We start from the raw sequence: 72,089 nt of genomic DNA, 5'->3' as shown, positions 1-72,089 counted from the left end.
GAGGCGTGGCGAAGGTGGAACTGGGGCGTGGTTATCGGCCGAGGAGAGATGGGCGCCTTTCGCCGATAATGGAAAAAAAGTATGCGTTTGTAGCTAGAATTTAGGGCACTTTTCCTGGACCATGTTTTTTCACGAATAAGGCCCCAAAAAGTGCCCTAAATGACCAGATTACCACCAGAGGGAATCGGGGATGACCTCCCCTGAGTCCCCCAGTGGTCACTAACCCCCTCCCACCACAAAAAAATGATATTTCACAACTTTTTATTTTCACCCTCAAATGTCATACCCACCTCCCTGGCAGCAGTATGCAGGTCCCTGGAGCAGTTGTTAAGGGGTGCAGTGGACTTCAGGCAGGTGGACCCAGGCCCATCCCCCCCTACCTGTTACAATTGTGCTGCTTAATGCTTAGTCATCCAAGCCCCCCAAACCCACTGTACCCACATGTAGGTGCCCCCCTTCACCCCTTAGGGCTATAGTAATGGTGTAGACTTGTGGGCAGTGGGTTTTGAGGGGGATTTGGGGGGCTCAACACACAAGGGAAGGGTGCTATGCACCTGGGAGCTCTTTTACCTTTTTTTTTGGTTTTGTAAAAGTGCCCCCTAGGGTGCCCAGTTGGTGTCCTGGCATCTGAGGGGGACCAGTGCACTACGACTCCTGGCCCCTCCCACGAACAAATGCCTTGGATTTATTCGTTTTTGAGCTGGGCGCTTTCATTTTCCATTATCACTGAAAAACAAAAACGCCCAGCTCACAAATTGTCGAATAAAACATGGACGTTTATTTTTTTCGAAAATACGGTTCGGTCCGCCCCTTCACAGACCCGTTCTCGGAGATAAATGCCCATGGAGATAGACGTTTTCGTTCGATTATGCCCCTCTAAATGTTTATTTACTAACATTCTTCCACTACTCATGATGTATTGTAAGCCACTTTGAGCCTGCAAAGAGGTGGGATAAGGTGGGATACAAATGCAACAAATAAATAAATAAATAAATAAATCAATAGTAGACCTGGAAAACACTAGTTAACGCCAAGCTTAACCAAAGCTAGAAATTTGTTTAAAGGAGAAAGATCCCTCAGAAACCATTTGGATAAAAATCCTTAGCCGATATCTCGTTTCTATGATTGGGGTCAAAACTCCTCTTTTAATGTAATTTTCTGTGCCATCATTTACTGTGCATCAAAAAAAATGTATACATACAAAAATAAGGTGATCAAAAGTGCCAGAGTGACAAAATTGGTCAAAAGACAGCACTTAACTTGCGCCTATGTTTACTAAGGTGCACTATGGGTGTGTTAGCATTTTTAACGCACATAAATAGTTTGCGTGTGTTAAATGCTAATGCACCCATAGAAATGTATAGGCGCGTTAGCGTTTAACGCACCTTAAATTTAAAGGCACGTTAAAAACACTAACACACCTTAGTAAACATACCCCTTAGTGTTCAACAGGGACACCATTTCACCCGTTTTTGGCTTTCTCAGGAACTTGTACTGCTTGTCATCACCATAAATATATCTGAAAAATAAGGAACATTGTAAGTTCAAAAGATTCTTTCTAACTTACAAAGCTTAGTCACTAACTCACTGGTTCTCGTACTTCCAGTTACATGGACATTCTCTCAAAATATCGCTGATAGATCACATGCCAACTGGTCATTTAAATAAAGTGCAGACATCACAGAGTCTTAAAGCGATGGCAGTAAAATAGCCATCTTGCCATATTGTTTTGTAATGGCCATGCACTAATTTCCCCATTTACGATCCTTACTGCCACCTATGTAGGAGACGGTAAGGGCTCCCATGCTACTCCCATGCTAATTGGGTAGCACATGGTAATATGCCCACTGTACTCAATTAGCGTACTCTCCACCTATGAGCATGCCTTCTGCACTGGAAAATAAAAAATATTTTCCAGCATGGGATTAGCCCGCACTAAGTGGAAAACTACCATGGGATGCCTCGGTGTGTCCCACAGTTGTGCTCTTTTAGTACACAGTAGGCCCGTGTTAGGCCCCAAAATGAGACAATCCAGTAACAAAAAGGAAAAAATTAAAGAGACATCTAATCCAGAGAATTACAAAGAAATTAAATGTAAAATACAGTCCGTATCATGAAGACAGGAGACAGCAAGGAGAGGACCTAATAGTATACACAATTTAAATGTCTTCAATCACTCCTAACAGAGTCTTTTTTCAAAATCATACAGGAAATTAAGGAAAGGATTTATCTTGAAGAAAGTTCTCTAAAATAAACATTTTGAAGTTCCTGAAAGGAAGCTAAGGGGTCTGTTTACGAAGCTTGGCTAGTGGCTGTTCATAGCGCATGGACAGCCGCTAGCGTTGCTTAGTAAATTGGAGCATAAGCATTTGCACAGAAACTTAAGAAAAAACAAGTTGCCTCCACTGCGAAGACTCTTGGTCTTACCTGTTGGAAGGCTTTTGAAAACATTTTTATTCAAGTTCCAAAGTATTCAACACAGAAAAAATATTAATATTGTTCATGAACCATATTAGTATAACACATGTTTGAGCTGTACATATAGAGAAAGATTTGACAAAACCAGATCAATAAGTCCTCTGGAACTTATTTAAGATAATTGTGTTTACTAATGCAATTGTACAGATTCTAAATTATGTTTTCTTATTTTATGTTTCAACATTTTTATTGATGACAACACAGTACAAAACATTCCATTCTGGCCTGAATAAAAAGGCCAACATCAAAATCCACAGTCAAACTAAGTGATAAGATCCGTCATCAAACATTTTACCAATTTTTCGCCCCACCCCCTTCTCTTCCCCTCTCCCCCTCCCCAACACGCTTATGTTTCAACAGTTTTTATATATAGATCAACCAAAGGTGTACAACCATTAAACTCCTAATACATTGCATCAGTACTTTTAGCATACATTGGTGTAAGCCGTATAAAGTCTACAATCACTATGCTTCCAATGGTTTATAATCAACTTTAAGGCAACTGAAATGAAAAAGTCAAATAATGTTTTATCTTCTTCTGAAAGCTAAGGCTAAAGACTTATATGTTTGAATTAAAGATGTTCTTTACCTTGTTCCATATTGCAAACCAAAAGTCTTGAAGACTGTCACAAAAGAAGTCATTTCTGACCACAATAAGCTTTCAATACAGTAGATAAATTTAAGGGTGTACAGCTTGTGTGAGTGTAAGTTTACCTGAACTGAATAGAGTTATTCAGGGTTGTGGGTTGTGGGGGGTGGGGTGGGGAGGGGCAGGCATAGTTTCCCTGGGGTCATTTTTAAAGTGGAGGGGGTTAGTGACCACTGGGGGAGTAAGGGGAGGTCATCCCCGATTCCCTCCGGTGGTCACCTGGTCATTTAGGGCACATTTTTGTGGCTTGGTCATAAAAAAAGGGCCAAGTAAAGTTGCCCAAGTGTTCGTCAGGGACGCCCTTCTCTTTTCCATTATCGGCCGAGGACGCCCATGTGTTAAGCACGCCCCAGTCCCGCCTTCACTATGCTTCCGACATGCCCCCGTGAACTTTGGTCATCCCCCCCGACGGAAAGCAGTTGAGAATGCCCAAAATCGGCTTTTGATTATGCCGATTTGGGTGACCCTGTGAGAAGGACGCCCATCTTCCGATTTGTCTCGAAAGATGGGCGCCCTTCTCTTTCAAAAATAAGCCTGATAGTCAGCATAAAGTACTGGGTGCATAAGTGCTTTTGTTTAGAAATCAGTCACTAGTGCACAGATCCATTTTGTCCTTATGTGGCCAAAATGTATCCATATGACTCAAAAGAAGGCCAAGGGTATTCCAAGAGCAGGGCCAACAGTTATGCAAGAAGTAATATTCAGCTGATATCTGCATAACTCATCTGTTTAAGTCTGAATACCGAAAAAGCGGATACGTTTTGTCTTTATGTAGATATTGGAGTGAGCCTAAACATATTAATCAGACCAATGAACATACAGTCATAACTTTATACAAATAAAGTCTGGTTTGTATGGACAGGCTAGCTGAAAATCCGTATACAGATATAGAAATAAGTTATCAATATATTTCTAAGTGGCAATCAACCTCCTGAATATTGAACTCATAGGATCTGGTTTTCAGAGAGAGTTATGCATTTGCACCACTGAATACATAACTCACTTATCTGTATTTCTAAAAATTAAAAGGGCAACATCAGGCCATTTAACTCACAAAAATATGATAAATGCGTAAAGTTAAACAGACAAACCTTATCCATACATCGTTATGCATATTTTGAGCCGTAATCCCCCAGACTCTATATAGTGCGACAAGTATGCAACTTAATTAGCAAGCAAGCCAAACAATGCTGATGATTTCCAATTAACAAGCAATTTTTGACACTAATTGGCATTAATTAGAATTTACGTGCACAACTGTCTAAGCGTATTTTGCAAAGTAATGCGCGTAAATTCTAAGGCACATAGCTGAAAAGTGGCCATGGTCATGGGCGTGGAATGGGTGGGTGGGTTATAGAATATACCTGGTCCACACCTAATTTAGGCGTTGGCATTTACACCAAGTTTTACTTGGCGTAACTGCCCACAACTAAATTTAGTGCTGTGGACGGGCACTAGGCGTACTCTATAAACCGAGCTGAAATTTAGGCATACTATACAGAATATTCCTAGACGTATTTCTTTTCTGTGCTGACTTTTTAGGCATGATATATAGAATCTAGCCCAATATGTGTTCAAGTGTGAACACTGAAAATGCTAGCATAACATTTTTCTCCGCATTTACATATATACTTATTAATAAAATCTTATATCCTGCTCATTTACAAATCTGAGCTGCTAACAAACAAACATATATTCAAAAACATATTGTGCTGGATTCTATATAGTGCACCTAGAGATTCACACTGAAATCCAGGCGTATTCTATAATAGCACTCGTAACTTAATTGGCTTAACAAGCTAATGAGCATTTTTAACAGCATTTAACAAGCAACCGTGAGCACTAATTGGAAATAATTAGAATTTAAATGCATAAGTCACTAAGAGGGGTAAAACGTCCAAATTTGGAGGAGGGGAAAAGGTCATTTTCGAAAAAAGATGAATGTCCATCTTTCGTTTTGAAAATACTTAGGTCGTCTTTGGATTTGGACGTCCTTAGATTTGGATGTCTTTGACCTTCGGCGATTTTCGAAACCAAAGACGTCAAAATCAAAAATGTCCAAATGCAAGCCATTTGGATGTGGAAGGAGCCAACATTTCTAGTGCACTGGTCCCCCTGACATCCCAGGACAGCAATCGGACTTCATAAAATGCTCCAAGGTACATCATTCCCTTACCTTGTGTGCTGAGCCCCCCAACCCCCCCAAAACCCACTACCCACAGCTGTACACCACTACCATAGCCCTTACAGGTGAAGGGGGGCACCTAGATGTGGGTACAGAGGGTTTCTGGTGAGTTTTGGAGGGCTCGCTGTTTCCTCCACAAATGTAACAGGTAGGGTTGGTATGGGCCTGGGTCCACCTATCTGAAGTGCACTGCACCTACTAAAACTGCTCCAGGGAGGTAGTTCTATAAAGTAGGTGCTAACATTTACATGCCAGTTACACTTGTAAATGTTTACAATACTAGCATCTATGGAAATGCCAAAAATGCACCCATGCTCTCTTCTGTTAATAGGTGCATATTTACTTATTTATTTATTAGTGTTTATTTACCGCCTTTTTGAAGGAATTCACTCAAGGTGGTGTACAGTAAGAATCAATCAAACACAAGCAATAGACACAGCAGGAAAACTATTCAAATAATACAAATTATGGTATAGTATACTACTTACAGTGTCAACACAATACGTAATAGAACATTTTAATTGACAGTGTAGGGTATAAGCAAAGATGGAACATATAGATAGGTAGAGTAAGAGGAGTTAGAAAATAAGGTGCTCTGTTCATATAGACGTTATGAGGAAATAGCTGCCATAAGATTTGGTCATATTTGTCCTTCCGTAAAACATGGTCATTGCTATACAACTATGTTAAGAGATATTTGCGTGTAACTTTATTAGGTAAAATCAACTCCTTTTAATCATATGCACATACTGTTCTGCTTTATTCTCTGTTAACCTATTGCTACTTTTTTTTTTGCTTTTTGTTTTTGGTTTGTTGCTTTTATTTTAGTCTTTGAAAATGTTTGATGATTAATTGGATACACCATATGGAGCTTGTCCATTTTTTTACACGTGTATTATTATTATTATTATTGTAATATTTTAAAAACTTATAAATAAAGATTTAAAAAAAGAAAAAAAATAAGGTGACTACTTGAAAGAAAGCTGCATATATTAGATAGCATGTTTTTTATAGGTAGGTGTACACATTGGCATTTACACCAAATCTAACAGTATACACGTGTATATACATTAATATTCTATAAAGGGAAAAGAAAAATGGGATAAGAGGAGAACCAGAGATGATGGCAATATCTGAAATGCTTTTTGCCCACCCTATTCTCAGGCGCCATTAAAAGACAAACAAACCTGTTCTGGCTATGGCAACAGTCAGGATGTGTGACTAGTCCAAGCTTTCATCTACCTTTCAACTGGAAGTCATTGAGTCATCCCCTACGCTCTTCTTGGTTAAACAGAATTCCACACAGAAACGATATGCAAATAGGTTACATACAAAACACAGACAGATCCTCACCAAATACAGAGCAAGAGATCACAAATTAAAAACAGAAATACAAAGACAAAAATTGGACTGGGAATCCCAAGAAGTCAAACTCAGCATGTATTGCAACAGTAGAGAAACAAACATAGAAACATATTTCTCCATGTACTGAACAAAAATACAGAGATATCCGTGATGTACATTTCCCAAAGCAAACATATTCCAGTTAATACATTCAAAATAAAAGCATTTTTTTAACCTTTAATTTCTGGGCATTTTCTTCTTCCAATCATATTGTTCCCAGTTTCTCTCTTCTGCTCTTTTCAGTGGCTGCTGTCTAATTGGCAACCCTATTACTCACAGGCTGTCCTGGTTAAGGTAATCAGGTATCTTTATTTCTGGAATTGTGTGGACTTAATTGGCTAGGGTCTTTGGCTAGATAGCAGTCCCTTACAGTAAAGGTTTAGGCTGAGAGACAGAACCAAAAAACAGGATTTGAATCTTACAGAGGGGATTTATAGTTCCCTCCAGAATTAATTATCAGCCCATGTTATAATACTGGTCAGTAGGATCCTCATTCCATTCTAGAACTGGCAGGATCTTTCACTGAGCACTTAACAGTCTACCCAGTGACATCAGACTACAGTAAAACTCGTATTGCTGTAAAGCAGGATTTGACGTCCTTCTCCAGCTGCAAGTGATATCACTGCAAAATTCAAGTTTATATTAAGGTTTAGCTCACACCTTTTTCAGTGAGTTACATTCAGATATACCAGGCAATTCCCTGTCCCCTGAGGGATCATAATCTAATTGTGTACCTGAGGTAATGGATGGTTAGGTGACTTGCCCAAGATCACAAGGCACAGCAGTGGGATCTGAACTAGGGTCCACTAGATCAACCCAGTCCTTGAGGCACATCTAGTCTCATCAGGTTTTCAGGATATCCACAATGAACATGCATGACAGATTGGCATGTACTGCCTCCTTGGTATGTAAATCTATCTCATGCATATTCATTGTGGATATCCTGAAAACCTGATAGGTCAAGATGTGCCTCAAGGACTGGATTGAGAAGCACTGACCATTATGCTACTCTTTCACTTATGCTTATGGTATGGCCTTAAGGATTAACTGCAGGTATCCTTACTACAAAACTACATCTGTTCCACTTTTTAAGGTTGCTGCCTTATTTTTAATCGGTGTTGTGCTTTTTCATATATATTACTGCCTTTACAACTATCTGTTTTGGAAACACAGAGAGAAGCATAACATACATTTAAAATGAAATACACACACACAAGCTGTTTCAGCTGATCAAATCAGCAGACTGAAGAAACTGCAATAATGTATATGTGACAGAAAAGTGATTGTTTTATCTTTTTTTATAAAGTAGATAGTAGAGCATTGCATTTAGAACATAATTGTCATTCAGTAGCAGATACAGTGGTGATGCAGAAAAATACTGTTGTGATAACAGGTTCATGAAATTGGCAGCATTGAGATAAAATGCTGACCTTTGAACATGCCGATATTTAATTTCCTCGTCTTCGTAAGTGTTATACATGGTGGCCATGTTCTCTTTAATACCATGAGGATGGAGGTGGGGGCACCATGTGTTATCATTCTTTTAAATAATTTTTGGTAATCATTGCCATATTAATAAACTCAACCAATATATTTTCTAACACACTTTACATTGCCAGAGATTCTGCAAATAAACTTCTGCAGCTTCTTCATGTCTTATTCTCTTTACGTGGAAGGTCTTATGATTGGATGAAGTCAGTAACTATAGGAACACTAATTTTAAACACAAATCCTTGTGACTCTGAGCAAGTCACTTAACCCTCCATTGCCCCATGTAAGCCGCATTGAGCCTGCCATGAGTGGGAAAGTGCGGGGTACAAATGTAACAAAATAAATATGACAAAAAACATTACTAAGATCGTATCATTGCACTTAATTCTGGAAAATGGGTGGTGCTGCTGTCAGCATGTGGGTTTCCCACGTGCTGCGGCCACTTTTAGTGCAGCAGTAAAATGACTGCATTCATTTTTTTTTTAATGGCCACATACTAATTTCCCCATTAGTGTATGGCTATTACTTCCGGGAACCCTTACAGTCACTTATTTAGGTGGTGGTAAGAGCTTCTATGCTAGGGTAGCACACGGTAATGTGCCTACGCTTCCCGATTAGCACAGGCACACATATTCTCCGCCCCTAGACATGCTTCCTTTGGCAAAAAAATAAAACATATTTTTCTCCATGGACGCACTGAGGTATCCTATGGTAGTTTGGCCATCAGTAGCGTGCACTGATGGTCAAACTACCACAGGATACCTCAGTGCGTCCTGCGGTAGTACCCTTTTACTGCATGATAGGCCTGTGTTAGGCCTACCACGCCTTAGTAAAATGGCCTCTGAGTGAACTAGGTGGTAACCTAAGGCAGCAGCTTGCAGGGTGGTGGCAAAGAACAGCTGAATTCAAGGTGAAACAATAGGTATTGATAGCCACATACACACAAAGAATCATCAGCATGCAGTTTTACCCGCAGAGAAGGTGAGCATTTTTCAAGCAGCCCATGTACCTGAATAAATGGGTTTGAAACTTTTCTTATCATGTTAAATATATGCACAGGTTGTTCTGGAAGGTTGATAGTATAATCATGATTGTTGAATTTAATTATCAAAATCTCAGGGGGAGGGAGTTAGGGGCTTGACAGTTAATTATTTGGGGGGGGGGGGGGGGTTGGAGCTGAAGGTTTGCCAAAGGTGCCAAATATCCTTGCAACAGCTCTGTCCCAATCTAAACAATTTCTTTTTTATTTATTGTGAATTAAGAAAGGTCACACCACTTGAAACTGGAGACTGCTATTCCTTCATGGTGCAGTGGTGCAAATTTCCACAGGCTGGCTTATGTCTCAGTTCTATCCTAGAAGGACTATCCTTGCAGTGAAACACTAGTTTGCTTTTTGTGACCATTTAATCGCCAGATTCCTCTCGGATGTTTACAACAAAAGTACCAATTAACACCAATTGTGATGGACTTTCTACTGATATTAAAATAAATTTAGTGGTTCAGATATAATATAATGTATAATAAAACAAATCAATGTATATAGCAAACAACAAATGTGTATAAAGTGTGCTCAGAAAACCATAAAGTGGCCAGTGTTGTGACAATGGGTAGCAACCCACTTTTTTATCATTACACACAAATCACTTGACCCAAAAGGTTCTTAACAAAGATAATGATGTGACTTATCTCTGAGTCCATATTCATTTAGGGGGTCTTTTTCAAAGCACCGCTGGCATTTTTAGCTCACGCTACAAATCACCTGGCGCTAAACACTGAGACACCCATTATATTCCTATGAGTGTCTCAACATTTAGCAAAAGCTGATATTTAGCGAGAGCTAAAAACACTAGCTCTGCTTTGTAAAAGACCCCCTCAATGATTCTGTGCAAGATTACATCCATTCTTGATCTGGAGCCTCCCTCGTGTGTGCAGAGTCTTTATAATCAATACATCTCTAAGCCTATGTAGCTGGGAGACTGTTATTAATTATAATCAAATTCCCATACATTGGGATCTCCAAACATGCACAGATATATAGGATAGAGGCACCACAGTAAGCCCAGTGAGTTGCCACCGGGGAGTCCACTTTTTACATTCTAGTTTCTCTTTTAATGAACTCTACTACTACTTATTTCTATAGCGCTAGTAGACGTACGGAGTGCTGTACACTTGAACATGAAGAGACAGTCCCTGCTCGACAGAGCTTACAATCTAACTAGGACAAACACACAGGACAACTAAGAGATAAGGGAATTACCAAGGTGGGAATGATAAAATAAGGGTACTGAAAAAGTGAGTAAGGGTTAGGAGTTAAAAGCAGAATCCAAAAGGTGGGCTCCTTACCCTTAGCCAAATGCATTTGGCTCGAACCTGCCCTACCAAGATTTAAGTCTGCCCTAAAGACTTATTTCTTCAGCAAAGTGTTTAGAAAGGACTGATTCAAGCTCTGGTGTGTGGTGGAAAACTAGTGTCTACCTCTTTTCTTTTTTTCCTAGACTTCTTCTCTGCTATAATATTTTTATGTTGTAAGCTGCTTTGACATGTATTTGAATAGCAACATACCAAGCTTGTGAATAAACACTAGACAATAAGGAGCTTTTACAGCTCTCCAGTTGCTGAAGAGGTGTGGGTGATGCTTGAGTTGGAAGTGGATAACACTATTCAGAGAAGACCTAGGACTATTTCTCTGATGAAGCTATTTGATTCTTTTTGCGACCATCTTATCTCATTTTTAATGGCTTGTTTTTGTTTTGATTTTCATAATTCTGCTTTTGTATATACCCATGCATTAGAGCCCTGCAAAGAAAACTATATGTCTGAATTTCCCTAATACTTAAGGGTAACATGTTCCAAACTTTCACCCTCTGGTTCAAGAAAGAAGACTCCAAGGAGGATTTACATCGAATTGTCCTTACTGATGGATAATTTAGTTATAAACAGCGCTCTTTATGGGCTGAGCAAGAAGACGATGGTAAATCAAGACTATAAGCAAAGTGACTAGAATTACATCCACATAATGCTTTAAAAATTAAACAGGCTAATTTAAACTTTATCTTAGAATCGACAGAAAGCCAATGCCAGTAACAGGGAAGCCCTCTCAAATCTTACTACCCAAAAAATCAATCTTGTTGCTGTTTTCTGCAAGAGCTACAATCTACTAAGTAGCTTATTAGTAATCCCTCCAAATAATGAATTTGGGTGCTAATAATCAGTTATCACAATAATTGGCATTAATTGAAATTTGCACGTGCATTTTTAGTCGAGTGGCTCCAAAAAGGGGGCATGGCCATGGGAGAGCCATGGGCGGATCAGGATGTGCACTGTTATAGAATAAGGGGGATCTTGGTCCAATTTAGACATGAGGATTTACACCAGGGTTTACTTGGTGTAAATCCTCGTGTCTAAAGTTAGACACTAGGGGCCTTATTCTATAAAGGTTATGCTCCTAAATTTATGCTACTACATGTATGTAGGAAGATTGAGTACGCTTGTATTTTAGGAGCATAAATTTAGGAGCATAAATTATGCTCATAAATTTAGGATTGTAAATTTTAGGAGCGTAAATTTAGGAGCATAGACTTTGTAGAATAAGGCCATGCTCCTATATTTACGCTCCTAAAATGTACACTTCTTAATGCTATAAAAATGTAAAAAGAACACTTACATTTGGGCTGCAGAAAACAGACACCAATGTTCACATTCAGGTTTTACCAGGCGTACATGCACAGGAGCCAAGTTGACCGCAGAACTCTTCTGAGCATGCACCAAGCACAACCCTCCCATGCCAAAGCACAATCCTCCCGCCAAACTCCCTAATGCTCAATGCTATGAGGCCTACATTTGCAACATATTAGCACTGAGCATTAGTTTATTGCTCTTCTACGCTGTTCCGGCAGTATTTTTACAGCACTATTCGGAACAGCGCTGGAGTTTTGAGCATTGGGGCCTCAGTGCATGGTTTCTTTTTTCTAAAGAAAAGATTTTGCTCCACAGTGCAGTAACCAAAGAGTATGCAAAGAAGTTGCTTGCAAAAATGTGCACTGTCTTGGAAGAGCATGCCAGACACATGCACACATAGGTCTGCCCTAGCAGCAGTTACATTTTGTGCATACAACATTGTATTGGCACTCAGGCACATGTGCTGGAATGTTATTCTGTGGACCCCAATCAGTATGGAATGCTATAACAGCAATCTGCCAATGATTCTCAGTGTAATGGAGTATATATCAAATGTACACCAGCAAAATCCCTCCCAAACCAAAATATTTCCTAAGATGTTTTTGGATCATCAGAAGATGTACCCTTCTCTACCACCGCCAACTCCAGGCTCCGCCCTTTCTGCCTCGCCTCACCCCATGCCTGGAATAAACTCCCTGAGCCCTTACGCCAGGCCCCCTCCCTGCCCATCTTCAAAGCCTTGCTCAAAGCCCACCTCTTCAATGTTGCCTTCGGCACCTAACCACCATACCTCTATTCAAGAAACCTAGACTGCCCCCACTTGACACTTGACATTTCGCCGATTAGATTGTAAGCTCTTTTGAGCAGGGACTGTCCTTTTGTTAAACTGTACAGCGCTGCGTAACCCTAGTAGCGCTCTAGAAATGTTAAGTAGTAGTAGTAGCATATCATTGTAACATAGAAACCTGCTTATAATCAAAAGAGAAAAACGCCTATATTGCGACCCAAATCGGGAGATAGACGTTTATCTCCCAAAAACGAATAAATCGGTATAAGCGAAAGCCGATTTTGGACGTTTTCAACGGCAGTCCGTCGCGGATGCGGACAAAGTTGATGGGGGCTTGTCAGAGGTGTGGCGAAGGCGTAACTGGGGTGTGGTTATCGGCCGAACAGAGATGGGCGCATTTCACCGATAATGGAAAAAAAGTATGCGTTTTTAGCTAGAATTTAGGACACTTTTCCTGGACCCTGTTTTTTCATGAATAAGGCCCCCAAAAGTGCCCTAAATGACCAGATGACCACCGGAAGGAATCGGGGATGACCTCCCCTGAGTCCCCCAGTGGTCACTAACCCCCTCCCACCACAAAAAATGATGTTTCACAATTTTTTATTTTCACCCTCAAATGTCGTACCCACCTCCCTGGCAGCAGTATGCAGGTCCCTGGAGCAGTTGTTAGGGGGTGCAGTGGACTTCAGGCAGGTGGACCCAGGCCCATCCCCCCCTACCTGTTACAATTGTGCTGCTTAATGCTTATTAGTCGTCCAACCCCCCAAACCCACTGTACCCACATGTAGGTGCCCCCCCCTCACCCCTTAGGGCTATAGTAATGGTGTAGACTTGTGGGCAGTGGGTTTTGAGGGGGATTTGGGGGGCTCAACACACAAGGGAAGGGTGCTATGCACCTGGGAGCTCTTTTACCTTTTTTTTTGTTTTTGTAAAAGTGCCCCCTAGGGTGCCCGGTTGGTGTCCTGGCATGTGAGGGGGGCCAGTGCACTACGACTCCTGGCCCCTCCCATGAACAAATGCCTTGGATTTATTCGTTTTTGAGCTGGGCGCTTTCATTTTCCATTATCGCTGAAAAACAAAAACGCCCAGCTCACACATTGTTGAATAAAACATGGACGTCTATTTTTTTCGAAACTACGGTTCGGTCCGCCCCTTCACGGACCCGTTCTCAGAGATAAATGCCCATGGAAATAGACGTTTTCGTTCGATTATGCCCCTCAAAGTGACGGCAGAGAAAGACCTGAATGGTCCATCCAGTCTGCGCAACAGTCACATTCATTCTCAATTCAAGATTAAATCAACAATGAACGTGATATTATACACTTGATCGTGGTCTTTCTTTGTTGTTTTTGGGACATCTGCTTAGATCACCGCAATTCGTCATAAGTTCGATTTTATATATGCTGTGCAATTTCTAATAATGTCTTCATTCATTGATCAAAACATATTGATATCCAAAACTTATTTGATTTAGAAATGAATCAATGAAGGCACTATTAGAAACATTTATGATTTAGAAATGTATTTATTTATTTGGATTTTGCTCACACCTTTTTCAGTAGTAGCTCAAGATGAGTTACATTCAGGTACAGGGGATACAGCTTAATATATATATGTGATACAGCTTATATACATTCAGACATGACAAATTGAGGTGATGAAAGCATCTAAACAGATGTTTTATCTGGACAATACTCATGTTCTGGTGGTCCAAAATAAAATCTTAGAAAATATTTTGGAATGTCATTCTGCACATAAGTGTTGCTGGTATTGGGAAAATTGTAGCTTTGCACAGGGATTTAATGTGCAAATATCATGAGAGTAATTTTATAATGGAGTGCCTAATTAAAACACCTTTTAAGGCACCTATGTGGAGCTTATTTCATAAAGACAAGTAGGCACCTGCTAGTCTTTATAACAAAGGTTTTCAACCCAGTCCTCAGGGCACATTTTTTATTTTTGTTACATTTGTACCCCGCGCTTTCCCACTCAGCAGGTTCAATGCGGCTTACATATTATATATAGATACTTATTTGTACCTGGGGCAATGGAGGGTTAAGTGACTTGCCCAGAGTCACAAGGAGATGCCCGTGCCTGCAGTGGGAATCGAACCCAGTTCCCCAGGACCAAAGTCCACCATGCTAACCAGAAAACCCCGAATGGCTGGGTGTGCCCTGAGGACTGGGTTGAAACCTCTGCTTTATAAAATACCAACCTAAGGGGTCCTTTTACAAAGGAGCGCTGAAAAATGGCTTGCAATAGTGTAGGCGCTTGTTTTGGGCATGTGCCGATCCATTTTTTAGCACGCCTGTAAAAAAGGACTTTTTTGCCAAAAATGGATGTGCAGCAAGATTAGAATTGCCGCATGTCCATTTTGGGTCTTAGACCTTACCGCCAGCCATTGATCTAGCAGTAAAGAATCCAGGCGGTAATGACCTATGTGCGTCAAATGCCACTTGGCGCTCGTCCATTATGCGCACCCGAAAATAAAAAATATTTTTCAGATGCGTGAATCAGACGTGCGCCAAAAATGAAGTTACTGCAAAAGCCATGCAGCAGTCGTGTGGTAACTCCACTTTGGCGCGCATTGGGCACGCTTAGATGCTTACGCGGATTAGTAAAAGGGCCCCTAAATGGCAGGCATGGGCATTTCTAGGAGCTCTAGAGCTAGTGTATATGTCTGTACCAATATTTGTCAAGTACTATATGTCAAGACTCTCAAAGACTTGTTACTGTAAAGTCTTGATATCTTGGAGTATAACCTTAGCACACCAGAACACACCTGAAGTCTCTATTATTTTTCTGAAGTTTCTTTATTGAATAAATCACAGATAATTTACTCACAGTCAGATGTTCAGAAGTATTGCTCCAGGGCACAGAGACTCTTGAATAAATCACAGATAATTTACTCATAGTCAGATGTTCAGAAGTATTGCTCCAGGGCACAGAGACTCTATAATCCTGAGAGCTGTTTCTGTGGTTGGAGGTGGAGATCTGAAGAGAGGTAGCTTTATTGCAGAGGTGATAAATAGTTAAGCAGATAGAAGCGGTTCAAAGCTGGGTGACTGGAGAGTGCGATATCTCATTAGGGAGGAGATATTTTCAAGGTAAAAAACCAAGTTCATTCCAAGGAGTTTCAGCATGACAGTGCTGTCTGAAGCAAGATGGTGAATGCCTCATGGCGAAAGGGACAAGGAAGTCAAGAAGCCTCACACAGGCTCAGGGAGGAGGAGGTAAGGACCAATAGGGACAGAGCCTGCCACCGGGTGGCAAGGGAGGTGCTAGAAGACGGCCCTCGATTGGAGGGAAAGGTCATACCTGGCTGACCTCTCAGGACAGAGATAGTAAGAATGACCAGGAAATGGTAGCAGGTAGACAAAGGAGCCACACTTGGATGAGAGACAGAGAAGGTCTAGGCAGCCTCACAACCAGTGGTAACCGTTCTTATACAGACAGACAAGTGTGGCTGCATTGCCTGTGAACTACATTACACACAATGCCTTGCTCACATATCTTTGCAGTGAGAACTGCAGCCATGATAGTCCTTAGAAATGAGAACAACAGTAAAAGCATTACACACATTTTAGGATCACATTATAAACTAGTGCGAGGCTGTCAGAGGACAGAACACTATATATGCGTATATTATAGTGATTTACAATGTCTGCCTAAAGTCCCACCCATGTACATGCCTACTGGAACATACTTTTCCATACCATACAAACTTATATCCTTCTAATACCTTACAGTTCAAAGCAGGTTACAAAGCAAGGCAAAACAGATCAAACCTCTGGGATATTATTAAAATGAATAACGAAATCTAATTAAAATTAAACATTATTTTAAAAGAATAAATTTCCAAAACAGTAAGATCTTTACCTTTCTCCTAAACATCATATGTGAATGGGAGTAAAAGAATATCTCAGCAAGGTTTTTCCAGTGCCGAGCAGCTTGGAATTCTAAGGTGAATTCTAGCATCCTTAATCTTTTTTTCCCTTGGGTGAAGGAAGAGAAAACAGTCACAGATAGTCCTCCTGGATCCAGCAGAAATTGTAAACTGAAAGTGCAAATAAAGGTAATTGGGAGCTAGACCATGCAATAGTTTATAGAGAAAACAGGCCAATTTAAACAGAACTCTGGCCTCAAAAGGCAGCCAATGAAGTTTAATATAATAAGAAGAAACATGATCGTATTTGGTTAAACCAAATATCAAACTTACTGCAGTGCCCTGGATGATTTGAATTCTTTTATATTGAGATTTAGTACATCCCAAGTATGCTTAATTTACAATAGTCTAGTTGTGAGAAAAGAAGAGCCTGCATCAATAAACAAAATGGAACTGTCTCAAAATAGCTACGAACACAACATACTAGTTGCCATTTTTTAAGAAGTCACTTAATGCATATCACATTTGCACATAAGTAAAATAACAGTACACATCCCTTTATAGTATTGTCTATGGGAATGTGCTGGAATGCTATTTCTTGTATAAACACCAGTGTTATTTTGTGCAGAAATGTCATTTTACTGTGTTATGTCAGCAGTCCAGCACTTTACTGTCTGTTCCAGCACACCACACCCTCAACTCCTCATCCCCTGCCATTTGGTTTTTGACCCACCCCCTTCATAAAAGCCAGAAAAAAGTTGCAGGTCATGTATGCTCACTGTAAAGTGAAGAAACAGGGACAAAAAGCCTCACTAATGCTGGATGTAGGATAAACAGCTAACTTTTTACTCCTCCTCAGACCTGGCATTAAAGCCCAGCATTAAAAAAAAACCCTGAATTCAGCCTTCAGACTTTCTTTGCATATGGGTTTAATAGTTAATGCCTTCATTACAAATGGATTTAAATGAACTGTGCACTGGTGTCAACTCGAGTGTTTGAACACAATTTTCATAATGTACATAACGTGCTTTAGCACTGGCCAGAAAATAGTGCACTAAGGGGTCCTTTTACTAAGCCGCCCAACCCGCATCAATTTGGAGTTACCACCTGGCTACCATGTGGTCCTTGCGGTAATTTCATTTTTGAAGTGCGTCTGCTACGCGCGCTGGAAAATATTTTTATTTTCTGGTGTGCGGGCGGTAATCAGCATTCTACACGCATAGACCATTACAGCCCAGTTACCGCGTGAGACCTTACCGCTAGGTCAATGGCTGGTGGTAAGGTCTCAGACCCAAAATGGACGTGCGGGGGAATTTTCATTTTGCCGCATGTCCATTTCTTTTGCAAAAATTTTAAAAAGACATTTTTTTTACAGCTGCGCCGAAAAATAATTCGGCGCGCACCCAAAACACGCGTCTACGCTACTGCAGGCCATTTTTTAGCGCACCATAGTAAAAGGGCCCCTGAAGCTGCATTAAACTCTGGGCTAAGCCTTCTGTGCTTTATTCTCTTGGCTCCTCAGAAAGGGCATAGTTTATCCTAGAAAAGATACAGAGTAGTGCAACAGTGTTGGTTCAGGGTATGAAACAGTGGCGTAGCCACTTAGGGCTCAGGCCCATCCAACAGTAGCACACATTTAGTGGTAGTTGGTGGGGATCCCAAGCTCCGCCAGCTGAAGGCTTCCCCCTGATGGTAACAAAAAGGCTACTCTCCACAATACCGGCACCTGCACGTTCTCAGTTTTCAGCGCATGCCTGCAGCAGACTGCCAAGGTGGAAGGAAGCGTTTTCCCGCCAGCTGAGATATTTTTTGGGGTGGGGGAAAACACTTGGTGCCCACCCAGTTCTTGCCTAGGCCCACCCAAAATCTGTTTTCTGGCTACGCCCCTGGTATGAAACGACTTCCACGTGACAAGATTTAGAAAACAGACAACGGCGTAGAAATAGGCTAAAGGTGTATGAAATCATGGAAAGTGGTATCACCGGATCTATGATTTCATACAATCTCAATTCACTCAACATCTTGTTGTCCTTTGGAGGGCAGCTATTAAAAAGATGACTATTGGGGCAATTATTTATTTATTTATCACATTTGTACCCCACATTTCCCCACCTATTTGCAGGCTCAATGTGGCTTACATCAAACCGTAGAGGCAATTGCCAATCCGGTAAATATACAAATACAATATAGTGTAGTGATCAGGGATCATCAAAAGAACAGGGTATACAGGGAAAAAGGAGGGAAGGTTAAGAATGTCCAAAATGGTCCATTAATTTGCTGAGTTACAGGATGTAGGGACATATGTTGAATCCTTGGGATAGGACACATTAGTGTCTTAGTTTAGGTGGTCCAAAGCTATGCACTCAGTGGACTTGCTGTGCACCAGTCTGGAATCAGTGTGCATGCCATTTTCAGTGCTACAAAATCGTTTTCTATTTTTGTACCGCCAGTGCTTACCCGGCAATAATCAGGCAGCACCGTGTGCTGCTCAGTTACTGCCGGGTTAGCACGGGAGCCCTTAGCATCACCTCAATGAGTTACAGTAAGTGCTCCCCCCCCCCAAAAAAAATGGTCATGTCTTAAAAAAAAAAAGAGAGGCAGCTTTTTACCCACTGCAGTAAAAGGGGACTTCAGTGCACATGAAAAACACATGCTGAAAGCTAGTGCAGGCCCCCTTTTACTGCAGCTTAGTAAAAGGAACCCCCAGCGCCAATTCTACAATGGCATCTTGGCACTACGATTCCATTATGAATACTAATGTAATGTTGGCATTGATGCACCCATGTTTAGGCATGCCCTCTATGGCAGGCATAAGTTGGCATGCCTATGTAGCCAAGTGATGCTTGTAATTTATAGTGTTGTATGAACTACCTGCCCGATATTCAGCCCGCAGCAGTAAATGGTATCTAAGCCGCTCATAGCCACGGGCTGGACTGACCCTGGATATTCGATGCTGGGGCATGCACGTCTCCCAGAACTGAATATCCAGGTCTCAGTGGTCATCCGGAAGTTAACCAGGCACCGGACGATCTTCAGACCAGTGCCCGGTTAACATTTATTGTTTAACCATTTCGACTTGTTTTACAAAAGAAGCGGTATATCAAATTAAATAAATAATACATGATAAATGAGAAACTTCACCGTATAAGTTAGGACAACCTTTTTGCTGTCCTAACTTTATGCAGTTACTGAGGGCCTTTTTTAGAAAGCCGCGGTACCGATTCCCAGTGCAGCAAACGAGAGGAAGCCCATTCAATTCCTATGGGTTTCCTCTCATTTGCCGTGCGGGAATCGCTACCGCGGCTTTCTAAAAGAAGCTCTTAGCTGGTTAGCGGGCTGAAAATCACTGCTAACCGGCTAAGTGGGTCTTTTACTAAAGCTTAGGTCAAGTTATCTTCAGCAGTGCCCATAGGAATAAAATGGGCCCTGCTGCAGATAGCTCGACCTAAACTTTAGTAAAAGACCCTCTAAGTTTGTGTTCCACCCATGCCTACCCCAACTTAACTGGTTAAGAGATGGCTGGTTAGCGGTGACATCACTAACTGGCTAAGTGCCACTGAATATCATTTGCTGGGTTACTCAGCGAGGTTTAACTGGCTTCTGCCCGGTTAAACCCTTTTGGAATATATATGGTACACCGATCTCCTTCAATATGTACTCCCCCCTTGCAGTTAGGTGCTATGCCGCTTAGGTACCTTATAGAATGGCACCTAGTGCATATCAGTGCCTAAATGTCATAAGATTCTATTCATATGAACTCCTACTCTCAAAATTATAACATTATAACATACATATTAGATGATAAGAACATAACATAAGAACATAAGAATAGCCACACTGGATCAGACCAATGCTCCATCCAAGCCAGAATCCTGCTTCCAACAGTGGACAATCCAGGTCACAAGTACCTGACAGAAACCCATATAGTGGCAACATTCCATGCTTCCCCCGTGTCTATCTCCATAGAAGACTATGGACTTTTCCTCAAGGAACTTGTCAATTAATAATGCCTTTGCCGCATGTAAGTGATGCGTACATCTAGATGCTGGTTTATAGAACTGCCCTGTACAGCTATAAATGTTGATATACATTAGCCAAAAAAGAAGATACACTATTTGTCACAAACTGAAAACAGATATTTGGAAAGACCTCCATTTTGCTCACAGGCCTCCCTACCAACTTTCAGCCAAATACATGAGCATCATGTATTTGATGCTGCCAGATATCAATCACAAATATGTAAACGTATAGTTAAACTCTGGAACTCATTGTTGGAGTAAATGGTAATAGCAGTTAACGTAGCTGGGTTTAAAAAAAGGTTTGGACAAATTCATGGAAAAAAAGTCTATAAACCATTATTAAGGTAGACCTGGGGAAAGCCACTACTTATCTCTCAGTTTATTTATTTTTCATGTTAATATTCTGCCTAAAACTAGGTGGATAACAATAAAAAAACAACCATAATGCCAACGTAGATATCAATACACAAAAACACATAAAATTCATATGCAACACACATAAAAATGCTGCCCCACATCACATCAGTTACATAGCATTGAATTTTGCTACTTCTTGGGGTTTCTGCCAGGTACTTCTAACTTGGACTGGCCACTGTTGAAAACAGGATACTGGGCTGGACCCTTGGTCTAACCCAGTAGTGCAATTGTTATGTTCTTAACTTTTTCATGTGGCTGGCATAACTCAGCACCTAAGCCGTGTGCTTCTTTTAATTCTGGCGCCCAGCCATTTATTGCCCCCATTGAAAAAAGACTTGCTTCCCAGCCATGGTAAAAAATGGCTCAGCGCACGTGCCAAAAACACACACCCACACTACCGCAGGCCACTGTTTACTATGGCTTAGTAAAAAGGATCCCTTAAGAGCATAAGAATAACTATACTGGGTCAGACCAGTAGTCCATGTAGCCCAGTATCCTGTTTCCAACAGTGGCCAATCCAGGTCCCAATGCTACCAATTCCAGGGCAAGCAGTGACTTCCCCATGTCCCCATGTACTGATATACTGTATTGTAAATTCACTCAGTGAAGGAAGTCTATAAATATACGATAGCTGTGCCAAATGTCTTTCTGGTTATATAAAATAAGAAGTACAAATATCTTGCAATATTAGCTCTCTGGAGCTTAAAACACTATTGGAAGGATAGGGAAGAAAGGAAAGTGAGTGAATTAAGCCTTCGACTGAACATGAACCTTATGCATTGCTAGCAATATTATGGATTCTTTTTGTCAATTCTTTTATTTGACAGAATTATTTGGCACAAGTCACTGATTTTCCTTGCTTGGCATCACACAGTTCTTTGGTAGTCTATTTATACCCCAGCACTCAACAGTTCTACAAAGTTACAGCAGTTTGTTAAATGGTCATTTGCAGTGCATATTTTCTAGCAAAAAAGGTGTCAGTACTCAAATGCCGGGTCACTTTCAGGGGTGGGGTGATTAGTGAGGGACCCTCCCCACAATAGCCAGACCCCCTGCAACCAGTCACAGAATCTATGACAAGGCAGAATTGTTGTGTAGAGCCCAAGTTCTTTCATTAAAACTTGGGGACCATGGGTCAATTTTAGCAGACAATGGAAAAGGTGCTGGTACTCAGTACCCCCAAGTACCACCTCAAAAAAGCCCTGGTCATTTGTAAGAGCAGGAAAATGCTTTTTGAACACAACACAGCTACTCTGTGAATAGAATTAAGTAAAATGCCTTACATTTTGAATATTTCAAATGGCAGGAATGGCTTTATTTTTTGTTCAGTGATATAAAATGGTCTGAGCTTCTTAGATGTAAGAACTTAGTGTCACGCTGTTAACCATTGTTTTTCTTCTAAGCATGTGAAAATTCACTTGCCAAACCTAACTGGAACTTAATGTATTCAAGTTCTGGCAGAGCATACTTTACCTCAAATATTTAGAAGCTCACCATCTTTCCATAAGCATACAAGTTGTGTTCATAACAAAACAAAGCAATTCATAGGCTACATCACTACCATCCTACTATGGTCATTGTAAATGTAGAAAGCTTAGGATAGATAGGAGGTGTGAACAATGTGTGCAAGTGATGAGAGGTGGTAGCAGGCAAACCTGAAGATACCTCCACTGTTAGGAGGGGACTATGAGGAAGAACAGGCCTGTAGTGACATCATGTACCAGCATAATGTTCAAAGCCTGAAGGGATTTGCTTGAAGAGGAATGACCTTGGTGGAGCCAAAGGAACCATGGGAGAATACTGGAAGATATTTGAAAAAATGATGAAGGTTGGAGTGTTTACTTTAATGGATTCAATCTGCACAGACATCACATGAAAATAGCCGGTGCCAGTCAGGCCCCCACCCCTGTGGGCCAACACTTTACAAGACCAGAACACTGCACCAGTGATTTCACAGTAAGGATCCTGAAAGGTAACTTTAAAACAATACAAGAATGTAAGACCTTTGAAGTTAGAATGATTGAATATTTTGACACCCAACAGACAGGACTTAATAAGGATCTGGGTTTTCTAGCCCATTATAAATCATGAAGTTGTATTTCTCTGTTTATCACCCTCCTCTCACCTACCAACACCCATCCTGTTAGAATATCAATGAAATGCTTTGATGTCCCCATGCATATCCCCACCCTCCCACTCTGTCAGACTGTCAAAGTAATGATTTGATGTTTCTCTTATATATACTATCTGCTACCACATTTGCTTATTTCCGATCTGACGAAGAAGGGCAACCTTCGAAAGCTAATCAAGAAATGTATTAAGTTATGTCCAATAAAAAAGGTATCATCTTATTTTGTTTTCCATGTTTTATTTTGTTTGATTTCTATTGATATACTTTAATTGAGAAAGACCAAACTTAAATCAAAAGACACCCCTCCTTCTCTTATAGTTGGACCAATTGATAAACACATGGTAGCCTCCCAAGTGGGATTATAGAGCTGGAAGGTTTTTTTCATTGCAGATACCTTGTTAAGTTGTGGTTGCAGATTTCTACTGCCATCTCCTAAGGGATCCCATGGAAGTCTTTATGTTGAGGCTGGAATAAGTGGAGCTGTAACTCTTGTGGTAAAGTCCACAAGTTTCCTTTGAGTTCTGACAATGCCTGTGAAGCTCTTCTAACTTGCCTACCATCAACTTGTACAAGTCAAAAAGATGACTGATGACTCAAGAAAGATATTTGATACATTAAAAAAAAACCTGAGAAATAGTTCCTTTAAGGAAAACCTCACTCCTGGTTAGTACTTGCCAAATGTTTGTTAAGGAAATATCAAGAGAAGGCAGAAAAATGTCTTTGAAATGTGGAACCTCGGCTGGCTACATTGTATGTTACTGGGTTATCGGGGATCAAGGATAGTTTATTTCTCCATCATAAACTCAAGGCCCTTGATTAATGCAGTGAGAGCCAAGAATTGGTGTCTCATAAATTTTTTGCTTATGTATTTAAGAGGCAATTCTAAACATGGAACTCCAAATTCATTGCTGGAAAAATCGCTACTAAGTGCAGTTCTATAAAGGGCATGCGTCCTTTATAGAACGATGCTTAGTGCCGATTCCTGCACCAAACTTTAGGTGCTAGGCTTATGCCTGGTGTAAATGCTAATGTCCAAGTTAAGTGGAGGAGTAGCCTAGTGGTTACTGCAGCAGATTGTGATCCTAGTAGAACTAGGTTCAATTCCCACTGTAGGTCCTTGTGACTCTGGGCAAGTCACTTAACCCTTCATTCCCCCAGGTGCAAAAAAGTACCTGTATATACTATGTAAACCACCTTGAATGTAGTTGCAAAAACCACAGAAAGGTGGTATATCAATTCCCATTCCCTTTCCCATTAGGTAAACTGAGGCAGTATTCTGTAACTACATGTGCAACTTTTTGGAATGCCTCCAACATGACTATGACCATGAGACCCCTTTTGAGCTACATGCTGAGTTAAGCGCCATGCTTTATAGAATAGCATGTAGCCAGATGTACGTGCAAATTTCAATGAGTGCCAATTAGCTTCAATAATTGATTCTTAGCACCCAATTATTGATAGTTGAGGACTTGTTACACAATTAACTTATGAACGCATCTTGGGCACATACTCAAACTTGAGCGTGCAAATGTGGGTGCTATATATAGAATCCAGGGGATATTGCCTACCAAGATTCTTCTAAAGAAGTTTCCTATTGATCTTCTTGATATTGCCCATATGGATAATATTGGTATCTCCAGATATTATTATGTTCCGGCAAATATTTGTCTTGAAACTAAAACTGAAGGAGGGGATGGATACAGTTATCAAACATATAAACAGCAAGTGACCGACTCACCTGCAAATGCGCAGTAGAGTCAGAACGCTAAGAGTGTAGAAGTCCAAGCCCCGCCTCCACCAGCAGTACAGCCCAATAGGGAGGAGGGCTTGGACATGGGCGTGGAAATCGGAGGAGGAGGGAGCAGAGAGGGAAGGAGGGGGCGGAACTGAGGGAAACAGATGGTGGGGGAGGGCACGGGAGAGAGCAGGGTTGGTGGACGGGGGGGGGGGGAGGGGGGAGGCCATAGGAAAACAAAAAACTAGCCCGTTGTTACGGGCTTAACAGCTAGTTAATTCAGATAAATTGGATCTGACTGCCTTCCTACAGACACCTCAAGATGATATTTCTGAATGGGTTACCCTTCTTGCTTCATTTGTATTGAGTCTGATAAGTTATTGGTCTTAAAATTATATTTCATGAAAAAATAACTTTTTTTGTAGCTAGAAAGTGCAGCTGTTTCTGGATATGATTTATGTCACTCACAGGTCCTTTTACTAAGGCACATTAATGGATGTAGTGCCCACTAATGATTAGCATGAGCTAAATGCTGCACAGCCAATTGTATACCTATCAGCTGCATGGCAGTTACCCCCAAATTCTATAAAAAGTGGTAAAAAATAGCATGTATGTGTGAATTAATTCAGTGAGCTAATTAGCACTGATAATTGACTTGTTAAACAAATATTGGCACTAATTAGAATTAATTAAAATGTACATGTATAAATTTAGGTGCAAAAGCCCATCAAACCTAGTATCCTGTTTCCAACGGTGGCCTATCCAACTCACAAGTACCTGGTTGCTTATTCTAGGAATACGCAGTGGATTTTCCGAAGTCCATTCTAAAAATGGCTTATGGACTTTTCTTTTAGGAAATTATTCAAACCATTTTAAAATCCTGTTAAGCTAACTGTGTTTACCACATTCTCTGGCAACAAATTCCAGATTTTAATTACTCATTGAGGGAAGAAATATCTTCTTCAATTTGTTTAAAATTTAATATTTAGTAGTTTGATTGCATTCCCCCTAGTCCTAGTATTTTTGGAAAGAGTAAACAGGCGATTCACATCTATTTGTTCCACTCCACTCAGTATTTTATAGACCTCTATCATATCTCCCCTCAACCGTTTCTTCGCCATGTTGAAGAGCCCTAGCCACTTTAGCCTTTCCTCATAGAGAAGTCATCCCATCCCCTTTATCATCTTCATCGCCCTTCTCTGTACCTTTTCTAATGCTGCTATATCTTTTTTGAGATGTTGTAACCAGAATAGCACACAGTATTCAAGGTGCGGTCGCACCGTGGAGCAATACAAAGACATTATTACAGTCTCATTTTTGTTTTCTATTCCTTTCCTAATAATTCCTAACATGTTACTTAGCTGCCACCACTGAGCAGAGGGTTTCAATGTATCATCAACAATGACACCTAAATCCTTTTCCTGGGCGGTAACTCCTAATATGGAACCTTGCATCACGTAGCTATAATTTGGATTCCTCTTTCCTACATTCATCACTTTGCACTTCCTCACATTAAATGTCATCTGTCATTTGGATGCCTAGTCTCTCAGCCTCGTAAGGTCCTCTTGCAATTATTCACAATCCTCTTGTGATTTAATAATGTTGAATAACTTTCTGTCACCAGCAAGTTTAATTACCTCACTAGTTATTCCCATCTATAGATCATTTATTTATTTTATTTTATGCATTTGTATCCTACATTCTCCCACCTATTGGTAGGTTCAATGTGGCTTACATGATTATGAAGTAAGTTGGTTACATATAGAAGAACAAGTTACAATTTAAGTGGAACAAGAAAGTCTGTTATAGTTTTGTTGCAGTTTGTGTGGTGCTGGGGTATGGTTTTTTTGATTAAAGAGATTGCATCTAACACAGGTTAATGTATTTATGTTTCTGTGTCAGGTAAACATGTTAAGTGTTTGTGTTGGGTTAAGTGATGGCTTGGTTCAGTGTCCGATTCTGTTGGAGTGAACTTTCTGAAAAAGTGGGCCTTCAGATGTTTTCAGAAGATTAGGTGATTGTCCTTGAGTTTTAGGTCTTTCGGTAGTGTGTTCCAGAGCTTAGTATAGGAGAAGCTGAAAGTGTATGATGATTTGTATTTAAGGCCATTACATCTGGAGAAGTGGAGGGTTAAGTAGGATCTTGCTGACTTATTTGTGTTCCAGATTGGTAGATCTATCAGATTGGTCATGTAGCCTGGTGATAGGTTGAAGTTTATTCTGTAGACCAGGGAACAGATCTTGAAAGATATTCATGCCTTGATCGGTAGCCAGTATAGTTTTTGGTGAAGGGGTGTAGTGCTTTTGAATCAAGTTTTTCCGAAGACGAGTCTGGCTGTTGTGTTTTGTACTGTTTGTACTTTTTAAAAATTTGTCTTTGCATCCTGCATAGATTCTGATGCAGCAGTCTATATGGTTTGGATCATGTGTTTTAATTTATTTTTTATTTATTTATTTATTGCATTTGTATCCCACATTCCCCCACCTATTTGCAGGCTCAATGTGGCTTACATAGATTTGATAACATTGTCATAACAGGATATCGGATACAATTAGTAATGTGTATCGCTTAGGAAGGGGTGAGGGAAGAGGGAAGAGGGAAGAGAGTTGTTAGGGTAATTATAGGAGGTGTGCGCTCATAGTTGAGTGGACTTAGTGAGGTTATAAGTTCTCATTGTAGGCCTTGTTGAAGAAGAATGTTTTCAGAGATGGTTTTTTTTTTTTATTTGTACCCCGCACTTTCCCACTCATGGCAGGCTCAATGCGGCTACGGAATACATCTCTTGGTTAGAATTGTTTTATGCGTATGAGTTTCCACATTGTGTGGAACATTTTCTTTGTAGTGGCCTTAGCCTGGTTTTCGAGTAATAAGTCATGGTTTATTAAGACTCCTAGCATTTTCAGGTTGTCTAAGATTGGGAGAGTTGAGCCTAAGGCATTGATGGTTGTGAATTGCTCAGTGTTGTGCAGGGCTGTGAGTAAGAGGCAATGTGTTTTTCCCTGATTAGTTCCAACTTGAAGGCTGATGCCCAGGATTCCATGGTGTTCATGCTGGCTATTTATTTATTTATTTATTTATTTCAGATCATTTATACCCCGCCTTTTGCCACATGTTTGCAGCCCCAAAGCGGTTTACAATGAGCTAATAAAATAAATACAATTACAGGTACATTACATTAGTGAGGGGCGGGAAGACAGGGTGAGAAGGGAGAGGGAATGGGAAGGGAGACAAAGATGGATGGCAGGAGGCCAAAGGAAAGATGGCGGTCCAGGCAGAGGTGATGGACACAAACAGGGCCAGCAAGGCGATCCTCACACGGGAGCTGCAACAGTGCCCTGCTGGAACACATGAAGCACAGAAGAAACAGCAACAGCATGCAGGCATCCACAGCAATGGAGTCAGCTGTGCAGGAATCAAAATGGTGGAACAAACGGTCATTCTCCGCGGGTCCAACCGTCGGGCTCTCCAGACCAAGGACCTCCTTCACTGTCCCTCCATCAGGCCGACAGAAGAGGAAGAGCCGGCGATGTCAGCAGCATCATCAACTCCAACACAACGGGCAGAAGAGCGAGAAGGCAGCATACTCCCAATGAAAAAGATGAAGAACGAGGGAGAGGCAACAGTGCCGCAACCAGCGGTCAATGGTCAGCAGGCCGTACTACTACTACTACTACTACTATTTAGCATTTCTATAGCGCTACAAGGCATACGCAGCGCTGTACAAACATAGAAGAAAGACAGTCCCTGCTCAAAGAGCTTACAATCTAATAGACAAAAAATAAATAAAGTAAGCAAATCAAATCAATTAATGTGAACGGGAAGGAAGAGAGGAGGGGGTAGGTGGAGGCGAGTGGTTACAAGTGGTTACGAGTCAAAAGCAATGTCAAAGAGGTGGGTTTTCAGTCTAGATTTAAAGGTGGCCAAGGATGGGGCAAGACATAGGGGCTCAGGAAGTTTATTCCAGGCGTAGGGTGCAGCGAGACGGAAGGCGCGAAGTCTGGAGTTGGCAGTAGTGGAGAAGGGAACAGATAAGAAGGATTTATCCATGGAGCGGAGTGCACGGGAAGGGGTGTAGGGAAGGACGAGTGTGGAGAGATACTGGGGAGCAGCAGAGTGAGTACATTTATAGGTTAGTAGAAGAAGTTTGAACAGGATGCGAAAACGGATAGGGAGCCAGTGAAGGGTCTTGAGGAGAGGGGTAGTATGAGTAAAGCGACCCTGGCGGAAGATGAGACGGGCAGCAGAGTTTTGAACTGACTGGAGAGGGGAGAGGTGACTAAGTGGGAGGCCAGCAAGAAGCAGATTGCAGTACCCACCTCTACCACCGGCTGCCTTTCAGGTGCTGCGGAGGACTTGCAGCTCATCTGCATATCCTTACAGCCTTCTCCGGGGTGACACCCAGGTCCACCCCGATCCACTCAGGGCCTCCGCTCTAGGTGCCCAGTGCTCCCACCAGGTGCTGTGGAGGACTTGCAGCCCTTCTGCATTTCCTCACAGCTGTATCCGGGGTGACTCCAGTTCCACCCCGACCTTCCCAGGGCCTTCTCTCCAAGTGCCCAGAGTTCCCAGGTGCTTTTTGGCTAGGATCAGGCGACCCTCAGGGGGAGGAATGCTGGCTTCGGCCTAACCCCTGGTAAGCCTTTCCTCAGCTGAGAGGTACCCACCTCTACCACCGGCTGCCTTTCAGGTGCTGTGGAGGACTTGCAGCTCATCTGCATATCCTTACAGCCTTCTCCGGGGTGACACCCAGGTCCACCCCGATCCACTCAGGGCCTCCGCTCTACGACAGGAGGCTCGGGCAGAGCACGCCGAGGACAGTCCTGTAGAGCGATGGAGACCGGCGGCACGGACGAACCGAAGAAAGCCCATGCCAAGAAATACCGGCACGAGCGAGCACCCTGTACTGACCTGGCACTCGCTACCACACCAACAGAGCAAAACAGGCCACCTGCTGGCACCGAAACACTGACGGCAGCCAGCCGCTCCCCGAATCAACTTGCTCCAAAGCAGATGGCAAAAGGAGCCACAGATCACCACGGACCCCGAAGATCAAAATTGGGCCAGATCCCTGGCAAACAGCGGGCCACTCCGAGATGGTAACAGGAGCCGATGGATCATCAGCCCGTTAAGCAGCGGCCATCTTGGGTTATGATTTTAGAGGTGATTTCTGATGGGCTATTTTTGAAAGGGATATAGCTTGTAACATCGTTGGTGTATATGAAAGGATTGAGGCCTTCTTTGGCTAGTGACCTGGCTAAAGGGATCATCATTAAGTTGAATAATATAGGTGAGGGGGTGATCCTTGAGGGACTCCACTTTCCAAGTTGAAGAAATTATAGAGTTTATAAATATGTTAAAAAGCAGTGATCCCAGCACAGACCCCCCCCCCCCCCCCCCCCCCCGGGGAATCCCACTATCTACCCTTCTCCATTGAGAATACTGATCATTTAACCCTACTCTCTGTTTTCTATCTTTTAACCAGTTTTCAATCCACTATAAGACATTACCTCTTATCCCATGACTTTCTAATTTCCTCAGGAGTCTTTCATGAGGTACTTCGTACAATGCCTTTTGAAAATTCAGATACTCAATATCGATTGGCTCACCTTTATCTACATGTCTATTCACTCCTTCAAAGAAATGCAGTAGATTGGTGATGCAAGATTTCCCTTCACTAAATCCATGCTTATGTAAATGCTCTGTAATTCTGTTCTTTATAATAGTCTCTACCATTTTGCACAACACCGATGTCAGGCTCACCGGTCTATAATTTCCCGAATCATCTCTGGAACCCTTTTTAAAAATTGGCATTACATTCCCTACTCTCCAATACTCCAGTACAATTTTTGATTTTACAGATAAGTTACATATTACAAATAATGGCTCTGCAAGTTTATTTTTCAATTCTATCAGTTCTCTGGGATGTATACCATCCAGTCCAGGTAATTTGTTACTCTTCAATTTTTCAAATTGCCCCCATTACATCTTCCAGGTTTAAAGAGATTTGTTTCAGTTTCTCTGACTCACCATTTCTGACACTGGTATCTCTCCCACATCTTCCTTCGTAAAGACTGAAGCAAATAATTCATTTAATCTCTCCACTATGGCCTTGTCTTCTCTGAGTGCCCCTTTTACCCTTCGGTCATCTAGTGATCTAACTGATTCTTTTGCTGGCTTCTTGCTTCTAATATACCTAAAAAAGTTTTTACTAAGTGTTTTTGCCTCCAACACAATCTTCTTTTCAAAATCTGTCTTTGCCTTCCTGATCAACGCTTTGCATTTGACTTGCCATTCATTATGCTGTTTCTTATTATTTTCAGTCAGATCCTTCTTCCATTTTCTGAAAGATTTTCTTTTAGCTTTTAAAAATAAAAATGTTTTTAAGTGTTTCTGAAAGAAAGCAATGTTTCTATTTTACGCATGTCAAGTGGTAAACTATTCCATAGTTTAGGCCCCTGAATTTGAAATGTAGTGGCATGGAGACCTAACAAACTCACCAATTGAAAACCTTTTTTTAAAACTTTATATTTATTGAAATTTTAACTATAAACACAAGCAATAATCACACTTGCTACAGAAAAGAGAACATTGGTGAGAAAATAAAAAAATATGGACAAATATCTTGTAAAGAAATAAACTAACACCAAAGTCAACACTTGTCCACAATATAGGGGGAGAACCAAACTATAAAACACAAGCAAAATTTTAATGAAGATATGATGTAAGGTCTAAATAAGCAGCATATAACTAGTTGACTATCTAGTCGCAGATCCAATAAAAGGTGTAACCACAATCTGGGTTTCTGGTAGCTTGGCAGCGACAAATGCAGATAACTGTCGAGGTTAATAAAACACATAATGTGCATCCTGGTACCTAATAATGCACAATGATCAATAATAAGAACTATAATGCATTACCACTTACCTGATATTCTGAATGTTTTCTTTCTATACCTGATTGCTTAATTCTATTATGTTATTGTTATCTATGTTCTTTATGTAATACCAATTGTATCTTTTACTCCAGAATGGCGAATGACATGACGGAACATTGCAAGCCACATTGAGCCTGCAATTAGGTGGGAAAATGTGGGATACAAATGCAACAAATAAATAAAATAAATAAATAAATTTACATTGATAAAGCAAAAAAAAAAAAAAGAGCTCCCAACTTCAACACTGCAGGTTTCAAAAGAAGAAACTGTCTCCTCCTCTGCTGAGTGTCCTTGGACACATCTGGGAAGAGCTGAACTTTTGCATTCATAAAAGTAGTGTCTTTAGAAATGAAAAACATCTGGAGTAACCAGTTCCTATTTGGGTCTAGTACACAAGTCACTAATAGCATAGCAACTACAGGGTCAGAGTCTGATCTTTGTTGAAAATCTGTTAATTCCAAACTGTCCAATTCTAAGGAGGGAATTTTCCCGGTTCCTTCCTTCCTTTTCACCTGTGGGAGATAGTAAGCTCTGGAAACTGGTGGAACAGATTCTACCGAACTTTCAAAACTGTTGTGATAAATCTTTTATACATCTCAAGGGCAGTTAAAGCAGGTATACGGGGAAAGTTTATAAATCTTAGATTCTGCCTCCTAATTGCATTATCCAATGCCTCCAACTTCTGATGTATAATGGTAATAGCCTTAATTATTACTGTTTCTTTTTGCTGAATCTGTTGGAGATTTCTTTTGTTTTTCATTTTCAGTAACACGCTGATTTAATCCATTACTATCTGCTTTAACAGTGCACTATTGTGAAACCAGAATGTCCATTTTTTGAGACAGTACTCCCATCTGTAAAGAAAGGACTTTTCTAATTTCAAGATGCTTTCCCATAGTGTCTCCAAAATGAATAACTCAGGTCTTACCGGTGTGATAGTGGAGAGTTTGGGAATACCTGGTACCTCCAATATGCCACTTTCTTCCGGCCCGGTCACCGTAAAAGAGACGCCGCCGTAAGAATTTCGGCGTGGCAGTTCACAGGGCCGGTCTTAGCAAGTGTGGGGCCCTATGCAGACCAATTTGATGGGGCCCCACCCTAGCCCCACCCCACCCTAGCTCCAGGGCCAGCCACCCCTCCCTCTGAGCTCCAGGGCGGCCACCCCTCCCTCCGAGCTCCCGGGCCATCCCCTCTGAGCTCCAAGGCCCCCCAGCTCCAGGGCTCTCCCTCCCTCCCAGCTCCAAAGTCTCCCACCCAGCTCCAAGGCCTCCCTCCCTCCCTGCCAGCTCCAAGGCCTCCCTGCTTCCCACCCAGCTTCAAGGCCCTCCTGCCTCCCACCCAGCTCCAAGGTGGTGAAAACCTTCCTTAATGCTGCTTTACACTATTTGGTACACTGTTCAATGGGACTATACAGAGAGTATTCACATATTCTCAAGTGACGGATAACTGGTTAAAAGTAGCTAGTTTTGTCTCTCCTTCTGCTGATATTGTGATTTATTGCTCTGTCTGCAGACATCAGTAAAAGAGCACAAAACTGTGTGAGAGCAGGCGTGTGTGGTATTGCCTCTGGCCTTCTGGTGTATGCCAGCCCTGGGCCCTGATCCCAACAAATATGTCTGTTTATGTATGGGATAAAATGTTGCTCATGATCCTATGTGGATACTAGGCAGCCAACTAGGTGAACTATAAATAGTTGCTTTTGTGCATATTTCAAATAGGTGCCTTTTATAAAATTACTCATGTACATAAGCAGCATTGATAATAATGGAAACTTGTGTTTGTTATCTATTTAAAAAATTTCTATTCTGTACAATCTAAAATACTTGGTGGAGTATAATAAAACATACATAATCGTCTAATGCAATAAAACAATCAATTAAAACAAGAACACCAATAGGGACTACACATTTAGAACTTTCAGAATGTTCTGCTCTGTCTCCAGATAGGCTCTCCCTACTAAGGAGATTAACTTGCAGTTAACCAGAATATAGAACATCACTGTGAAGACTCAGAACTCTTGAACCAAATCTTCTTTAATGCAAATTCAAACAAAGGAAAATAACTTACAGCTTCAGAATTTATTTATTTAGATTTTGCTCACACCTTTTTCAGTAGTAGCCAGGGCTTTTTTTGAGGGGGTACTCGGGGGTACTTAGTACCGGCACCTTTTCCACTGTCTGCTAATCTTGACCATTGGTTCTCGTATTTTAATGAAAGAGCTCAGGTTCTACATACAAATTCTGCCTTATCATAGATTCTATGACTGGTTGCAGGGGTCCTGGCTATTGTAGGGTGGGTCCCTCAATGATCACTCCACCCCTAAAGGGTGGCCTGGCATTTGAGTACCGGCACCTTTTTTGCTAGACAAAATGCACTGGTAGTAGCTCAAGGTGAGTTACATTCAGGTACACTGGATATTTCTCTGTCCCAGAAGGGCTCATAATCTAAGTTTGTACCTGAGGAAATGGAGGGTTAAGTGACTTGCCCAAGATCACAAGGAACCGCAGTGGGATTTGAACGGGCCACCTCTGGATTGCAAGACCGGTGCACTAACTATTAGGCCACTCCTCCACTTGAACAAGAGTCTCTGCCTTGCAGAACTGGGAATCTGTTCCCATCAGCTCACCCTGTCTCTCACTGCAGAGATAATTTACGGTGGCTTTCAATACTGACTGAAGAGTGGATGCTCGTAAATACTTTTAAATTGGTAAAAACCTGGTCATTTACAGTAACTTGAAGGAGCAGAATGCAACAGGTACAGCAGAGTTAGCTTACTGTCCTTAGAAAACCATGCTGAAGACACACTCTACCCAAAAATGGAAAGAGAAGGGGTGGGCTACTACAGCCCACATACACTGGGATAAAAGGCCAGCCAATAGGAAAAGTCCCACAAGGCCTAGGGAGCAGGGACAGGTGCTCAGGAAGAGCCTATCACAAGAGAACTACAATTACATCACTTTGTAGCCCTATCCTACTTAAAGAGTAAAGTACTTAAAGGACACATATAAACAAGCACCCTGCCTCCATATGGGAGCTGAACACAGAACATTCAATTTCTTCAAAAACATGGGTCTAAATTTCAAGCAGAGTCATTGTTTCAAGCAGATAATTCACAAAAAAGCTTTTTTAAATAATAAGTTTTTAGTTGTTTCCAAAATAACATTACTGTATATACTTGATTATAGGCTGAGATTTTTTGTCCCAAAAAAAAGGCTTATAGTCGAATTGGCAAAAATTTCTCTCCTTCTTTCCCTCTGCGATGACCAGTACTTCCCTCTCTCTTCTCTCTACCCCCTCCCTTTAGTGGCCAGTATGTCTCTCTCTCTCCCTCTCTCTCTCTCTCTCCCTCTCTCTCTCTCTCCTCCCCCCTCCCCTGGTGATCGGCACTTCTCTTTTGCTTTCATCCTCTCTCCCCCTCCCCCCCCCCAGTAACCAGCATTTGCTTCTTACTAGTACCTCCTTCCTGCTGCTGCTGCTGCTGCTGCTGCTATAACATCAAAGTTAAATCCAAATGCTCACAGATCCCCACCTCATGCACAGAACTCAGAAGCAGAAGGGGCCAGTATGGCCTGCGAGTCTGCTCTAATTTAGTCCTTGCATGCACTTGCAACCTGCCCTGCTGGCATATTCAGGACCAACCCCTACAGCTTCACTGGGCTGCTTTGGAGTAATGGCTTGGAAGGAGGAAGAGCCTGAGGAGGGACTGCAAATCTGAGCAAGAGGAAAGGAGTTAGTTGGTAGGGAGGAAAATCCTGATTTCAGGGGCTCTGCTGAGGGATTTGAGTCATGTGGAGCAGAAGACAGACGTGCTAACAATGAAGACAGTATGCATATTATTGACAATTACCCTGCAGATCTAAAGGTTTTGTCAGCCACTGACCTCACTTAATTAAAACTGCTGATTGACAACACAATTTTGTCCTGGGCTCTCCCATATCTGTCAGGAATTCAGCATTATCATGTGGTAGACTTGGCATATCTGTGGTCTCCCTCTTGACGTTGGGTGCTAGGCACTTTGCCTGTACATTAATCTTTCTCTGCCAGCCTCATTGCTGATAGTACAACAATGTCAAATATAAGGGAAGTACGGCATGGTTCATTGAAGTATTCACACCCCAGGTCCTGCACAGAACATTTATTTTCTCTTTGTCCTCTCCCCTCTCCGTTCAGTGCATGTGCACGCTTATACAAATGTAGAAATGGCTAAGATTCTGCCTCTACCAGAGTAAAGGAGTTTTGATTTTTTTTCTTCCCCCATATTTTCTAGAACAGGGGCTGAGTCTTCCTTTCTGATTGACAGGATTGGAGGATACATTCCTTAGAAAGAAAAACTAAACTGGTGTACATACCTAGCCCAGGGGGAAGAGAAGTGTGTGTGTGTGTGTGTGTGGGGGGGGGGGGGGGGTCCTTGTCTTGATTCCCAGCCATTGCACTTATCAGTAAGGGGACCATGGTTTTGGATCTGAGTCTCTGGCCATTTCCTTAAAACCAATGCAAGGGGACATAATTTAGCTATTAATTTACTATCTGCAATCATATTAAGAGGTCACTGACCACAGAGTACTGTGAATGGGAGCTAGCTATAGAGTTTGGAAAGCTGCTGGATTGCTTCAAGTGAACGCTGGAATGGGGAACTGGCCCATCGACAACTACTACAGAGAAAAATAAGAGATAAAGGAAAGAGGTGCTACACAATTCAGCCCGAGAAGGAGAAACCCAGCACCGGGAAGGGTCCCAGAAAATCAGCCAAGGTAAAGACCCTAACACCAGACACCCCTCTAGGGAAAATCAGTTATATACCAAGCCTAGTAACTAAGAACAGAGAACTAGAGAGGATAATAAAAAAGACTGCATCAGTTGGTATTTGCCTTGTTTATACCTTTATGATGGATAAAATTCAAGTAAATAGTTGCCATGGAACATTGTCCCAGTTATCTGATCTCCAAGTTCAAGTAAACCCTTCATGGTTTAGAACTGATATGTGGACTGCTTTATTGACTGATAGAGAGGTACCGAGTATGTGGATTAAAGTGCCAACTGGCCTCCTAGGTTTTGCTAGTCCTAGCCCTAGCCCTCACCCAAAACCAGTCCAAGAATTGTTTAGGTAACTCATCCTGATGTTCACCGGGCAATCTATGGTTACTGAAGGGAGCAGGTTCTCTCAGGAGGGTGGGAGTGGGAAGGGGTGAATTTACCTTCAACATCCTGGTGTAGAGGTCCATCAAAGCAATCACTTAGAGGTAAATACGGAGTGCTCTAACTCACTTTACTGAAGACAAATGCAAATCAAACACTGCTTTGAGGTAGTCTTTCTTTCCTGAAGTTGTACACAATTAAACACTGTAGTACTCCACATACTTCCCTTTCATTAAATAGCACTCATTTTGGAAGGTAGGGGCCTCCCAGTTGCTGGGCAAGCCTACTCTCTTCTGCACAAATCAGTATTCTCATTGAAAGGTAGAGGTTTCCTGGTTCCCAGGCCATTCCTTCCTTTTTTGGACAAATACTTCACAATCTCTCTCTCTCTAGGGATTCCCTTCCACAAAGACGTTTCTAAATAGGAATTATCTTGCCACAGTATCTTTTCCAGCAGTCCAGCTCCAGAGTTGGGTTTCTCTCTCCTTGTCCTTTTGGTTTAGAGGGATTCTGTTGCTCCACTCAATTAAGTTGCTGGCAGAAGGATTGGTAATTACCTCTGTCTTTTAGACTTTCTTTACTCTGCACACAAACTCAGAACTCAAGGGTGGCTTCACACTTCACACTTGTCACGACTGTGGTCATGATTCCACTTTTGGACTACCTTGTCTTCTGGTGGTCAGCTTCAGAGATGGTGTTTTTTCCTTGCATGGTTGCCTCTGCTACCACTTCTATGTTTCAAGCCTCACTCTGGTGTTCAATGTGTTTCAAGCCTCTTTCCTGTAGTCATGACATCATCAGTGAAGGCCCTCATAAGGAAGTTGAGGACATTCATTCAGGGCCTTTGCAAAGCCAAAGGTCCCCAGGTTTGTCAGTGTGCTTGTGTAGTACTTCTGCCCTGTTTCCTAGTCGGTGTGCTTATGTAGCAATTCAGTCCTGTTTCCTAGCTAGTATGCCTGTGTGGAACTTTTGCCTTGGTTCTTATCTGTTTGTGTGCTAGGGTTAACACTTATGTCTTGGTTATTGTCTGCTTGTTTGTGTGCTAGGGTTAGCACTTCTGTTTTGGTTATTGCCTGTTTGATCTGTTGTTTGAATCTGAGTGGCTATGTGGCACAGCCTTGCTGTTCTGTGTAGCTTCCCTTTACCCTTGTGGCCATGTGGTCCAGCCTTCTGTTCTGCCTAATCTGCCTTGCCTAGTGTTCTTCCTAGTCTGCCTTGCCTAGTGCTCTGCCTAGTCTGTTTTGCCTAGAGTTGCCTAGTTTGCCTTGCCTAGAGTTCTGCCTAGTCTGCTTCTGCCTGTGTGTACGTTCCTTCTCTTTTTCCTTCTGCCATTGTGAGTGGGTTCCATTTTGGCCTTGCATCCCATATGAGAGGGCTCTGGTGTGCATGGGTTCCAGCTCGGCCTTGTGGCCTGTTTGAGTGCCCTTCCTCTAGCTTTACTTGGCTCTGCTCTAGTGTACCTCGTTCCTGCCTGTGTGCTTCTTGCACTTCTAGTCTGTTCCAGTCCTGTCTAGTCAAGCTCAGTTCCTGTGTACCCCGTTCCTATCTGTGTGCTTCTTGCACTTCTAGTTTGTTCCAGTCCTTCCTAGTCAAGCTCAGTTCCTGTGTATCCCGTTCCTGTCAGTGTGCTTCTTGCACTTCTAGTCTGTTCCAGTCCTGCCTAGTCAAGCTCAGTTCCTGTGTATCCCGTTCCTGTCTGTGTGCTTATTGCACTTCTAGTCTGTTCAAGTCCTGCCCGTTTAGTCCAGTCCTGGTTAGAAGGTTTGCCAGCCACTACCATTTGTTGGTAGCGGCCCAAGAGCTCACATTTATCCCTGAATCTGTGACAACACTAAATTGGCCCACAGGCTGAGCGTCAAGTACACTCCACTAGCAAAAATCCACCATACAAACCATCAGCAAAATTCAACCACCCACTCTCTAAAGGTCTCTGACTTATATAGGGGCAGGCAGAACCATGGCAACCATCCTGGAAGGGGGGAGGGGTGCTGCAACCAAATGGTACATACCTCTTCTGTATTCTAAGTTGGTATGGTCTGGAATGTAGAAGCGTACTGGGCTAGTAAGGCTCCTGAAATAATTCTTTACAATATAAAATTGCCACTGGATAACTGAGACTCCACAGTATTTAAGCATTAGGCCACATGGCAGGTAGAAAATGGAATAATTTATTTTAGCATCCTTGGCACTACAAACTAGGGGAAGGTAATCTTATTCCACAGTTACACTGAAGCAGGTGGAATGCAGACATTATGGTATTCAGAAAATCTGGCAAGGGGGTACTCCAGGACTGACTTGGGAAACACTGCTTTAGAACCAGTGTTGTACCCCATACTGCTCTGCCATCTGCTGGCTGAACAGGGTTATAATTCTTCTCATCTTTATGCCATATTTTACCCAGACTGTATCCTTAGTCTTAGGCAGAAACAAATCATTTATTTTGCTCTATAACAATGAAACAAATAAATTCAGTGTTTCTCGAAAGACAGAACTGTACAAAACATTATAGGGCCCATTTTTCAAAGTAAAAAAACATCCAAAAAGGGCTAGATTCTATATAGGGGACCTGAAAATTCTGCATGGAAAAAAAAATATGCCTAGGCGTATTCTCTAAAGTAAATTTCCACACGGTATATAGAATACGCCGAGCACTTCTCCACATAACCAAATTTAGTTGCAGCCATTTACGTGACAACTTATGTGGCATAAATCCCAACATCTTAATTAGGCACAGAGCGGGTCTATTCTATAACAACATGCCATACCCCCTTTTCAACTATGCAATTTAGAATTTAAGCACACCAGGTTACAGAAAATGCTTAGTGAGTTCTGCGCGTAAATCCTAATTAATGCCAATTAGTGCTGATTAGCTAGTTAACCAATTAAGTTACACGCATTGTTATAGAATACGTTTCAATTTCCACATGAAAATTAAGGCGCAATATATAGAATCCAGCAGAAAACATCATAAGGTGTTGAAGGATGTTTTTCTCTCAAAAATGTCCAATTTGCAATTTTCAAAATCCTGATTTTAGATCTTTTCTTCCAGAGTTCATCCAAATTTCAAGAAGGTATGTTTTGGGAGGGACCTGAGTGGGATATTAGCGGTACCAAATGATAGACATTTTTCTGCAGTTATGGAACAAAATGAAAATACCTAGGGCCAAAATTAAAACATTTGTGATTACACCTATTTCAATCATGACTAAGTGAGGTAAAAGTGCCCTAAATGACCAAATAACCACTGGTGGGATTAAGGCATCACCCCTTTACTCCCCCCCCCCCCAGTGGTCAGTGACATCTCTCTGCCCTCTAAGATGTGACAGTGACAGTACATACCAGGCTCTATGACAGCTTTACATATGATGGCCATTCTTATTAGAGCAGCAAGCAGGTCCTAGGAGTAGCCTAGCAGGGCTGCCGAGAGACTAGGCCAGGCCTGGGGCAAGGCCGCTCTGCCTCCGCCCCCCCCCCCCCCCCCCGCCGCTGCCGCCTCCTGTCGCTCCCCCTGCCACTGCAGTCCGCAGTCTCACCTGCCTGCCTCCACGGCTCCGGGCCGCCTGCATTCAAGGTGGTAGTCGCAGATCGCCTCTCTTCTGGCCTTCCCTCCCTGTGTCCCGCCCTCACCTGATGTAACTTCCGGTTTCTGCGAGGGCAGGACACAGGGAGGGAAGGCCCAAAGGGAGGCGATCTGTGACTGCCACTTCGAATGTGGAGGGCCCGGAGCTGAGGAGGCAGGCAGGTGAGACCGGGAACTGGAGCGCTGGCGGCCTGACCCCGGTGCCGGGCCCCCCTTAGAGGTCCGGGCCCGGGGAATTTTGTCCCCCCTGCCCCCCTCTCGGCAGCCCTGTAGCCTAGTAGTCAGTGCAATGGACTGTAGAGAAGGGGACCCAGGCCCATATCCCACTCTAACTGGTACATTTGTGGTGGAATGTGTGAGTCCTCCAAAAAACACTAAATAATTACTGTACCTACATATAGGTGACACCTGCAAGCTTGAGAGCTATTGTAATGGTGTACAGTGAGGTACAGTATGTTTTTTCTCTGCTCCTCGAGGGCTCACCATACAATATAAGGGGATATGGTGAGATGTGTACCTGGAACCTTTTATGTGAAGTCCCACTGCCATGCCCCCTGCTCTGCTGGGATATCTGTGTGGCCAGTCTACTAAGAATGATGGCCTCCCGGGCATCGCAATGGCTGGTTTTTGGTCATTTTTCTCTTGGATGTTTTATTTTCCAAAATGGCCCCAACAGAAAAACACACTGAGCACAAAACATTTATAAAAAGCGATTTTCAAATCAAAAAGATAGATGATTTGGTAAGGTCCTGTCCGGGCAGTTTGCTATTATGAATGCCAATATACAATTGAATTCAACTATTATTGAGCAGCTTCACACAGATTTGAGTCAAACTGCTCAGAAGGTGGCAGATAATACTGAACAGATTAAGAACACTCTCAAATATTGGCTACATCTTTGGTAAAGGAGAACTCTATTTTGAAAAGGAAAATAGAAGTTTTGGAAAATTCTGTCAAATCTTCAAATTTAAGATTGATCAATTTTCCTAAACTTCTTCTAGTGTCTGCTAGAGATATGTTTCAATGTTACTTGAAAGAAGTTCTCCAGGTTTCACAAGCAGCAATGCCTCCACTGACTCGTATTTATTATTTGCCTCAGGCTAAGTAGGAACCTATACAAGCTGGCCCAGGTTGTGGGCTTAGCCGTTGATCCTGAGACTGACATAAATATATCAGCGTTATTGGAGACTTTGGGCTCTGGGTCTGTTTCCTTGGCTACTTTGATAGTAACACTGGCTCTACCATCTAATTGTGAATGTCTATTAAAACTTTTCTTCAAAAAAGATGTTCCCTTCTTGGGTTGTCAAGTCAGGATTTTTCCTGACTTGACTAAAGAGACTCAGAGAAGGAATCATTTTTTTCTTCTTAAACCATCTGTCCTCCAATTGGGAGCTCTTTTTTTCTTGAAATATCACTGTAAATGTCTTCTTAAGTGGAAATCAGTGCAATATGTTTTTTTTTTAACCCTAACAGCTGTCGGCCTTTCTCAGTGACAAGAGACCTTTAGTTCTCCAATTATGGCAGTTCCTATTGATTCACATTAATTTAGTAATTTCAGGAGTTTGCTACTTTGCTTCTGCTTTTGCATAATATATCAATGACATGTTTTTGACATAGTTGTCTTTATTTCTTCTTAATTACACTTGTTTTCCTCCTCATAGTGTTGTAGACTGTATTTAAGTATTTCCTAATTAGTTGGCTTTGGCCTACTTTCCTTTAAACATTTCTGTATTTCCTTTTAAGTGTTTATAGCTTGGATTATGTTACAAATTGCAAGTTTGAAAATGGCTACCTTTATCACTTAATGTTTGGATATTTTTAGCAAAATGTCCAAAATTGGACTTAGACATTTTATCAAAAATGCCCCTCTATACTATTCATATTGGACAACTATTTCAATATAATTTTTTTTTATAGAGGACCATACAGGAGCGTTGACTATTGGCACACAGTTAAAAGAGATGCCAGTCTATGGCTTGAGCCCTGAAGGCTAATTCCTTCCCTAGTACCGAGTATGAACCCTTCACTTTTGGAACAGCACAGGACAAGATTACTTTAGCTAAGTCCCCACATCCTTACCAACCAGTGAATTAATATTGAAGACTGGTGAACTGTGAAAAATTGAGAATGAATCTTAAGTGTTAGGTGTTTTCCTGGACTCTAAATTATCATATCATACTCAGATAAACACATTTTTCTTTAAATTACGTCTACTATGGGCTATAAGGTCACCTCTAAATAAAAAAGAGTTTCAGGGTTGTTTCATAAGCTATGCTCCTACCACTGTTGGATCACTGTAATTCTCTGTATTATGGATTACCATTGAAATTACAAACGAAAGCTTTAATACTTACAGAATACTGCAGCTAGACTTAATTTTTGTAAAGGTAAATATGAAAGTGCTACTCCTTTTTTAAACTCCTTACATTGGTTGTCAATTAATTCATGTATTATATTTAAGATCTCCTGTTTGATATTTAAATCTTTTTATGGATTAACTAGTAAAAAAGGCCCGTTTCTGACACAAATGAAATGGGCGCTAGCAAGGTTTTCCTCATTTAGCAGTTGCCTGTGAGGTGCGATGCCCCCCCTCCCGGCACCATCCCACCCACGGTGAGGCATCCGGCCGCAGCCATCCGACCCACCGTGCCCATCGCACCCACCTTCGCGTTGGTTTGGCGGCGGGGGACCCGGAACCCCGCCACCACAAGTCCTGTGTGCTGACTACGGCGTTATCGTCGGCGTTGGTAGCTGTGCAGGGCGGAGTTCTGTGCGTCTGACATCATGCACGTGCAGGACGTCAGACGCACAGAAGCCCTGCCTCCACAGGCTAGGAACGCCGAAGATGACGCCGTAGTGAGCAGACAGGGCTTGTGCTGGCGGGGTTTCGGGTCCCCCGCCGGCAAAGCAACGCGAAGGTGGGTGTCTCAGGAGCGGGTTGTTGTGGGGGGGTGCTGGAGGTCCTTGTGTTGAGCTGCAGCTTTAGGGGGGGGGGGGGTCAACCGTTTGTTTAGTTGATTTTTTTTCCTGCCCTCGACGTTTGACTCGAGGGCGGGGCACGGGTCTGTGGGGTGGCTTCACCACCATGAATCCACGAACCGTTCTGGGAGACTGACTGACTTCAGTGACATCAGTGTCCTCAGAACGTTGAGGTTGCTTTTTATTATAGTAGATGCTGAAGGTATTGTTAGGATTCTAAATATCCCTTCTAATCTTCTTACCATGTGTGAATTGCACAAATTAAAGCTTGGCTGTCCTTCTTTAAAAGGAGTCCAACAAAAGGGCAGATTGAACTTTCCCCTTTCGGGCAGCTAAGGCTTGGAATTCTCTCCTGAGACAGATAAGAGAATTGTTGTCCTATTTACTTTTTTGATGAGCACTTAAAACATATTTGTTTTCAAAAATTAATACTTTATGTTTAGTTGTAAATTTTTAGATAGATATATTTGTTGCATAGCTCCTCCTGTTGTTGGCGGTATCTCTATTTGTTAACCGCTTAGGAGCTAGTGATATATAAGACTGTAAATGGAATGGAACATTTAGTCTTTATAGCAAGATGGCAATGTAGAGGTGTGAATGAACATAGTTAGAAATAGTCCAGTTTGGAAGAATTGATGATAGTATGGAATTTCAGAAAAGTGGAAGATATAAACAATGCGACCAGTAGGTATTTCATTATAGCTACCACTGAAGCCTATTTTCAAAAACCACCTGGCATATTTTATCATTTACTTGCTGTGGTGATATACATTTATTCGTTGGGAAGTACGAACTCCCCTTCAAATCACAAGTCAGGAATCTTGGACTACAGATAGATTCAACACTTACTCTGATTCCCCAAATCCAACCTTCAAGAGCTGCGTCTACTATTTGTGACAGCTACCGCTGCCTCTCTCCTTACATCCAGAAGGGAAATCTTATCCCATCTGTGCATGCCATGATAACATCAACATTGGATTACTATAATGCACTCTACCACGGTCTGACTATAAAGGGCCTACACCAGTTCCAATTGATTCAGAATGCTGCAGCAAGACCAATAGAAGGTTGCAAGCAATGTGACCACATCATGCCATTTTTGCAAAATCTTCACCGGCTACCAATACAATACAGGGCTAAATTTAAAACTCTATGTATGATCTTCAAGGCCCTTTATGGAAATGACTCCAAGTTCTTGAAGAAATTTAAAACTGTATGTCTGACCTTGAAAGCCCTTAAAGGAAATGGCCCCAAGTACCTGAAGAATAGGACTATCACTAACCACACCCTCTCTAAAAAACATTACATGATGTGGTACCCACAAGCGAGCCTTCTCTGGAGTAGACCCCACACTCTGGAATGCACTCCCTGAAAGGTTCCACTTAACACAAGACTATCTCTACTTCAGGAAGCAGGTGAAGGCTTGGCTCTTCAACCAGGCCTTTAATGGAAGAAGTAACTAACTTCTTAGTCTCACACACACACACACACAAGGAGTGACACACACACACACACTCACACACACACACAAGGAGTGACACAGGCTGCACATATTGCAACAGGACATGTTTATCCATTCCTACCATAGCAGGGATATTTAATCACTTTCTTTAAATTAGTCCCCTTTCTTTCTAACTCTTCTTATTCTTTTGCCTATCTATATGTTCCATCTTTGCTTATACTCTAAACTGTCAATTAAAAAGTTCTATTACATATTGTATTGTCATTGTAAGTAGAATACTATGCCATACTATGTTTATGATACTGTATTGTAAAATTGGATTATTACAACAAATTACTTTCTTATGCATTATTCTTTGTTACGTATCCAATACTGTTTATTGTAAGCCACATTGAACTCAAACTAGTTTGGGATAATGTGGGATATAAATGTCATAAATAAATAAATAAACTTTGTATTGTTATTTGAATATTTTTTACTGCTGTAATTGTCTATTGCTCATGTTTTATTTATTCTTACTGTACACTGCCTTGAGTGAATTCCTTCAAAAAGGCGGTAAATAAATCCTAATAAAGACATAAATCAAACCCCTAAATAAAAAATATCAACCCAAGTTTCAAAAATGTTTATGGGTTTTAAGAGCAACAGCTAAACGTATAAACCCTCTATCCATGAATTTTTAGTGGTGCTACGCAGATAGGGCCGCTGAAAATTCTTACAGACTGCCTTGGGGCTACCTATTACAGTTAAATTAAGGCCAGAAAAAGACTGTCCTAAATGTATCCATAGGGCCCTGTTTACTAAGCTGCTCTAGAGGCGTGTTAGCATTTTTAGTGTGTGCTAACCATTAGTGTGCACTGTGTAGGCATCCACAATTTTCCTATGGGCGCCTACACAGTTAGCTCGTGCTAATTTTGTGCATGCACTAAAAACGCTAGTGTACCTTAGTAAACAGGGCCTATACTGTATTAGGTTCAGCACTTAGATTCAAACTTTTTATTTGTATTTGTAAATGACAGATAGCAGAAAAAGGAAACCCCTATTCATTCGATATTCAAAGCGATTTAAATGGCCAGTAGAAGTATCCTGCCCATTTAATCCATTTGTGCCCACCAACTGCCCATATTCAGCGGCACTTAGCTGGACAGTGTCGCTGAGTATTGGACCTCACCGGTCATGTCCAAAGCGGGCAGGTCAGATGCATTACAGGGAACAGAGCTGGGAAGAAGCTGGAAGTTATGCAGGTGCTGGCAATATTCAATACTGGCACCCTCATAGCTAACTGGACATGCAGGAACCCATAAAAAGCAGTCCTAAGTTTGTGCACAGATATGTGGTTGCAAGCAGTGAATATCAGCTAGCATCTGCATAACTGGGTTGCAGTCTGAAGCTGCTTCACCCTCCTTTTTCCTGCTGAGCAAAGAAATGATCACCCCCTCCTTCTGGCCGCCAAGCAAAATAGTGATCCCCTGCCTCCCCCCTCCCAGCAAAGGCCAAACCCATCTCCTGTCCCTTCCCTAAGTAGTAGCAGCCCCCCCCCCCCCCCCGCCGGTCTACCTGAAGAGGCCTGGTGGTTTAGTGGTGGTTGGGGAAGGAGTGAACCCCACTTGCTCCTACCCCTTGCAGCTCCTGCTAAAATTGGCTAGAATTCACAGCAGATATTTTTACCATGCAGCCTGTAGGGGCAGGAGTGAGTGGGTTTCGCTCCTGACATCATCACACCCCAGTGGCAAACCAATGCGATCAGGTAGGCCTGGGGGGGGGGGCTATTATGATGAAGTGTGGGGGTGGGGGTGAGAGGAGAGGAGGGGTCTTGGTTTGTCAGTGGATGGTGGGAGATGTCTTGTTGAGGGGCTGAGGGTGGAGGTCTTGACTTGTTGGGGGACTGATGGGTAGGTCTTTGCTTGTCAGGAGGATGGAAACATGGACACAAGACTTATGTGGATCCTAGCTGAATATTGGATGGGACCCACAAAAGGGCTGGTGGCCTGACACACTCTGATAAGCTGGGATAAGCTGTCTTGATTTCCTTCCTTCTCAACTGTATAATTATGGTACAGCCAGAGACCCCCCCACTGGAATGGTGGAGGGCCCAGTCATAGAGCTCAGGCCATTACAGACCTTGGCTGAGTCAGAAATCTGATGGCTGACATAACTGGGAGCTTACTGGAAAAGTATGGCCTAGTTTGTAGCCCGGATTGAGGCCTAAAAGTTAGGTCAATAGATATGGAAACAAAATGGAGGATTTCAGCACAAAATGGAAGCCCGTATCTGTTACAAAGTGGAATTTTCTCTAATGTAAGTTAGAAAAACAAGTTGAGAAATGAGTGAGTCATGCCAGGTGCAGCTGGATGCAGGGTCTTGCTTAAGATTTGTGGTCAAGCGAGCTAAAGACAAAACCATGTTAGCAAGATAGAAGCTACTCATTAGCATGAGCCAATCAGTGACAACCATGACATTAGCAAAGATCCAATCAGGTATATCTACTGTCATATTATCCATATCCTGAGGGCACCTATAAAAATCAGGGTATTTCCTGGTTTAAGCTAGAGAGAAAAGGGTTGCCACTCTCTCTCTCCAAGGGAAACCAATGTGTCCAACAGAATTGACGAATTACCTAATTGCTTTCCCTTGTAAAACCTTTAATTGGTAAAAGAAATTATAAAAGATTAGGAATTAACACCTGTTTGCAGCTGGATTATTATATTTCTATAATTAATTGATTGTACGTGCCTGTTGTCAATCACTGATTTGACTTGTACCTTGGCAAATAAACTCCTCATTCCAAATGATGATTTGTGGGCTTCACTTAATGATGAAAGGCTGTAAGTATAAATGCTTTTGCTGTATCAGGCTATCTTTCACTGCATTGTATAACTTGTAACCTAAATCCAGTTTGTCATAAGGCTGGTATCTTTTCCTTAGACCTAACATCTCTCTTAGTGGCAATTCCTTTTAGAACTTTACAACTCCTTGATTACCCCAGTACTAGTGTTATTTAGAGATGGAGTCAGATTAAGGTAACTCCAGCCTTCTTGGGGGGCTCTGGACCCCTCAATTCAAAACACAACCTATTCTTGACCCACTCCAATCTGGTTTCCGCCCTCTTCACTCTACTGAAACTGCACTTACCAAGGTCTCTAATGACCTGCTGCTGGCTAAATCCAGAGGTCTGTATTCTATCCTTATCTTTCTTGACCTATCTGCTGCCTTCGACACTGTTGACCACATCATACCCCTAGATACGCTGTCCTCGATTGGATTCCAGGGCCCTGTTCTTTCCTGGTTCTCCTCTTACCTCTCACTTCGCACTTTCAGTGTTCACTCTAGTGGTTCCTCTTCAATTTCCATCCTGCTTTCAGTTGGTGTCCCCCAGGGTTCTGTCCTTGGACCCATCCTTTTCTCCATCTATACCTCTTCCCTTGGTACCCTGATTTCATCTCATGGCTTTCAATACCATCTTTATGCAGATGACTCTCAGATCTACATCTCCACCCCTGAAATCACAACTGTAATCCAGGACAAAATTTCATCCTGCTTGTATGATATTGCTGCTTGGATGTCTCAATGCTAAACATGACTAAAACTGAACTTCTCATTTTCCCCCCTAAACCCACCTCTCCTCTTCCCCCTTTCTCTATCTCTGTTAATGGCTCTCACATCCTCCCTGTCTCCTCGGCTCGTAACCTTGGAGTCATCTTTGATTCCTCTCTCTTCCTTTCTGAGTACGCTACCAGAACCCTTATCCAAACCCTTGTCACCTCTCACTTGGATTATTGCAATTTACTTCTCACTGGTCTTCCTCTCAGCCATCTCTCTCCTCTGCAGTCTGTCCAAAATTCTGCAGCACGACTTATTTTCTGCCAAAATCGTTATACCCACACTAGCCCACTCCTCAAGTCACTTCACTGGCTCCCTGTCCGCTTCCGCATACAGTTCAAACTTCTCTTACTGACCTTTAAATGCATCCACTCTGCAGCTCCCCATTACCTCTCCACTCTCATCTCTCCCTATATTGGTGAAAAGGTGGGTTTTTAGCATAGATTTGAAAACAGGTAGTTTTCAAATCTATGCTAAAACCCCACCTTTTCACCACTGCTTTTGGCTCCTAGCCACTACTCAATTTGCCCTCCCCTTGTTCCTTCTCACCCAGTACTTCCCTTGTCCTTAATTGTCTTGTCTGTCTTATTTTTAGATTGTAAGCTCTTTTGAGCAGGGACTGTCTCTCTCTACATTGGATGTTCAGCGCTGCGTGTGTCTGGTAGCACTATACAAATGTTAATAATAATAATCATGCAGCCTGGCATTAAATATCGGGACCTAATTCTGCCTGCAGTGGTCAGCATTTATAAAACTGCTGAATGCTACTGGTTGAATATTGACTGATAAGTGTTTAAAGCTAATTTGCTAAATGGCAGGCACAGACATTGGTCATACATATATTCAGCATCACTGACTATACAAATAAAGTTAAGTACTGTCTGGCTCCTTTGAATATTGGACCACAGAGGGTAATTTTCAAAACCTTTCATGTAGATATGAGAGTTTTATGACTAACTACCCTATTTGAGATACAGATGGGGAAGGCATGAGAAACTTACAAGAGCACTTTTGGATTTTCAAATTATGTAGCTTGGATATATGGTAAAAGTACTCAAACAAACAGCAGATATAGATTATTCATCTACTTTTCCTTCCTATATTTTCAAAGGAAAATACCAAGATGATAAGTTAAACCTTTTCTAACCATTTTACTTTATTTTATTGGACTTTGTGCCTTATAGGGATACACAATATTTCTCAAGTTGTTAGCCAGAAAAGACAGAAAACCCTCTAAAAGTTTAGAGCCCGATATTCAGTCATAAAGGCTCCAGGTCAATTAAATCACTCTCAGCAGGCTGGCCGCCAATATTCAGTGGACCTAACTGGGCAGTGCCTCTGAATATCGCCACTAACAAAACTATCTCTACTTCAGGAAGCAGGTGAAAACTTGGCTCTTCAACCCAGTGGCATAGCCAGACTTGACATTTGGGGGGGGGCCCAGACTTAACATGAGGGGGCACTAGGCATATAGGTGTGAGTAGTGCTTGGTATACTTCTAAATAATGCCTTAGTGTGCACTTAAGTAAACAGTCTATCTTGTACCAAACATAAACCCAATACATACTTATGGAAACTTTGGGCTCCTTTCACAAAATCATGATAGTGATTCCCAGCACGGCAAATGTGACAAAGCCCATTCAGTTCCTATGTGTTTCGTTGCATGTGCCATGCAGGAAACACTACTGCAGCTTTGTAAAAGGAGCCTTTTGCAAATCTTGACATTTTAAAATGTTTGCATTATCCCATAACTTAAAACATTGCCATTACAGTAATTTGAGTATGGTCAACATCTCAACAAGCATCACAATATCCTGCAAAATAATTACCACAATGGTACATATCCTTAAACTTTGCTTTATAACAAATATAAACACCTTAAGCTGTATTAATGAAACAGGTACATACTTTTGAAGTAGCAGTTTAAATATGTAGCCTAAAATCTAATATAAAAAATACTGATCCCTAACACTGCACACTGGACTATCAAGCTGTTAATTTAAACATATATTTGACATCCACAGAAACCCCCATATCTCCTCCTCTAAGAATGGATGTAAAGCAAAAAATGGACATTTTCCCAGGAACTTGCCATACAAAAAAAAAAAGTTGATTTTGGTGTAATATCAGTAAAAACATAGATCCTTTCCAATCCGAAGCATTACAATGAAGTACCTGTAATATAAAGCCTAAAAAAGTCAATCAGGACCTATAGAGCTAATCTACTTTATCACAATGCCACTAACTTACAGAAGTAACACAGAAAGGACCCTAACTAGGATAATGCAACACAATAAATAGTGCAGTTGGATCTAGAACATCAATACACCTATTGGGAAACTGAACAAGCTGAATTATTACAGAGGCTTAAATAGAAACTCCATGCAAACAGACAACCTGGCTTCAGTCACAAACACTGAACACAAATAGACCATTGCCAGGTACAAAATAAGCAACCACAAACTTAAAATATGGATATGTAGACAAAAATTAAACTTAAAGTCCAAGAAGCCACACTCTGCAGACAGTGCAACACTAGAGAAAGAGAAATAGAAACAGCATCTTGCAGTGTAAATTTACTGTAAAACTGAAATTTTCCATTCACTGAATTAAGAATAAAATTCTTCTTTCTACCTTTGTTGTCTGGTTGTTTTGATTTTTTCCAGTCATGCTTGTCCCAGTCTCCAGTTTCTGCTTTCCTTAACTTTCTTTACAAGCTCTTCAGTCCATCTTCTACTTCTTCTCTCCCTTCCTGTCTTCTTCATTTCTTCTCCCATATCCATCTCTGACTTTGATCTTTTCCTTTCAGCTTTCCTTGATTTATTTTTCTGTCTTTCAATCTGCTCAGACTTCATTCTTAGTATTCCATCTCCTTTTTTTTTAACCACATCTGCCTACAGCTTTTCATGTCCCTCACCTCAATCATCTCATTCTTCATCAAGTTATTCCTGTTTTTTTGTTAACTCGCCCCTCTTCCAGCGCCTTCTCTTTCTATTTCCTCTCTTCTGTGCAGCACCCTCTCTATATATTTTCACTCCTCTGACCAGTATCTTCTCTCTCTCACCCCCTTCTGTACAGTATATATCCTCTTTTTCTTACCTCAGTCCAGCGTCTTTCCCTGTCATCCCACTCCTCATATCCAGCATCCCTCCATATCTCCTTCCCTTCCATGTCAGCTTCTCCCCTATATCCTTATTCCTCCTATGTCCAGCATATCCCCTTTCTATCCCCATCTCCATCCCCATCCAATGTCTAGCACCCTCCATCATTTTCTTACCCCCATTCCATTTCCAGCATCTCCCCTGTCTTCCTACTCACCCTATGTCCATCATCCTCCAATATGCTTTTTTCCTCCCAGCATTGTTCCTATGTGTCCCTATCCCTTCTCTGTCCAGCATTGTCCCCTTTGTGTTCCTGTCCCTTTGCTCCCTCAATGCCCAGCATCTCTCTTCTCTGTCTCCCTGACACTCCCCTTCCTCATGCATCCCCTACTGGGGCCAATAAGTTTCCTTCTCAATTCCCACCCCCCTTCACAATCCAGTGTCTCTCCACTTTTCCCTCCCACCAGCTAATCCACGTCTAACAATCCCTTCCCCCCAATCCAGCACCTCTTCCTTTCTGTCCATCACCCCCCCCCCCCAAAAAAAAAAGGTTCAGCAGAGCAGGACCTGCACCTCTCTCCCTCCATCCTGTAGAATGTCCATCTCTCCCTTCCCACCCTGACTCTCCCTCCTGCCCTCCCTTTACCCCCACCTGCATGGTTCCAGCACCTCTTCCTCTCTGTCCATCTCTACCCCCCAAAGTTCCAGCAGAATACTACCTCCATCTCTCTTCTTTTCTCCCTCCCCCCCCCCTACACAGTTCCAACGTCTCTCACTTTCCCTCCCTCCCCATGGTCCAATTATCCCTCACACTTGCGTTAATCACTGCCAGTAGTGGCACTGCAGCAATTACAGCAGTCTGCCTCGGAGCCTCGGCTTTCCCTGCTATATGTCCCGCCTCCTCTGATACAACTTTCTGTTCTACATAGACAGGTCGTGTGGCAGGGAAGGCCAAGGCTCCGAGGCAGACTGTTGCAATTGCTGCAGAGCCACTACCAGCAGCAGTAGTAGTAGTAGTGGGAGAGATGAGAGATGAAAGATGTCAGCGGGGAGGGGAAGGAGAAACTGCTCTAAAGAAGCAACCTCGGGTCTCAGCGCCAGCCTGCTACCAAGAGTTTAGTGCCACAGAGACTCTCAGCGGTGGCTGTCTGACCGAGGGAAGGTGGAGGGGGGGGGGGGAACTAGGGTCAGGCACAGAGCGCTGATGTGAAACCACAGTGTGTGCTAAGGCATGCGAGATGTGCAGGCTCTGCCAAGGGGATGGGTAGCACTCAGCCCAACCAGGGATCTGGTCCAGAGGCAGGCAGGGCACCTGACTAAGGGGGCCTGAGTCAAGAATGGGGGGGGGCTGGGCCCCCCAAGGCTCCCCATAGCTATGCCCCTGCTTCAACCAGGCCTTTAAAGGAAGAAGTAACTAACTTGTTAGTCTCACGCACACACAAAGGGAGTGGCACAGGCTGCACATACTGCTGCAGGACATGTTTATCTACTCCTACCCTAGCTGAGATAATATTTAATCACCTCTCTGATCTCATATGCAACTTTCTTTAAATTAGTCTCCTTTTTTTCTATCTCTTCTTACTCACTTACCTATCTATATGTTCCATCTTTACTTACACCCTATGCTGTCTATTAAAATGTTCTATTACGCATTGTGTTAACACTGTAAGTAGTATACTATGCCATACTTTGTATTGTTATTTGAATATTTTTACTGCTGTAATTGTCTATTGCTTATGTCTGATTTATTCTTACTGTACACCGCCTTGAGTGAATTCTTTCAAAAAAGTGATAAATAAATCCTAATAAATAAATAACCTGCCATTTTGAAAGTGGGCAGAAGAGAGGTATTACAGGGGGCAGAGCTGGGGAAGAACTGGGAGGTATGCAGGTACTGGCAATATTCAGCACCAGTTCCTGCATAGCTAACTGGGCATGTAGGACCACATAAATAGCAGTCTTAACTTTTCCCACTTAGCTATTTGGGTGCTGGAACTGAATATTACCCGGCATATGCATAATTATGGAGTTGTGGTCTAAAGACGATTCCCCTCCTTCCGCCTCTCCTCCCTTCAATCTGCCCTCCCATACCCCAACCATGTCTGATTCTCCCTCCCACCCATTGACCATGTCTGATCCCCCCTCCTAGCCCCCTAACTCTAAGCAGGTCCAACTTGTTCCTGCCCCTCATGGCTCCTGACTGAAAATGACAGCTGGGACCTGCATAAGTTTAGGTGGCCAGCACATGTCCAGATATTCAGTGCCAGTGCTCGTTCCTGACCCAGCACTGAATATCTAGTGCTAATTGAGGGGTCCTTTTACTAAGCTGCAGGAAAAAGGGCCCTGTGGTAGCTGTTTTTCCTGTGTGCCAGGGCCCTTTTTACTGCAGCGGGTAAAAAAGCCCCCAAAACAAAATGGCCATGCTGCAAGATAACTCTTACTGTGTGGCCATGCGGGGAACACTTAAGACACCCATTGAGGTGGTGGTAAGGACTCCCCTGGTAACCTGACAGTAACCGGGCAGTGCACGGCGATGCCCGATTACCGCCAGGTTAGCTCTGCGCTACCAATTTCTGGGATTTTTTTTACAACAGAAATGGCACCGCTTGAGCTGGAACTACTGGTGGCAGCCACATTGGGTCAGTGTTAGTTACGGAATAGCATGCAGTTAGCCCGCATTGGGCTTACCGCCACTTCGGAAAAGTGCCCATTAGCCGACCACAGTATTAAAAAAACACTGACTACTGCTGACTGAATTTTGACTGGTTATCTTTTTCCTATGTCAATAACAATGTGCTTCCTTTGGGAAGAGTGCATACTATTTTTAATTATGCACACTTTTTCTTAATAGTGTACACTATTAATGCAATTGCCCTTGAAATGAAAATGAATAAAAAATGCAAAATCTTGAAAACAAGATGAGAAACTAAACAGAATTGTGCCAATTATTTTCATTGCCCTGAATTTATAGATTGTTCACCTGGGAAGTGCTCAATAAATGGATGTTTTCATATAAATTCCTACCAGCCTCCCTTTGTATACTTTCAAGTGTGAGTTGTATTTGCACCTATCCATAGACTGTCCAGGATTCTAAGCTTTAGTAAAAGGGCCCCTTTATGATGAAAATTTTCTTTAAGCAAACAGATAAAAGTTTCTTAAGCTTGTATGGTCAGATGTTTCCTGATGTGGCTGGTGACACAAAGGCAAGGATAACATTCCTTTACAAAGGTATTGAGTGACCTGATAAGCAGTAAGGCTTCTTTCTCTTTTAGATATTATACTAAGGGGCCCTATTACTAAAGCTTAGAGCACACTAATGGAGCATTTTGCAAAAGAAATGTGGATTCCTGCAAGTTGCAGGTAATTTCTAGCTATAGAGAAGATTTTGATTCATCTTTTACAGTTTATTGATTTATATTCTACCTTTTACCTATGAGGATCCCAAAAACATATAAATAATCATAAAGATCAGTATACAAAATCATAAAATACAATGTAACATACAAATAAAACAAAACAATAAACACCAAATTGCATAAGATTCCAAACAATAAATAGTATACAACCTGGTACTGTTTCAGGACGTAGCCTGTCCTAGATCTCAAATAAATTTTGCAGGCCTGTGATACTGCCTGTATTGCCCTGTTTCAGAAAGACTCCATAAACAGATATGTTTTCAATGATTTTTTAAAAATATACCAGTATCATTCAGTGTCTTAATTTGCATAGGAAGTTTATTCCACAATATGGGTCCTGCAAATGAAAAAACACTCTGCCTGGTCTCCTCAAAATAAATTTTCCTCAGAACTGTAATGGTCAATTGAAGTGTGACTTTGGACCTTAGAGATCTATTTGGGTGGTATATTCTCAAAACTGAGCCTATGTTGATCAGAATCCTGTTTCAAGGCTTTCTGTATTAAAAGTACAGTTTTGAACTCAACTCAGTCTCGACAGGCAGCCAATGATATCCTTTCAAGAAAGGCCTTACATGCTGAAATTGAGAGCAGCCAGATATAAGTCATGGTACTATATTCTGAACAATCTGCAATGCCCTTATACTGGATCTAGATAGGCCCAAGTACAGAGCATTGCACTAATCCTGTCCACTAACTACAAACAAGACTGTGAACAACTAATTTAAAATCATCTATGGAATACAACCCTTTAATCTACTCAACAGTCTTAAATATAAAAATGAACTTTGAACAATCTTTCTAATATGTTGCCAGAGAATGTGGTAAAGGTGGTTAGCTTAGCGGAGTTTAAAAAAGGTTTGGGCGGCTTCCTAAAGGAAAAGTCCATAGACCATTATTAAATGGACTTGGAGAAAATCCACTATTTCTGGGATAAGCAGTATAAAATGTTTTGTAGTTTTTTGGGATCTTGCCAGGTATTTGTGACCTGGATTGGCCACTGTTGGAAACAGGATGCTGGGCTTGATGGTCCTTTGGTCTGTCCCAGTATGGCAATACTTATGTACTTAAAAGTCAACTGTGTATCTAAAATCACACCTAAATTGTGAACTGTTGAACCAGACCGCACAGGTTAATTGTATAAGGAACTTAGGGGCTGTTTTACAGAGCGGTGGTAAGCCCAACGCGGGTTTACTGCACATTCTTCCAGGACTTCCGCTGGCCCAAAGCGGTAGTCCCACCCCGAGCGCGTGCCATTTCTGGGGGAAAAAGAAAACCCCCGGAAATGGCTTGCGTGGCAATAACCCTGCGGTAATCGGGCATCGCAGCTCACTGCCCGGTTACCGCTGGAATAGCACGGGAGCACTTATCACTACCTGAATGGATGGCAGTAAGGGTTCCCTGCTGCATGACCATGCGGTAAGAGTTCTCTTAGCGCATGGTCATGTATGAGGGGGATTTTTTACCCGCTGTGGTAAAAAGGGACCCCACCGCTAGTGCAGGGCCTTTTTGTCCTGCAGCGTGGCAAAAGGACCCCTTAGGGCCTCTTTCATAAAGCACTACTGATCCTCAGTGCGGCAAATGAGAGAAAGGCCATTCAATTCCTGTGGGTTTCCTCTCATTTGCTGCATGGGAATCTCTAGCACAGCTTTGTAAAAGAAGCCCGCATGCCCCCAAAATGTCTCGAATCAACCTCACTTCTGATTTCTGAACATTCAGAACTAGTTTATTCTCTTTCAGCCATTCTGCAGTTGCCATCTTTTATTTCAGTGGAATAAGTTTTGGCTGATAGTTTCAAATGATTTTTCTGCTGATTTTTGTTTTAATAATAGTATATCTTACTTAGATCATAATTATTTCTCTGTCCATCTTGTTTCCCTCTGTTGTTGTTGTTGTTGTGGACTTTTGACCTGCACATAATCAATTTCTTCCTCCACTTTCATAAATGTGACTAAGATAACCTTTACAAATAGAAAACAAAATTTGTTATGCTGCTGCTGGACCTCTGGATAATGTTTGTGCTATTTGTTATATTGGAAACATGATAAATAACTCCCTCCTCCCTGTTGAATACTTCAGTCCCTTTCCTTTCCTATCTTACCTAATGGCCTTATTCTATCACTGTCACATTCAAACCCATGGGACATGTTTGCCCCCATTCATTTCTGTTTGTAATCTTGGTTCATTCTTACCCCAGTGCTCTCATTCACACTTCATCATCCCTCAGTGGTTTAAATCTGGTACCATCTGTGTTTTAGCATTCTAAAAATCTGTTCCCTCTTCAGTGCTTCGATGCCAGTTCATGCTATGGTTATTTTTGAGCTACAACTATTTTAACCCTGCCAACTACGATATCATAGCATCTGCTTGCAAGCTGCTGCATTCCAACCAAAATAGTGCAGGTATAACCACCTCCGTATCTTCTTTTCGTATGCCTTTTCTCTTCTTCCGCTAACTCCCTCATTTTTCAGCATTTGTTGGTATCTGCATCATCACTATTTTAATTTTCTCTGACTGTAGCTATGTTATCCATATATATGATCCAAGCTATTACTCCTCCCTATGACTTAAAAGCAATTTCTCTTTACTCCAAAATAAATGAATTGGGTAGCCCAAAGTGTATATATGTGTGGGGAGTGTAAATGGTGAACTTACGATTCATTGGGGCCCTTCCTGTAAGGAATAGTGCAGGCAGTTCCTGGCTCCCCATTCAAAGTCCACTTTCTAAACATGCCCAGCTTGAGCATTTGAACTTCCCCCAGAGCTTCTAAGCACTAAATTGCAGAAAGTCCATACTTCTCATCTCCAGGACCTTGATTCTAGAATAATTCATTGTCAATATATAGCCCCTGCTGCACTCTTCATTCAGATGCAGACATTCTGAACCCACTGAGGTGTCTGTGTTCATAATTCCACTAAAGTCACCTCTTTTCTTCTCTGATTCACTGAACTACTTGGTGATCTGTAGAGTGCAGATTCCAAAAGCATAGCATAGAAATGTTTCTTCTCAAAGCACAGTTGCATCTCCTATCTGCTGGTTGCCCTGACCTTCTAGATCCTTTTCTGTGAGTTCAAGGACTTTGATCTTCAGTTTTGACCCTTTCCAGGAAGGAATATCTAGAAAAAGATAACCAAATTTGTCAATTTTAAAGATTAGAACCCTCAAGCAGGTCTAATTTTGAAAAGGAATCTCCTTAAGATTCCAACTTGATACTTTCCATGATGATTGTAAACTTTGTTCCCTTTCCGGCAGTTCCAGGAACCTCACCTTGGGTTCTGGACTACCTGAGATAGCACACAAAAGTTTGGGCTCACTCGGAGTTAAGGAGTAACTTAATGGTTAGAGCTGTGGGCTGAGAACTAGGGGAATCCAGTTCAGATCCCATCATGGCTCCTTGTGACCTTGGGCAAGTCATTTAGGGTGTCTTTTACTAAGCCCCAGTAGCATTTTTAGCTCACGGTAGAAATCAGCTGACAGTAAATGCTGAGGTCAGCATTTACTGCCAGCTGATTTCTACCGCAAGCTAAAGTTGCTACAGTGGCTTAGCAAAAGACCTACTTAGGGGGTCTTTTATTACAATAAAATGGGCACTGCTGCAGATAATTTGAGCTAAGCTTTAGTAAAAGACCCCCTTAAACCTCTATTGCCTCAGGTAAAAATTCATATTGTGGGCCTTCCTTAGACAGAAAAATACCTAATGTACCTGAATGTATACCACTTCAATAACTTTTGGGTTTGTAAGTAGTATATAAGAAAATACATTTAAATATATTAAAACCACACCTAGCAGGAGGGTTTGAAGTGTGCTGTCTCTGTCCACATAGAGGAACACATTCTGGAGCAATCTGTTCCTAAACTGAACTCAACTTACAATGTGATATAATGGAGACCATAAGGGTGCCAAGCACCATATAAATTATCAGGGATGGTGTTAGAGGTGGGCAAACGGGGCAATTGCCCTGGGCCCCCATGTTACTGGGGGCCCCAAACCTGCTTGAAATTGAAAGAGGGACGGCCTGCAAGCAAGATTTGGGGCCCTCTCCCTAGCATCTGCCCTGGGCCCAATCATGTCTGGCACCAGCCCTGTAAATTTCCACTCCCTTGACATAGTGAAAGAGCTTACTCTGTATTGGGGGTGCTCAACACCACTAGCACTTTCAGAGTTGGCTCCTGTGATGGAGGCTGGACTTGCCTGTTAGTCACTGGGGAAGAGAGGTTTTCTATCTAAATTGGAGGGAATTTTAAAAAGGCCTTGCATGCAGGAGCCTGTGTCTTCCTTCCAGCAAAAAGTCTGGAGAAGTAGAAGAGTTTGTCTGAGCTCAGAACGGGGACCAGCATAGCCAGAGTCCTGTATCTGATGTGATCTACTCAGCCATTTCAGAAAGGTACAAAACACTGAACAAATGGAGAAGGAGAACACGGATAAAGGGAGGACTCTATGGAGAGAAGTCATTGACAGAGGAGCCTGTGGTGCCAAGGGAAGAGGTAACCATCTGTTGGGAAGGAGGAAAAAAGGAGCACAAATACTTCCAGTTGCATCTCTACTTTACACCTGAGAGGACTCAGCACTGTGGTGGAAAGGGACTTGTATCCAGGGTGCATCTTTCACCTCCAAGGAGGTTATATTGAGAACAGGGAAAGTTAAATGCACATGACAAGGACATTAATTTAGAATCTTCCCTGAATGTAATGGTTAGATACACATTTGACAACGGAAGTACAAGTTAATGCTCTTGTGAAAAAAAGTATTGTATAAAATGAGGATGTTGCATTGAATAAGGGAATATTTCATGAAGGATCATTATAAACTTATTGTTCAAGCTTTAATTTCTATCACAATTTGACTATTAGTATTAGAGATGGGTAGTAATGAAGTACTTGTACTTCGTTAAGTACTTAAGTTCAATTGTCAGTACTTTTACAATACGTTTTACTTGTAAATTGTTACAAATAAGTCGTAATTTTGTACTTAGTAATGAAGCACAAATTAAGAAAGTAATTAAAAAAAAAAGTACCTCAGCTTCTCCTCCTCAGGCGCTTGCAGCTGATTGGGCCCAAACTTCTGGTCCCAAAAACAGCTGAGTTGGGACTGGAAGTTCGGGCTCAATCAGGCTCAAGCCAGCATCTGACATCAGATCACCTGCCAGGAGTGTAAGTCATCCTGCTGGCAAGGGGAGCAGTCGCTCCCCTAAACGGATGTTTCAAAAAAATGTGCCATGCACCGACACCTTCCCACTTGCACTTGGTGCCACAGCAGCCATTAAAGTAACACTGGGATCATTTTCATTGTGGTGCCATGTTGCCTGCCCTAATACGACTGCTGACTGCTGAGGTGAGTCAGCCTGAGCTCCACAGTTCAGCTCCAGCCATCCATACACCTTACCACAAGGAAAGGAGGTATGAATAACTGATTGACATCGCTCGACAATGTCCTTCTCCTTCAGGCAGCACTGTGAGGCCCCAGCAGGCCCAGGGTTCTCAGGCACGGCCCAGTGCAGCCCTGATATTCGGCACTGTATGTTTTGACTGTGCTGGCTGAGGGTAAGGAAGGGTTCTGTTCTGAGGCGCTGTGTGCTCTGTGCTGGCTGTGCTAACTTTTTAGGTTTTTGTTTTGGCTCTAGTGTGGCTTTAGGAGCCTCAGCTGTGTGGATCAAGAGTCAAATTCCTGTTAATGATATTGAGGGGGTGCAGGATAATGTCTTTTGGGAAGACACAAGGATGTGTTGGTGATGATGGCTAAAGTTAAATACTTTTGAGTTTTGCCATTTCCCACTCTGAGAGGACTAGTACATTGTGGGTTCATGTTGACTTTTTTTTTGTCTTGGTTGGACTCTAGAAATAAAATGTATAAATAACAAGAGGTTCAGTGAGCTCACGGAATGCATGAATGAGTCACAATGGGCCCCATAAAATAAACAGAGAAAATTGTGAAGTATGGGTTATAGTGAACATAATACTATGAACAACTGTGCAGGAAACAAGAGCAAACAGAGAAATCCAAATTCTTTGGCATTCCTTTATGCTGGAAAAGCAAGGAGAGAACTAGAGGGATAGGAGGACAGTTTGGGAGCAATGTGCTCTGTATGTTCTGTTTCAGGAGGGTGTTTCACCTGATCCGTATTCTTTAAGGCTATGGGGAAAAAAACAGCAGTAACTTCTGTTTTCCTGCTTTTTCTCGCTTTCCAGGGGTGGCACTATCATTAGGCCACCCAAGGCCGTCACTTTTCTGCGGGTGGCATCATGGGCAGACGGCCAATGAAAATATAAAGCTGCTGCTTTGAATTTCCCACCACTGTCCTTTCAATATGCAGAAAAAATGAGAAGAGCACGTTAGGAGGCCTCTTTGCCACTGCTGCCCTTCCAACAAGCAGAGAGAGGAAAAAAGCTAGATGAGCAGTTTCGCTACTGCTGCCGCCTCTACCACTGCGGGCCACATGTGCTGTTTGTACTACCAGAACAGGTATGCTGGGGAGGGGTAGTCCACATGGGCTCTGACCTGACTAAACTTTTCATCACCTAGAGTGGCGGAATCTGGCTTCTTCCCTCCCCACTTCTTTCTCAATGTCAGTCGGGCTGCCTTCAGGCTAGTACTAGCACGTGTTGAATGCATCTGATCTGAATGTCAGATGAATCTGATTAATTTCTTTAATTGGCTGACTAGAAAGTTGGAATGGAGAGAGCACTAGATGTGGTGTTCTTGGATTTCGATAAGCGTTTTGATATGGTGTTTCACAGACAACTTGTAAATAAACAAACTGTCCTAGGAATGGACCTTAAAAGTGACTAACTGGGTTAGAAACTAAATGACTGGGAGGAGGGGAAAGGATAAAAAGGATTGTTCCTTGATCTGTCTTTTTTTTTTTTTTCAAAATTTTGGATATTGGGAAGTCTGGAAGAAGTTTTTTGTTGTTGTTTACTTGTTTTTTGTTTGTTTGTTTGTTTGTTTGGGGGGGAGTTGCAGCTGATACAAAAATCTGTAACAGGGTAAACACCCTGGAAGATGTGGAATATAAAAGGAAGTGTACCCCAAACACCTCTGCAAGCAGTATGGTTGCCCAAGCTCCCCTTTTACCACCTGTACAGAGCCAGGACCACTGTGCAGCAACTCTCCCACGGAGCAGGGCACAAACAGAAACCACCTCATCATGGCATGACTAGGAATGGCCTCTGGTACCAATTAAATCCTTGCTGAATAACATGGTCTGATGGTTTTGCCGATCTCTTGCCTCCGTCAATGTGTACCGTTATTCATGTGGTTAAGGTGCAGGTACAACTGATGAGTTCAGCACAACAGACATTTGCCAGCTGTTTGGGAAACTTGAATAACTTTGAATGCGGAAATTGTCCGCTGGATTTTTTTGCTATCGCCAAAGATATGACTATCGGTAACAGGGTCCGCTTTGGACTGTGACCCTGGACTACTATTATCTTCAACTGGTGATCAATTATAGCTAAAAACTAGCATTGCTGTTGGTGTTGAATGTTTGTTAAGCGAGTGATGGTATGCATGAAGGTGCACAAGATGGATATATGTGAGCTCTGCAAAGCTTGTGATGGTTTATGATACATGTACATGTGTTCTTAATTAAAGGTTTTGTATAATCATAATCAGAGTGCATTGGATGTATGTTTTATATTTTTGTGCTCTGATATACAGCTATATTCCCCTGTGTTTACTGATTAAATTTTAACTGCCAGACCCTCGACCATTCTTCTAAGGTTCTGAGATCCCTTCTCATCGTTTCTAGGCCCTCCAGGGTATCCACTCTATTGGCTATTTTCGTGTCATCTGCAAAAAGGCATACCTTTCCTTCCAACCCTTCAGCAATATCTCCCACAAATATATTAAACAGAATAGGCCCCAGCATCGACCCCAGAGGAACTCTACTGCTCACCTTCCTTTCCACCAAGCGGATTCCATTTACCACCACCCTCTGCCACCTGTCGGTCAATCAGTTTCTTATCCAGTTCACCACTTTCGGTCCTAAGTTCAACCCTTTCAGCTTATTCATGAGTCTTCTGTGGGGGACCGTATCAAAGGCTTGGCTGAAGTCCAAGTAGATTACATCTAGCGCACGTCCTTCATCCAGTTCTTTGGTCACCCAGTCAAAGAAGTCAATGAGATTCGTTTGGCAGGATTTTCCTTTGGTAAAGCTATGTTGCCTCAGGTCCTGTAACCCATTGGTTTCTAGAAAGTTAACTATCCTTTCTTTCAGCAGCGACTCCATTATTTTTCCTACCACCAACGTGAGGCTTACCTGTCTGTAGTGTCCCACTTCTTCCCTGTCTCCACTTTTGTGAAGAGGGATCACATCCGCCCGTCTCCATCCCGCGGAACCTCTCCTGTCTCTAAAGATCTATTAAATAAATCTTTAAGAGGTCCCACCAGGACCTCCGTGAGCTCCCTCAGTATCCTGGGATGTATCCCATCCAGCCCCATAGCTTTGTCCACCTTCAGATTCTCAAGCTGTTTATAAACTCTTTCTTCCGTAAACAGCACAGTATCCACTCCATTCCCAGACGTTCCCTCAGCAGCCAACCGTGGTCCTTCTCCAGGATTTTCCTCCGTGAACATCGAATAGAAATAATTGTTTAGCACGTTCGCTTTATCTTCATCACTCTCCACATAGCCATTCTCATTATCTTTCAGTCTCGCAATTCTATTCCTATTTTTTCTTCTTTCTCCAATATATCTGAAAAGGTCTTGTCACCTCTCTTTATATCTTTAGCCATTTTTTTTCTTCCATTCGTGCTTTCGCTAGCTGTATTTCCCTTTTCGCTTCTTTGAGTTTAATCCGATAATCTTTTCCATGATCCTCTCGTTGCGTTCTTTTGTATTTCTTGAACAAAGCCTCTTTTGCTCTTATTTTTTCAGCTGCTTGTTTGGAGAACCATATAGGCTTCCTGCGTCTCTTGTTTTTGTTTACTTTCCTCACAAAAAGATCAGTCACTATATTTAGAGCAGCCTTTACCTTGGACCACTGTTTTTCCACATTTTCTGTGCTTTTCCATGCCAACAGCTCCTTCTTCAGGTATTCCCCCATTTTATCAACATCAGTACATCTGAAACCCAGTACTTTGAGTTTTTATTTATTTAATTATTTATTACATTTGTACCCCGCGCTTTCCCACACAAGGCAGGCTCAATGCGGCTTACATAGTAACAATATAAAGAATTACAAAGTCGTAAGAAGAATATACAGTTTGTAGTAAATGCAATATTAATGGGATTAATGGATAAGTAAATTGAACATAGGAGGAATTGGGTGCAGAAGGAAATGAGCGTTGGGAGGTAGGCGTAGGAAGATGGAGAGGAATGGATATGGGGTAGCAAAAAGGAAAATGGGAAACATGGTCAATGTATAACAATCGTCAATAAGAATCATGTGGGCAAGCTTTGGTTAGGTTGAATCATTAGGGTAGGCTATCTTGAAGAGATGGGTCTTCAGTGCTTTTCTGAAGGGCAAAAGGCCGTTAATGGTACGGCTAGGTCTTGGTAGAGCATTCCAAAGCTGGCTACCTGAAAAGGAAAAATTGGATGCGTAGAAGGATTTGTACTTAATACCTTTGCAGTTGGAGTTTTGTGTATCCGCACTCCGCCTTTGCCCTTATTTCAAACCATATGGTGTGATGATCACTATTACATAGGTGGGCACCCACCCGGATATTGGAAACACTATCCTCATTCATGAGCACTAGATCCAGCATTGACCCTTCCCTCGTGGGTTCCGTCACCATTTGTCTGAGCAAAAAATTAAATCACATCATTATTTGGAAATATAATTAGTAAAATCAGAGGAACTTGCTGTTATCTAAATGTTGAATATTCTTATCAGCAAGACACAAGTCACAAGACTTTTCAATTGAAATTTTACATTGGCCACATGGCTGAATTTTGACTTCCATATGTTTAAATTTTAAACTTAACCTAAACAAAAAAGAAAAGAAAGAACGAATGATTTAAATACAGCTGTAGAAGCTGATGTGAAACTCAACCTCTTTTTGTTCTAAGTAGCTGGTGGCTAGTCCCTGCATACAATGGGACAAAACAGGATTGAATCTGCCTGGTCAGGTTGACCCCAATGAGTTGGCAACTGAAAGGGGGAAGCAATACTTTTAAACTAACATCTAAGAATTAGCTCTAGAGCAGCCATAGGATGTTGGAGAGAAAAAAAACCTTTATAAGTTCAACACAATGATAGACTTTAAATCAAAGTAGGATTAAAAGCAGCAAGGTGATTTGTTTTGAAAAGGATCCAAACAGAAAGCTAAAACACAAGACACCTTACTACAGCAGAAATTTAAGAGAGGGCTTTCTTTAATATTTGATTGCGCACAGGATTGCATGAGACATTTCACTGTGCATTTGTTTGTCGGAAACATTTTCTACTTGTAAAGGTTACACTCAACATTAGGCAACAAGGAGACTGCATAAAGGTAAGGGTCCTTTGTGAATTCTAATAAAGTTTTGACAGTCCTTGTGGCTTAAAAAAGTTTTCACATCATGATACTTTCTTCGTATTCCGCTGTTTAAAAAATAAAGAACCCATGGTAAATAGTCTGTGAGGAGAGCATGACATGCTAAATGCTATAAACATATAAACAGCTCATTAGCATATCACACTCCCTTATTTACAATGCCTTGCAAAATTCATCCTACCCTGCTACTTTTTTCACATTCCACAGATGAGACACTTAACATATCCTTGTTTGAGTTTCCCTTCTTTGCCCCATTTTAAACCAGCAACACTGTTGCTCTGCGTAGGCCTCCTTATTGTACGGTCTATCAGAGGAAAACAATATCTTATACGTGATTCATCTGATTGTCTCCTGCCATCTGGGCCTGTTGTTCCTCATGGACGGACGCAGAGATCTCGTATCTCAGTCAGATTGCTCCTGAGGTCTAAACATTTCTCTTTTCCAACAGATCAGGGAAGAAAGAGGGTGGTTTGATGGTTATTTTCTCCTCTCATTTGATCTTACAGCCATGTGACCCCCAGTCGCGTCCATATATAAAGACTTTAACACTCAGGCTAATCTCTTCATAGGAATTACTTTTCTCTTAGTGTATCATGTCCCTCCTCCCTCCCCATAGGCGTAGACTGGGGGGGGCGAGGGGGGGGGGCAATGCCCCCCCCAAACGACGATGAGGCGCCGCCGCGCCATTAGTTTAAAAAAAAAACAAACACATGCACGCACGCGCTCCTCTCCATCCGCTTGGCTTTCCTGCTCTCTCGGTCTGCGTCCCGCGGCCCGCCTTCCTCTGACGTCAGAGGAAGGCGGGACGCAGACCGAGAGGGCAGGGAAGCCAAGCGGAGTAGCGGACGGAGAGGAGCGTGTCCGTCTACCTCTCTCTCTTCCTCCCTCCCTCCGGCACAGGCAGCAGTCTTTTCCAGCGTTCCTGGCAGCGGTAGCGTTGTACACGCTGCCTTTGGCTCTGCCCCGAAGCCTTCTCTTCAAGTTCCTGTTCCCGCATAGGTGGGAACAGGAACTTGAAGAGAAGGCTTCCGGGGCAGACCGAAGGCAGCGTGTACATCGCTACCGCTGCCAGGAACGCTGGAAAAGCTGAAGACTGTTGCCTGCGGCGGAGGGAGGGAGGGAGGAAGAGAGGGGGTAAACGGAGTCACCATCTTGGACCTCGCGGGGGGGGGAGCAGAGGGAAGATGGATGGGACTGGGAGGGGTGGGGAGCAGAGGGAAGGAGCAGGAGATGGATGGGACTGGGAGGGGTGGGAAGCAGAGGGAAGGAGCAGGAGATGGGTGGGGTGGGAAGCAGAGGGAAGGAGCAAGAGATGGCTGGGACTGCGAGGGGTGGGGAGCAGAGGGAAGGAGCAGGAGATGAATGGGACTGGGAGGGGTGGGAAGCAAAGGGAAGGAGCAAGAGATGGCTGGGACTGCGAGGGGTGGGGAGCAGAGGGAAGGAGCAGGAGATGAATGGGACTGGGAGGGGTGGGAAGCAGAGGGAAGGAGCAAGAGATGGCTGGGACTGCGAGGGGTGGGGAGCAGAGGGAAGGAGCAGGAGATGAATGGGACTGGGAGGGGTGGGAAGCAGAGGGAAGGAGCAAGAGATGGATGGGACTGGGAGGGGTGGGGAGCAGAAGGAAGGAGCAAGAGATGGATGGGACTGGGAGGGGTGGGAAGAAGAGGGAAGGAGCAGGAGATGAATGGGACTGGGAGGGGTGGGAAGCAGAGGGAAGGAGCAAGAGATGGATGGGACTGGGAGGGGTGGAAGCAGAGGGAAGGAGCAGGAGATGAATGGGACTGGGGGGGGTGGGAAGCAGAGGGAAGGAGCAAGAGATGGATGGGACTGGGAGGGGTGGGGAGCAGAGGGAAGGAGCAGGAGATGAATGGGACTGGGAGGGGTGGGAAGCAGAAGGAAGGAGCAAGAGATGGATGGGACTGGGAGGGGTGGGAAGGAGCAGGAGATGGATGGGACTAGGTGGGGTGGGAAGCAGAGGGAAGGAGCAAGAGATGGATGGGACTGCGAGGGGTGGGGAGCAGAGGGAAGCCTACTGGAAAGAAGACACTGAATAAAACAGAAGACACTGGGACCAAAGCGAATAGAAAAACTAAATGATCAGACAACAAAGGTAGATAAAAGTATTTTATTCATAATTTATTAATTGAAATGTGTCAGCTTTTTTAAATGTGCATCTGTGATATTTTGCCTGTAAATTCAATTCCTTCCTCCACATTAGCATATTCATTTGCATATGTATATATGCAAATGATATGCTAATATGCTCCGCCCATTCTTTGCCCCCCCAAATGAAACAGTCAAACTACGCCTATGTCCCTCCCTCACCTCACTGTTGGATCATCAGGCTATTATTGCCCATTAATCCGTGACCACTATGTAGTTGTCCTGGGGAAGTTTAACTTACACTTAGATGATGCCTTTTGGCATGGACTTTCTGTCCTTTGTTCAGAGTCTATGCCATCAGCAGTATGTTTCTTCTCCCACACATCGTCGAGGCCACATTCTTGATGCTGTATTTTCCAACTTGCCCCCTACTAATTTCTCTTGCCCTACTGCTCTTCCCAACCTCCCCCCTCCCACCAGACCACATGTATACGTAGGAACCTTGCTGCTATTATGGAAGCCACTCTCGATGAACATCTTGACCTATCCCTCGACTACTTTACCACTCTCTTGCTCGATGATCAGGTCCTTGCTTGGGATGCTTCACATTTAAAGATCCTGAGTGATCTGGCCCCATGTAGGAATCTCCAAAACAACCTAGCAAGAAAAATGTCCCGAATTATGACTTCTGAAGCTTCAACTGTGGTACTGTGAACGCTTGTGGTGTAAACATCACACAGCTGCATCTATATAAGCATATAAGAATCTGATGTCAGTTTATAAATAGGAGATCTATAGAGAAAAACCTGGGTACTATTCAGATCAGATAGAACAGGCACCCAGTACCAGGAAACTCTATGACATTGTCAAGAATCTCAACATAATACCCACCTTTTTAGGCTCCTGAAGGGCTCTGGGTGTTGTGCCCATAGTGATGGCGTTCCCTGTGCGGGGGTCGTGTGGTAGGCGCAATGATTGTCATCCCGAGCCGCCTAGGAATGCTGGGAGGCTGGAAAAAGGCTCTAGGAAAGGCCCAGGATTTGACATCAGTGTTGATGTCATACGTACTTGCTTGAAAACCGGCAGTGCAGGTCCAAGGCTCTGGGAAAGCCCCAGAGTGAAGATAAGCCCTAAGTCAGCAACATTAATTTATTTAAAGAGCTTGGGTGTCCAGATGGACCCAGGAGGGGTTCCTTGGTATAGAGGTGCTATCTGGGTGCAAACTGCATGAAAATGATGGTTGTGCATACACAGAAAAGTCTGAGTATGAGCCTCAGAGACCACTGGGAAATAAGGGGGACAGCTAGATACCTTGATTTTGGTGGAAATTTGCACGCATGCTTATTGCAACAAAGGAGAAAGGCAAGGAGACCGGATCCACAAATAAATGATAAAATTAGTGTTTAAAAGGTTTTGGAGTAATTTTAAAAGAAAAGTAGAGATGTTGTGAGCTGGTAAATGTAGGCTAAGCTAGTGCAGCTCATTAATAAAGTTGCCAAAGCATGCATTTATTGAAGAGTCTGGAGTCAAATACAAAAATAAAAAGTATTTAAAATGTGGAAAATTTTAGATAAAAGCGAGGATTAGGTGCAGCCCACTTATATTAGTGACTTTAGAAACAAAAACAAAGTTTATCAATATTAATTTTAACTTTATTTATGGGCCCTTTTACAAACCCATGGAGGACAGTGGCCTTAGTAATAAGTCTTAAGAGGTTTCAAACAGGATTTTAAAAAATATTTTAACTGAATTTTTACTTTATAACTGGTTTAATGTTTTTAATTGACATTTTATGCAATAAATATCACCATTTGCAAATGTAAAGGGTTTTTTATTTTAAAGGATGTGGTGTGGTGGCGACTCATTTTTATTGGGATCCATTTCTGGATCTGGTTTGGTTCTGGGGTTTGGTTGGGTGGTCCCAATCTTTTTCAAGCCATTTTTGGCCCAGTTCCTGGTGATCAGTGGCAGCGCTGGGCTCTGGAGAGGATCCGGGGCCAGGAACTGGCAAAAACATGATCAGTCACAAAGGCGCGCTGGCTACGAGTGTGGGGAGATAGGAGGCAACCCAGCAGGAAAATGGCTGGCTTTTGGTCTGGCCTGCGAGGTGGGAGCAGGCTGAGCATGTGCAAACTCTCACACATGCTCAGTGCAGCTCTGGAGCTCAGACTAGGCCCAAAGTGAAACCGGGGCCTCAATTTTTGTGTCCGCCTGACGGAGCTCCACGGAAAATGTGATTTCTTTAACAGGAGCAACGAGGGTCCATCTGGACTGAATCCATGGATGGAGGTGGTCTTTTCCATGTCAAGGGAGCCAGGTAAGAGGCCCCTTGGGACTAGAATATTTTTATTTTAATTTTAAAATGTGATTTTTGGACAGCGTTTGCTAGGGCTCTGGGAAAATTTGGGGAAAATTCTTTTTAGTGGTGGGGGGGGGCTCAGGGGACTTCCCTTGGGTGGACTATGGGGGTCTTGACCTGGGAAATATTTATTTATATCCATGGAATAAGAATTTACCATACGAGGGGCTAGAGTGCTTTAGGATGTGCGGATGAGAATTTTAGGGCCCTGTTTACTAAGGCGTGTTAGCGTTTTAGCGCATCTACAATTAGCATGCGCACTAACCATGTAGGTGCCCATAGAGATATTGTAGGCATGTAAATGGTTAATGCGCATATATGGCTAATGCATGTTAAAAAAAAACCTCTAACGCGCCTATAACGCAGCTTAATAAACAGGGCCCTTAGTAATTAAGTTGACAGAGGGGAATTTTAGTGAATTTTTCATATGCTTGTTGGGAAATTTTGTGGACATTTTTAAGTGTTTTATGTAGAAAATGTGGGGTGTTGTGAAGAATGTGTATTTTTAAAATGTAAAAATACAGGGACTTTGGCAAAGATGTGCTTGACCTGTACAGCTAAGGAGGTGTGTTATGCACAATATGCAACAAAAATATTGTTAAAAATGTACTTCGCCCATTATATTCTATGGAAGAAGAGGGTTTCTTGTAGAAACTGAAGGGTTTGGATGCCAGGTACTGATTGGCTGGTGGGGGGTCAGGTGGTACCAGCCAATTCTCTTGGGCAAGGCTGTTTTCAGTTAGGAGTTAGCATTGGTCAAGGTAAGATGCTGCTGAGAGAGCAGGCACCAAGGCCCGAGGTTTAAAAATTCCAGAATAGGGAAAAGGAAAAGATTAGAAATGTTAAAAGGGAAGAATTTTAATGTACAGGACCACTATCAGGTTTCCAGACTGGATGGTAGTGGGCTGATTTTAAGGGATAGCCCTGGTATAGCAGAGGAAGGTTCTAAGTAAATGAGAAATAGTTTAACTAAACAGGTTTAGTGCTACAGGCTTTGAAATAAGGCCAGGGGCTGGAGCAAAGGGACAACCTCAGGGACAGCAGATCCTTGGGATTATTTTCAAAAATTGATTGGTATTTCCCTTAAAAGGGGAAAGGTTCTGGTGCCGTCGAGTAAGCAGCTGGGCTGGTGGGTTAAAGTGTCATGAAGGTGCAGCTAGGGATGGTAGGGCCATGTTCTAGGGCCTAATTTAGGAGAGCCTGAGACTGAGCACTAATAGCTGGGAAAGTCCTGGGCCTCATTAAGAGGCATTTGCAGTGTCTCAGGCAGGATTTGTCTTTCAGCCCTCAACTAATGCCGTGTCACAAAACTAGTCCTGGTGTGTTCCTAATCCTGCCCAAGATAAACTCATTGTATGAGCTACTTTATATGTATACTTTACTTTGATTTGTCCTTGCCATTTTCAGGGCACAGACTGTAGAAGTCTGCCCAGCACTAGCTTTGCTTCCCAATTACCGGTGTTGCCACCCATTCTCATGCATTTTTGAATTCCGTTACTGTTTTCATCTCCGCCCACCTTCTGCGGGAGGGCATTCCAAGTATCCACCACCCTCTCCATGAAAAAATACTTCCTGACATTTTTCCTGAGTCTGCCCCCATTCAACCTCAATTCACGTCCTCTAGTTCCACCGCCTTCTCGTCTCCGGAAATGCTTTGTGGATTAATACCTTTCAAATATTTGAACGTCTTTCAGTTTCTAAAGAGAATCTCAGAATTTACATTGAGCTTCGTCTCAGTTAACATTTCAGATAAGGCACACTGATACTTCCGCTCCTTCTCTTGATGTCTGCTTTACCAGCCACTCAGGCAAATAGGGAAACGTGTACTCCCAATTTGCAAAGAAACACTGCAACGACCTTTAGGACGTTTATAAATAAACAATGAGCCGATGCAAGGTCAAAGCACAGTATACAATACTGGTAGTAATATTTCCCTTCAGACAAATCTTCCTATGACCTGGAAATATCACAATTAGGGATGGGCAGCCAGAAAATGTTCATTTTTTAAACAAATGTTAATAATGTGTACTACTTGAATGTAGTACACACTATCCCTGTCATTCTATATAATGCACCTAAAGT

Source organism: Microcaecilia unicolor, chromosome 1 (assembly GCF_901765095.1).
Source record: "Microcaecilia unicolor chromosome 1, aMicUni1.1, whole genome shotgun sequence".
Classification (NCBI taxonomy): domain Eukaryota; kingdom Metazoa; phylum Chordata; class Amphibia; order Gymnophiona; family Siphonopidae; genus Microcaecilia; species Microcaecilia unicolor.
Note: the sequence above shows the minus strand (reverse complement) of the source record.